Here is a 60,948-nt window from a genome sequence, read left to right as displayed (position 1 = left end):
CATCCAGATCTTGGTTTCTTGTGTGCTTATTAGTCATTTGTGTATCTTCCTTTGTGAAATGTCGGCTAATTCTTCTGATCTTTTTATTGGATTGATGGAGTGAAAGGACTTCTTTCTGTGTTCTGGATACTAGTTCATTATCAGATATATGTTTTCAGAGTATTTTCTCTCATTCTATGGCTATATTATTTATTTTCTTAAAAGTGTTTTGGTTTGATTTGGTGGTTTTGTTTTGTTTTGTTTTTTGAGAGGGGGCGAGGGGAAGGGCAGAGGGCAAGGGAGAAAGAGAATCCCAAGTAGGCTCCACACCCAGCATGGAGCCCAATGCAGAGGTGGATCTCACAGCCTTAATAAGATCATTACCTGCCTGTGCCAAAATCAAGAGCCGGACACTTACCCAATTGAGTCACCCAAAGCATCTCTTAACAGTGTTCTTTGATGAGAAGTTTTTAATTATGATGTTCAATTTACCCATTTTTTTTTCTTTTATGGTTATTGCTTTTCTGTGTTCTGCTGCAAAACTTTTGCCTACTCACAAATCACAAATATTCTTCTAAAATCTTTATAGTTTTAGTTTTAAGAATTTTTTCATTTTAAATAAAAGTTATTTGAGTTTCTAAAAACATCTTTATATTTTTACTTTTTATGTTAATCTATGATCTTTCTAAAATAAATGCTTATGATATAAAGTAAGCACAAAGGTTAATTTTCCTATATGGATATCCAGTTATTCCAAAACCATTTGTTAAAAAAATTTTCCTTTACCTATCAGATAACTGTGGCATCTTTGTGAAAATCAAATAGCTGTATAAGTGTGAATCTAATTCTTTCTATTCTATCTTCTGATTTATATGTCAATTCTTATGCGAGTGTCATACAGTTTTGATTACTGTAGCTTTATAGCAGTCTCAAAGTTAAGCAATTAAGTTTTTCAACTTTGTTCTTTATCAAGATGCTTTAGATATTATATATCTTTTGCATTTCCAAGTAAATTTTAGAAAAAGTTTGTCAGTTTCTACCAAAAGCACGGTGGAACTGTGGCTAGATTGTGTTGAATCTATGGTTTGGGAAGAATTGGCATTTTAATGATATCAAGTCTTCTAATCCATAAACATGGTATATAAAATAATCCTTTTTCTCAGCAATGTTTCATAGTTTTCAATGAAAACATCTTGCATTTCTTTTATTAAATTTATTCCTAAGTGTTTTATTTTTTGATGCTGTTGTGAGTGAAATTAACTTTCTATTTTATTTTCCAGTAGGATAGGGTAATATATAAAAATAAGTCAATCAGAAAAGACAATTATGAGATTTCATTCATATGTGGAATTGAAGAAACAAAACACTTTGAAGAGCATAGGAGGAGGGAGGGCAGAATAAAACAAGACAAAATCAGAGAGGGAGACAAACTGTAAGAGAGTCTTAACCATAGGAAGCAAATCGAGGGTTGCTAGAGGGGAGAGGGGTGGGGGGGAATGGAGTAACTGAATGATGGACATTAAGAATACATAAATATAATAAGCACTGGGCATTATATTAGACTGATAAGGGACAACTGGATGTCTTGGTGGTTGAGCATCTGCCTTTGGCTCAGGTCGTGATCCTGGGGTCCTGGGATCAAGTCACACATCAGGCTCCCCACAGGGAGCCTGCTTCACTCTCTGCCTACCTGTGTGTCTCTCATGAATAAATAAATAAAATTTATAAAAAAGACTGATGAATCATTGAACTCTACCTCTATAACTAATAATATACTATATGTTAATTGAATTTAAGTGAATAGTAAATAAATACATAAAATTAAAAAACAAAAATTACAATTGATTTTTGTATATTAAGTTTGTTTTGTTTTAAGATTTTATTTATTTGCGAGAGAGAGAAAGAGAGCATGAGCAGGGATAGAAGCAGAGGGAGAAGCAGACTCCTGGCTGATCAGGGAGATTGACGTGGGGCTCTATCCCAGGACTCTGGAATCCTAAGCCAAAGGCAGCTGCTTAGCTAACTGAGCCACGCAGGTGCCCTTATTTTTGTATATTAACTTTGTATCCTGAAATTTTGCTAATAGTTCTTTTGTAGATGCCTTAAGATTTTCTATGTAAACAACCATGTCACCTGCCCAAAAAACAAGATGACAACAACAAAAAAAACAGGATTTCTCTTCTGAGTTTTATGTTTTTTATTGCTTTTTCTTGTCTTATTGAAATGGCTAAGACCTTAGAGACAATATAAATAATGAGAATGGGTATTCTTACCTAGTTCTTAACCTTTGGGAAAGTATTCAATATATTACTATTAAGTAGTACCATTAGTTTTTCATATATGCCATTTTCATAAATTTCATTTATCAGAGTGAGGAAATTCTCTCTTCTATTTCTAGCTTCTGAGAGTTTTTAATATCAAATGAATGAAATTTATCAAATGCTTTTTCTGTATCTATTGAAATGATAATAAAACTTTCTCCTTTTTCTGTTATTATGGTGATTTTCACTGATTTTCAGTGATTATAATATATCTCTATTTACTGGAGGAAGAGTTATATTTTCTTTGAGCCTACTTCATCAATATTAATATAGCACTCCAGATTTTAGTTTACTTATTGTATCATGTATCTTTTTCTATTTTTACTTTCAAAAATATTATGTGTGTATCCATATGTGTGTATATGATATTCATCTATAAATATGTATGGCATGCAATATATATATTTATCTCTTTTCTTGGAGATAGCATATAGTTGGGTCTTGCTTTTTTATCCAATTTGAAAATCTCTGCATTAGTTGGAGTGTTTCTAGGTGTATTAGTATAATTATTGAATGTAATTACTGATATGGCTTGTCTACCATTTCATTATTTTGCTTTCTGCTTGTGATCCCTGTTTTTTCTTCTTCTATTCTTCTTTTTGCCTGTTTTTGAAGGAATTACTTTAAATTTTTCATTTTAATTTATCTGCTCCCTTTTACTTATGCCACTTTCCATTAAACTTTTAATGGTCACTATAGAAATTTCAATATATACTCTCAACTTTTCTTAGTTTACTTAGCATTAGGACAGACATTATATAAAATATAGTAACTATAGAATCTGTGGATTGCCTTTTTTCTTAACAAAATTTTAAAATTTTCACAAAGTTCAGAATGCCTGTTTTTTTCTTGGGGTCATATCTAAGAAATCATTGCCAGATCTAATGTCAGGATTTTTGTACTGTTTTCTTCTAAAATTTTTATACTTTTAAAGTTTAGTTCTTATATTTGTGTCCTTGATCCATTTTGAGTTAATTTTTGTACATGGTCTTAGATATTCAATTCACTCTTCTGCATGTGAATACCCAGTTTTCTCATCATTAATTGTTAGTTCTAATAATGCTTTTGTGGACTATCCAGAATTTTCTACATATAAGATCCCATCATCTGTAAACTAAATAATTTTACTTATCCTGTCTGATATGAATGTCTTTTATTTATTTTTCTTTCCTAATTTCTCTGGCTAGAATTCCTAGTACTTGAATAGAAGTGGTTAAAGTGGACATCCAATGCCTTGTTCCTAATATTAGAGGAAGAGTTTTCAGTTTTAACTTCAATAACATACAAACACTGCTCCTTTACAACTCCATCCTCACCTCTTTCAGCTGTCACAAAATGATATTTTTATATACTGTGTGCCCCCAAACATAATCTAATAATTCTTTTGAATGTATTAATCTCTTAAATTACATAGAAAAATATATGGAGTTACAAATGAAAAGTGTAATAATTCTAGCTTTTAAACTATTATTTTTTAAATATATTAATCTTTTGAATCATGTAGAAAACAAAAAGTGGAGTTACAAACCATTGTTACAATAATACTAGTTTTTATAATTTCCCAGGTGTTTACCTTTACTGAGATCTTTATTTCTTCATATGATTTAAGTTAGTATCTAGTGCCCTTTAATTTCAACTTGCATTATTTCCTTTAGCATTTATTGCAGGGCAAGCCTAACAGAAAACAAACAAACAAACAAACAAACAAACAAAAACCACTATTATCTGCTAATGTCCTAATTTCTTCCTCATTTTTAAAATTTTTTCTTTTTTTCTTTTTTTTCTTTTCTTTCTCTCTTCCTCATTTAATCAAGTTTTACTTGATAGAAAATTCTTGGTTGACAGGGTTTTTTTTTTTAGCTTTTTTTTTTTATAAATTTTTATTTATTTATGATAGTCACACAGAGAGAGAGAGAGAGGCAGAGACACAGGCAGAGGGAGAAGCAGGCTCCATGCCGGGAGCCCGACATGGGATTCGATCCCAGGTCTCCAGGATCACGCCCTGGGCCAAAGGCAGGCACCAAAGCGCTGCGCCACCCAGGGATCCCTCTTCTAGCACATTGAATATATCATCTCACTGCCTTTGGCATGGCCTTCAAGTATGCGATGATAAATCTACCGATACTTTCATCAAGGAGCCCTTGAATGTAACATATATCTCTGTTTTCAACACTTCTCTCAAGCTACTTTCAAGATTTTCTGGCTCTGCTGTTTGGAAGTCTGATTATAATGTGTCTCATTGTGGGTTTCTTTGAGTTCAACTTACTTGGAGTTAGTTGTGCTTCTTAGATGTTTATATTTATGTCTTTCCTCAAATTTGGGAAGTAAGTTTTCAACCGTTATTTCTTCAAAGATTCTCTCTGTTCGTTTCTCTCCCTTTCTCTCTTCTCTTTCTGGGACTCGTAGACATGTATGTTGGTCCACTGGATGGTGCCACAGGTCCCTTAGGTTCTGTTCACTTTTCAATCTTTTTAATTTCTGTTCTTCACACCTGATAATTTCCATCATCCTATCTTCAGGTTCACTGGTTCTTTCATCTGCCTGCTCAAATATGCCCTCAATCCCTCTTGTGACTTTTTCATTTGTTATTGTATTTAGTGCTCTAAAAACTTATTGCGCTCTAAAATTTCTTTTTGGTTTCTTTTTAGATTTTCTATCTCTTTATTGATTTTTTTTATATTTTTATTTTCATACATCATTTTCTTGCCTTTCCCCACACCTTCCTTCAGTTTTTTAAGGATCTTTAAGACAATTGCTTTAAAGATTTCACCTAATAGAGCTGCAGTCAGGGACAATTTCTGATGCTATTTTTTTCCTTGAAGGAGCTATATTTTCCTATTTTCTTTTTTTTTAATATTTTATTTATTTATTCATGAGAGACAGAGAGAGAGAGAGAGAGAGGTAGAGATGCAGGCAGAGGGAGAAGCAGGTTCCATGCCATGCAGGGTGCCCAACGCAGGACTCGATCCCGGGTCTCCAGAATCACACCCTGGACTGAAGGCGGTGCTAAACCACTGAGCCACCCGGGCTGCCCTACTTTCCTATTTCTTTATATGTCTTGTTATTTTTCTTGTTGTTGACAGCTAGGCATTAGAGTCTAAAAAACGCAGTAACTCTGGAGATTAAATTTTCCCACTTCCCCTAGAGTTTGCTGTTTTTGTTTTTTATTGTAGGCAATGTCTACGCTAAAGATCATAGATCTTATCTGAGCCTGAGCCTGAGCCTGTCCCTAAGCTTTCATGGTGACTTTCTAATTTCTCCCACATATGCAACTCCTTTTGAATGTTCATTTTTAATGTCTGACTCCCAAAAGAGGAACAAGAGAAAAAAAAGACAAAGGGTGCCAGCCTTTTAAATCCCCTGGATGCCACTTCAACTGAAGAAAGGTTTGCAATAATGAAGAAGGTAAAATAACAATGGCTGCCCAACTCTTTACCCACACTTCTGAAATCAGAAGCCCCAACCTGTATCAGAGAACAGATATGTTAATACTGGAGGTGACAGGATCCTTTTTGTCCACTGTGACTTCCACAAGCTACATGCAAGCTGAACCTGGAACATGGGCACAGCTTCCTGCCATGGGTCTGGGAAAGGGAGGATGGGTTGCTACTACTGTGCTAAGATGAAATTGACAGATATTAAATGAAATTTACCGTCTGAGCCTTCCTCTATCTGTTACATCAGAGTCTGCCAATGCAATAGTTGTCTAGGTATAGAAAGAGATTCCTGGTGCTTTCTACCATTGCAACTTCCCAGAATCCTATGTAGAGTAACAATAAGTAAACAAATAAATGAATATAAATGTAGGCAATAGATCTGAGCAGACATTTCACATGCAAATAAGTATAGGAAGAGATGCTTAACACCTTTAGTTATTAGGGAAATGTAAACTAAATTTACATTTAGATACTACTAAACACATAATAGAATGGCTAAAATCAAAATATCTTACAATTCTTTTTTTTTTCTCATTAAACTTTTGTTTTAATGGGTCTCAAAATTCTGTGACAGATTTTTGGTCAAGTTGTTTCCATTAAAAAGTACTGATTTTAAAAACTAATAACTTAAAACGGCCACACATGCACACACACACACAAAAATGGTCCACAAAACATTCTCCTTTCCTTCTGAAGGTTTTACGATGCATTGTTATCATTAACCAGTCTTTCACTATTAAACTTAAATGGCCAATTGACACAAACAGTTCTGAGATCATTCTTCCACCACTGATTAAGATTGGGGTGGCAGGTATTGGGGATAATATTCATTTAGCCTTCTGAGCTTTCTGGGCAGACTTGGTGACTTTGCCAGCTCCAGCGGCCTTCCTGTCCACTGCTTTGATGACACCCACAGCAACCGTCTGTTTCATGTCATGAACAGCAAAACGGCCCAGAGGAGGATAGTCAGAGAAGCTCTCAACACACTTAGGTTTGCCAGGAACCATATCAACAATGGCAGCATCCCCAGATTTCAAGAACTTGGGACCATCTTCCAGCTTCTTTCCAGAACGACGATCTATCTTTTCCTTCAGCTCAGCAAACTTGCAAGCAATGTGAGCTGTGTGACAATCCAGCACAGGTGCATATCCAGCACTGATTTGGCCTGGATGGTTCAGGATAATCACCTGAGCCAGCTGCTTCCATTGGTGGGTCATTTTTGCTGTCACCAGCCACGTTGCCATGACGAACATCTTTGACAGATACGTTCTTGACATTGAAGCCCACATTGTCCCCAGGAAGAGCCTCACTCAAAGCTTCATGGTGCATTTCAACAGACTTTACTTCAGTTGTAACATTGACTGGAGCAAAGGTGACCACCATGCCAGGCTTAAGAATACTAGTCTCCACTCGACCCACTGGGACAGTACCAATACCACCAATTTTGTAGACGTCTTGGAGAGGCAGACACAAGGGCTTATCAGTTGGACGAGTTGGTGGCAGAATGCAATCCAGAGCTTCAAGCAGTGTGGTTCCACTGGCATTCCCATCTTTACGGGTGACTTTCCATCCCTTGAACCAAGGCATGTTAGCACTTGGCTCCAGCATGTTGTCACCATTCCAACCAGAAATTGGCACAAATGCTACTGTGTCGGGGTTGTAGCCAATTTTCTTAATGTGGGTGCTGACTTCCTTAACGATTTCCTCGTATCTGTTCTGGCTGTAGGGTGGTTCAGTGGAATCCATTTTGTTAACACCAACAATTAGTTGTTTTACACCCAGTGTGTAAGCCAGAAGGGCATGCTCACGGGTCTGCCCATTCTTGGAGATACCTGCTTCAAATTCACCAACACCAGCAGCAACAATCAGGACAGCACAGTCATCCTGAGGTGTGCCTGTAATAATGTTTTTGATAAAGTCTCTGTGTCCTGGGGCATCAATGATGGTCACATAATACTTGCTGGTCTCGAATTTGCACAGGGAGATATCAATGGTGATACCACGTTCACGTTCAGCTTTAAGTTTATCCAAGACCCAGGCATACTTGAAGGAGCCTTTTCCCATCTCAGCAGCCTCCTTCTCAAATTTTTTGATAGTTCTTTTGTCGATCCCGCCACATTTGTAGATCAGATGGCCAGTAGTGGTAGACTTGCCCGAATCTACGTGTCCAATGACGACGATGTTGATGTGAGTTTTTTCCTTTCCCATTTTGGTTTAGGTTTAGTGGTGGTTTTCACGACACCTGTGTTCTTGGCGGCAAACCCACTGCGAAAAAGTACAATTCTTTTTTTTTTAAAAAAGATTTTATTTATATATTCATGAGAGACACACAGAGAGAGAAGCAGAGACTAGGCAGAGGGAGAAGCAGGCTCCATGCAGGGAGCTCGGTCTGGGACTCAATCCAGGATCCCAGGATCACACCCTGAGCCAAAGGCAGATGCTCAACCACTGAGCCACCCAGACGTCCCAATATCCTACTATTCTAAATGCTGTTGAGAATGGAACTGAAAGTCTCATTTGCTGCTCTGGGCATGCAGAATTATACAGCCACTTTGTAAAACAATTTGGCTGTTCTTTCAAACAAATGACCCAACAATCCCATTCCTAGGTATTTACCCAAGAGAAATGAAAACTTATGTTCATACAGAATCTTGTATACAGTGTGTATAGTAGTTTTATATTAATTACTAGAACCTAGAAGGCATCCTTCAATGGATGAATAAACGAACTATGGTATATCCTGAAAATGAAGTTCTACTCAGTAATAAAAAGGAACAAAGTATTGATTCATGCAACTACATTACTAAGTGAAAGAAATCTTAAAAACTTGTACCAGTTTGTTTAGATAATTTGTGCAAACAATGTGATTTATACTGAATATTTTCTTTCCTTCTGGGAATGGGACCTTCAGAAACTACATCACTGCATGTTTATGTTACTGATTCCCAGTAGAAACACTGGATTCCTAGGCTCAAGCAAGCTTCCCTAGGAGACAGCGGTTTGAACATGTGGTTACAATTTGATGCTAGAGGAATCAAGTGCATCCTGTAAAATTCCACTGGGATAAGACTCTTGGAAATTTGAATTTAAATTCCTCCAGACTTCATCCAATGTGCTTTTTCCTTTTGCTAATTTTCCTTTGTATCGTTTGATGTAATAAACCATGAATATAATGATTTCAGAGGCCTGTGAGTCCTTCTAACAAAACACAGAATCTGAAAGTAGTCATGGGGACCACCAATGCTATGTGCATGCATGTTAGTATACATACATTTATATTCTAGTTTTGTCTGCAGAGCCTAAAAGAAACAAGCAGGCCTTGTAGCAACAGGATCTTGAGCTGCAAATAAATACCATTTGATTTTAGGGCCAAACAGGGGAAAATACAAGATGAGACTGCATATCACATAATCCTAGAAATAAAGAAGTGCTTTTTTAAAAAAAGATGAGGATGGGGAGATCAGGGCATATCAAAAGGACACAGGATCCCATTGGCCAACACTGGAACAATTTAAACAACAAAATAATGATAATGTTGATTATATACCAGTGAGTAAAATAAATTATCCTTGAGTTCATACTGATGTAAATAAGCAAACAAACAGTGAGTGAGAAAAGAGACAAATTTTTAGAGAAGAATTCCAAGTAGGGGTGTCTAGGTGGCTCAGTTGGTTAGGTGTCTGCCTTCAACTCAGGTCATGATACTGGGGTCCTGGAATCAAGCCCCAAGTTGGGCTCCCTGCCCAGCAGGGAGTCTGTTTCTCCCTCTCCTCTGCCCCTGCCCCTGATTGTGTGCATGCTCTCTCTCTTTCTTAAATAAACAAAAGCTTTTTTTTTTAAAGGAAGAATTTCAAGTAATAAATTCAGAAAGATAAGGGAACTAGAAATTTATCCTTAGAACACCAATAATTCACCAATTCACCAATACAATTGCTACAGGCGAGATCCACAGACTAATGCTATAAGTGTAGGGCAAAATTTTAAGGAAAAACAGAATATGTGCATAGCCTTGAAATATCTACCCCAACATGTTTACTAAGAATTGTGTGCTTTTGAACATATGTCCAAAAATTCTTTGATATTTATCCTACCAAGAGGTGGAACTTAATTCCAGTTCTTGCATGCTAGATTTAGTGATTTGCTTCTATTGAATAGAATACAGAAAGGGAAAAATATTAACTGTACAGCAGAGAAGCCTGATAGGAGTACCTTAACCAAATATTCAAGGTTAACATAACCAGTAATAAATCATGTTGGTATCATGTGCCCCTAGCATGATATGATAAGAACACTTGGCTTCTATAGTGTTCTTCCTAACTCATAACCCTAGTATAATAATGACAAAATGTATTAAAATGTAGCTATGGGATTTTAATTTACGGAGGTGACTGAATGATGACATGGAGAGGCTAATACCATCGAAAGAATTTATTACAATTCCCATGCAGAAACTAATGGGGAAAGACCAGGTTTGATCAGGAGGCAGAAGTATGAACAAGGGGGAAGAATGGCCTAAAACTTTATTGTGTTTTCCATGGAACAAGAAAGACAGTACAGGATAAACAGCTTAGGAGAGGCTACTTCAAATAACATCAACTGGCTCTGAGCTGTAGGATTAGGCTGGTATCTGGCCCTTGGTGATTTAAAACAGAGGAAGAAATTGGCTTGGTATGTGAGAGTTAGATAAAGGAGGTGGTTGAGAGTATGGACCAGAATTGGTTAGAGGGTTTGTAATGTGATTTTCATGTACCTGTGAATTCTGGATCACAGGGGAGATATAAAGATCTCTAGCTGTTAGTTTGGCCCTGTGATCAAAAGATGCCAAACAGATGAATATAGGATCCAAAAAACAAAACAAAACAAAAAATGAAAAACATCACATGCACTCATATTGAGGAACATTCTACAAAATATTTTAAACAGTACTCTTCAAAACTTTCCAAGTCATGAAAAACAAGAAAAACACTGAGAAACTGTCACATATTGGAGGACACTAATGAAAAAGAATGGTGTGGTATCCAAAATTGGATCTTGAAACAAAACCAGAAAATCAATGGGACAAGTCAAAGAAAATTTCCACTTTAGTAACAATATTGTGCTAATATGAATTTCTTACTTTAGATAAAGGTACAATGATTATATAAGATATAAACATTAGGTATGGAAACTATTCTATCTTCACAACACTTTTATAAACTTAAAATTCATTCAAAATAAATTAAATGGGTAAAATAAAAAACTTTGCCTTGACTCCACATATGACTCTATTATTACATTTCTCTCCTTCCTATCTTGGCAAAAATCGATTGACAATCTAATCTTGATTTTTTTTTAATAATGTCATTGTTGATAGTTTTTTAGCACAAAAATATTCAGGAGTTTTTCAATTTATTAAAATTACCAATTCAAAATTCCTATTATTCCTGAAGAGTTTTTTTAACCCCTTCAGAGTTTTAATTTAGGTAAATTTACATATTAAAAATATACGTCTTCATTTAAAACATGATGACTTTTGATAAATGCATATACCCAGGTAATCCATGTTTGTCTAGATATAGAACATTTTCATCACCCAGAAAAGTACTCTTTGCCTTTTCTCACTCCTCTTCCAGAATAAATAGTTTTTCTGATTTTATTCCACCATAGATTGGTTTTCCCCATTCTGGAACATCATATAAAGTACATTACAATATGAATTATTTTGTGTCTGGTTTCTTCCATTTAGCATAATGTTCTGGCCTCTGTCACTCATCCATATTGCTATGGTTATCAATAGTTTGTTCCATTTTATTACTTTTAGCATTGGAACACTATAATTAATAAACAGCAGTTTGTTTATCCAATAAACAATGATGAACTTTTATATTATTTCCACTTTTTAGTTACTATGAGTGAGGTGCTATCCATTTCCACGTGCAAGTCTTTTTGTAGACATATGATTTCATTTGGAGAGAAAAATATCTAAACTTGGAATTGTTATGTATTATGAAAAATTGTCAAACATTTCCCACAGTGGTTGTACCATTTTACAATTCCACAAGCAATGTATGCAAGTCACACATCCTGACCAACATTTGATCTTTTCAGGTTTTAAATTTTTAGTTATTCTAGTGGGTCAATAGTGGTTTTTCACTGTAGCTTTACTCTTGCATTTCCCTGATGACTAGTGATATTAAGTACTCATGCAACTTATCAGGCATTTATGTATTTTCCTTTGTGAAGTACTCGTTCAAGTTATTTGCCCATTTTTTATTGTTTGTATTTATTATTAAGTAGGATTCCTTTAATTAATAGGAATATGTCATTTGCCATATACTTATAATAGACTTTCTTTTTTTTACAAAAGTTTAGATTTACAGAAAAATTGAGAATATGGTGTAGTTTCCATATACTCCCTCACCAGTTTCCCCTATTATTAACATCTTGCATTAGTATTATAATTTGTTACAATTAATAGACTCGTATTATATTATTATTAATATATTATATGTTAATATATTATTATAATATTATAATATATATTATTTATATTATATATATTAATATATTATAATGCCCATAGTTCACTCAGATTTCCTGAGATTTTATTTTTTTGTTTTTACCTAATGTATATTGCTGTTCCACAATCCTATCCATGATACTACACTGTATTTACTTGTCTCCTTGGGCTTCTCTTGGCTGTGAGTTTCTTAGGTTTCCTTTATTTTGATAATCTTTACGGTTTTGAGGAGCACTGGTCAACTATTTGTAGGATGCTCCTCTAGTGGATTCGTCTGATGTTTTCTCATGATTAGTCTAGGGATATGGGTTTGGAGATGAAGACCACAGTAAAGTGCTGTTTTCTTCATACATATCAAGGTACATTATGATTATGGCTTATCACTGTTGGTATTGACCTTGATCACCTGCTGAGATAGTACTGTCAGACTTCTGCCCTGTAAGGTCACTCTTTTTCCCCCTTTCCATATTCCACTCTTTGGAAGGTAATCACTTATGCACAGTGGGGAGTTATGCTCTTTTGTGGCAAAGCTGCTACATAAATCTTTTAGAATTTTTCCATAAGGGATATTTGTCTCTTTTCCCTTATTCACTTCCCTATTCAATCTTTACTTAATCTCTATAGACTTGTGATATTTCCTTGCTAACTTGTGATATTTCCTTGCTAACAGAGAAAGGAGGTGATTTTATAGATTGTAATAGTTACCTTCTCTTATCACATCTTCATTTCTTCCTGGATCGCCCCCGCCCCAAGCTCCTAAATGATCCCTTTTAATGCAAACATTATGTTTCATTTTAGTGCTGTGAAGCTGTATGGATTTTAACAAATACATAATGTGTTTGTATCATACAGAATAGTTTCACAGCCCTAAAAATATTGCCTGTCTTCAACTATTGAACTCCCTTCTTCCCCAAAAGCCTTGGGAACAACCAATCTTTTGCTGATTGTATGGTTTTCCCTATTTCAGAAAGTCATGTAACTGGAATCATTTTCAGACTGGATTCTTTCACTTGACAATATACATCTAAGATTTATCCATGTCTTTTAAATGGTGGATAGTTTTTTTTTTGTTTTGTTTTGTTTTGTCATTGAGTCAATATTCGATATGAAAATACTACAGGTGTTTTATCCATTCACCTGTTGAAAGGTATCTTAGCTACCTTTTCTTTTTTTATTATTTCCCATCACTCTGTAGCCTGACTATTCATTTTGATAAGAAGTTTTACATTTGATTAAGTTTAACATATGATTTTTGTATGGTTATTGCTTTCTCTGTCTTCTAAAAGTTCTTTGCCTACTCCCAGAGTACATGATATGGTTAAATTTGGGTTCGTTATTTGTTCCTATTTACCCCATCTGACTCTTTTCAAATTGGTGATATATACTTAATCTAACATATCCAAAATATCATTTCAACATGTAACTAATATAAAACATTATTAGATATTTTACCTTCTTTTTTCAACTTTGAGATATAATTGACAAATGTAAAAAAAACTAAAGTGTACATCATGATGATATGATATACATCATTTAAAAAAATTCCTCTCATCTAATTAATTTTGCATATTTATGTTTTTGGGTTTTTTTTTCCCTTTGGGTGAGAACATTTAAGTTCTACTCCATACAATACAGTGTTATTAACTATAGTCACCATGTTATACAATAGATCCCTAGACTTTATTCATCTTATAGGTAAAAGTTTGTGCCCTTTTACCAACTTCCCCACCCCACCCCCTATCCCCTGGCAATAATATTCTACTCTCTGTTTCCATGAGTTTTACTTTTTTTGGTTCCACACATAATAGAATCTAAATACAGTATTTGCCCTTTTCCATTTGGCCTTCTTCACTTGGGATAATGTCCTCAAGGTCCATCTGTGACGTATATACATTTCACATCTTCTTCATCCACTCACCTCCTTGAGGGACACCTACATTATTTCCATATATCAACAATGTGAATAATATTGCAATGAACACAAGAGTACATGTATCTCTTTAATATCCTGTCTTCATTTTCTTTGGATATATACCCAAAAGTGGGATTTCTGTATCATAAGGTAGTACTATTTTTAATATTTTGTAAGAACCGCCATGCTGTTGTCCACAGCAGTTGCACCATTTTACATTCCCAGCAATGGTGCACAAGGGTTCCTCTTTTCCATATCCTTGCCAAGACTTGTTATCAATTGTCTTTTTGAGGATAACTATTCTAATGAGTGGGGGTACTATCTGTGATTTTGGATTTGTATTTCCCTGATGATTAGTAACGTGGACCTTTTTATGTACCTGTTGGCCATTTGTATGTCTACTTTGGGAAATGTCTATTCTGTGCTTTTGCCCATTTTTAAAAATCAGGTAATTTTTCTGCTATTGAAGTGAGTTCTTTATATATTTTGGATGTTAATCCCTTATTAGATGCTTGACTTACAAATATTTTCTCCCATTACATAGGTTGTCTTCTCTTTTTGTTGATGGCTTCCTTTCCTGTAGAAGCTTTTTAGTGTAATGTAGTCCTACCTTTTAATTTTTATTTCCTTTGCTTTTAGTGAAAAATCCAAATATCATTGCCAAGACCAATGTCAAGAGCTAATCCCCTCTGTTTTCTTCTAGATATTTATCAGCTTGGATCTTATGCTCAAACCATTAGTCCATTCTGAGTTATTTTTGTGTGTCATGAAAGATAGAGTCCTAATTTCATTCTTTTGCATGTGGCTACCCAGTTTTTCCAATACCACTTATTGAAAAGATTATCCTTTACCCGTTGTATATTCATGCCTCCTTTGTCATAAAATAATTGGCCATATAGACATGGTTTTATTGCTAGGCTCCTTCTCTAGTCCATTGATCTATGTGTCTGTTTTTATGCCAATACCACAGAGTTTTAAGTACTATAGCTTTGTAATATAGTTTGAAATCAAAAAGTGTGATACCTCCAGCTTTGTTCTTCTTTGTCAGGGTTGCTTTGGCTACTTGGGGTCTTTTGTGGTTCCATGCAAATATAAGGAGTTTCTCTTTATGTGAAAAATACCATTGGAATTTTGATAGGAATTGCACTGAATCTGTAGATTGCTTTGGGTATCATGGACATTTTAATAATATTAATTCTTGCAATCCATGAGCACAGAAAATATTTCCATTTATTTGTGTCTTCTTCAATTTCTTCAATGAACATCATACAGTTTTCAGCATATAGGTCTTTCATCACTTTGGTTAAGTTTATTCCTAAGTATTTTATTCTTTTTTATGCAATTATAAATAAATAATTTTCGTAATTTCTCTGACAGTTCATTGCTAGTGTGTAGAAACAATTATTTTTCTATATTAATTTTGTGTCCTGCAACTTTACTGAATTCATTATTCTAACATTTTTATGGTAGAGACAACTTTAGGGTTTCCCATAGGTAATATGATGTCACCTGCAAATAGAAATAATTTTACTTCTTTTTCAATATGGATGCCTTTTATTACTTTTTCTTACCTACCTTCTCTAGTTAGGACCTCCAACACCATGTTAAATAAAGATGGTGAGAGTGGGTATCCTTGTCTTGTTCCTGTTCTTAGAGGAATAGCTACAGCTTTTCACCAGTAAGATATGAACTGTGGGCTTGTTATATATAGTCTTTATTATATTGAGGTACAATCACTCTATATGCAGTTTGTTGAGTTTCTATCATGAATTCATGTAGAATTTTTCTGCATCTACTGAGATGACTATAATTTTTATACATCATTTTGTTAATGTAGTATATCCTATTGATTGATTCACAGATTTGAACCATCTTTGCATCCCTGGAATAAACCCCACTTGATTATGCTGTATGATCCTTTTAATATACTATTGAGTTTAGTTTGTTGATATTTTGCTAAGGTCTTTTTTGCACCTATGTTCATTAGATACAGCAACTTATAATTTTTTCTTATACTGTGGTTGTCTAATTTTGGTATTAGGTGTTCTCATAAAATGAGTTTAGAAGTAACTCCTCAATTTTTTGAAAAGCTTGAGAAAAATTGATATTAACTCTTCTTTAGATACTTGATAGAATTCACCAGTGAAGCCATTTAGCCCTGGACTTTTCATTGTTGGGAGGTTTTGAGTACTGATTCAGTCTCCTTACTAGTAATTGGTTTTTTAGACTTTCTATTCTCTATGATTCAGTCATGGTACATTGCATGTTTTTTGGATTTATCTGTGTTTTCTAGGTTGTCCAACTGTTTGGAGTATAACTGTTTATAGTAGTCTCTCAGTTGTAATGCCTCCTGTTTCATTTATAATTTTCTTTTAGTCTTCCATTATTTTTTCTTGGTACATCTAGGTAAAGGTTTTTCTGTTTGCTTATATTTTTTAAAAACCCAGCTTTTAGTTTTACTGATTTTTTCTATTGTTTTTCTGCCTTTATTTCATTTATTTCTACTCTGATCTCTGTCATCTCCTTCCTTCTATTAACTTAAGCTTAGTTCTTTTTTTTTTCTGCTTCCTTGAGGTATAAAGTTAGGTTATTTGAGACCTTTATTTTTTCTTAATGTAAGCATTAATCACTATAAACTTCCCCTTTAGAACTATTTTTGCAGCATTCCATTTGTTTTGGTATTTTGTGTTTCCATTTTCACTGTCTCAAGATATTTTTTTATTTCTCCTTGACCCATTGGTTTTTCAGTAACATGTTGCTTAATCTCCACATATTTGTGAATTTTTCAGTTTTCTTCTTGTAATTCTTTGTAGGTCCATACCTTTATTGGTCAGAAAATAAGCTTGATATGATTTCAGTCTTCTTAGATTTACTGACTTGTTTTGTGGTCTCACAGATGATCTATCCTGGAGAATGTTCCATATGCACTTGAGAAGAATGTGTTTTCTGCTACTGTTAGTTGGAATGTTTTACACATGTCTGTTAAGTCCATCTGGTCTTATGTGTGTATAAATCCATTGCTTCCTTATTGATTTTCTATTTTTTTCTTTTTAAAGATTTTATGCATTTATTTAACATAGGGACAGAGAGAGCGCAAGCAAGCACAAGCAGGGGGAGCAGCAGAGGGAGAGAGAGAAGAAGGATCCCCACTGAGCAGGGAGCTGATGCAGGGCTCAATCCTAGGACTCCAGGATCATGACCTGAGGTCAGACACTTAATGGACTGAGCCACCCAGGTGTCTCCTCATTGATTTTCTAAATGGAAGATCTATCCATTGTTGAAATTGGGGTACTGAAGTCCCCAACTATTAACGTATTACTGTCTATTTCTCCTTTTAGGTCTATTAATATTTGCTTTATGTATTTAGTATTCCTATGTTGGATGCAAAAACATCTAGAAATGTTATGTCTTCTTTTTGGATTGACGCCCATATCATTATATAATTTTGTCACTTATTATACTCTTTGTCTTAAAGTCCATTTTGTCCGATATATAAGAATGACTACCCCATCTTTCTTTTGATTTCTATTTGCATGGATTATCTTTTTTCAACCCTTCACTTCAGTCCATGTGTGTCCTTAAGGCTGGATTAAACCTCTGGCTTTATCTTTAATAATCATTTATGTGATGATTCACAAAATGTCCATTTCTATTTAAGACATATATTTTCCCCAGAGGAACCTTAAATTCAATCTGCCCAAAAGTCCATTCAACTTTTCCTGGAAATTTGCTTTTTCTGTTATATTTTCTATCTCAATGAATGGTAGCATCATTCTGCCAGTTTTTTTATTGTATCCTCCCTCATACCCTGTGTCTCCCTTCCCATTTGACCTCTCAACATTTAATTACTTATATTATTTCCATTTTTCTATGTAATTCTCTTGAATCCATCCTATGTTCTCATAGTCACCACCTTTGTTTAACAACATAACTAATCCTTCCTAATTGGTTTCTTATTTCCAGTATTTTCTCCTCCCCCCCAAATCTTCCACATCATAACCAGAATAGTCTTTCTAAATAAAAACTACATTCCTGTTATTTTCTTATATGTACCATTTCAATGTCTATTTTAATCAACTTCAGCCATATCTTTTTACAGTATTTACCAGTCACACTAAACAATTTGAGGTCCAGGATGATACCACAATTTTCTCATCTATACCTCCAATCCCTTTGCCTAAGGTGCCGTTTCCAAAACCCTCCTCGTTGCTAGCTTTTACTCAATTATCTCATGTCAGAATAATGCATTCACCCCTAGGGAAGCAGTCTGGAAATCTTCTAGACTGAGATGTCTAATGTGATAGCCACTAGTCATAAATATCTACTGAGCGCTTAAAATATGGGTAGTTTGAATTGAGATGTACCCTACACCAGATATTGAAGACCCAATTTTAAAAATCATAAAGTTCTTAACAATTTTATATTGGTTACATATGAGATATTTTGGGTGTATCGGGTTAAATAAAATACATCACTGAAATCTGTTTTATATATTTTTAAAAATTTTTTAAATGTGGCTACAACAAAACTCAAAATAACATGTGGCTTACATTATATTTCAATTGGACACTACCTAGACTAGATGAGGATGAGACTCTTCTTTCAGTACCCTGGAGTTATTTCTTTAATAGTATTTATCTGTTAAAATTGCTAAACCATATCCTCCAGTGGACTGCAAGCACCTAATGCATAAAGGGCTGTCTTGATCAACATGGTAATTCCAGTGCTAAGGGTACTAAAATAAAAAGAGTGAATGCCCATTATTCATACATCTCATATTTGTGAATTTTCTTATGCCTTCAGTTTTCTTGTAATCAGTACTAGCAGTGCTTTTACCGTCATTCATGGACAGGCACAGAACAACAAAAGGGAGAAGTCATCCAATGTATATTTTCCTAGCTGAGGTCCAACAAGGTGATGTTCTGCCCTCTTGTTGCAGCTGTCAAATTAAACAAGTGTTTCCTGTCAGTCTTTTCGTGCCACTTCTCACATTTTTGTGACTTTTGCTGGTGACATAGCTATTTAAAATGTCCCTGAAGCATTAGTGCTAAAATGCTGTCTAGTGTTTTGAGCACAAGAAGACTGTGATGTGCCTTGCAAAGAAAATCCACGTGTTGGATAAGCTCCTTTCAGTGACATTAGAGTGCTGTTGGCTGTGAATTAAATGTTAACATGGTCTTAAACTGAAATGCACATTAAATGAGGTGCTATAGGGGATCCCTGGATGGCTTAGTGGTTTAGCACCTGCCTTCGGCCCAGGATGTGGTCCTGGGGTCTCGGGATCCAGTCCCGCATTGGGCTCCCTGCATAGACCCTGCTTCTCCCTCTGCCTGTGTCTCTGCCTCTCTCTCTCTCTGTGTCTCTCATGAATAAATAAATAAAATCTTTTAAAAATAAAAATAAAAATAAATGAGGTGCTATATAGGTCAGCCGACAAAAATGTGACCAGAGGCTCGCAGGAACCTAACTCGGCATTTCCCCTAGGAACGATGGTTCAACATTTGCTGATGCAGTATCCCAGCAACTTCCCTCCAACTGTATTTTTTGAATGAATGAAGCTGAATCATCTGATTCCAAATCTACATTTCACGTGAATGCAGTAATGGTGGTAGCTGAAGCAGTGAATGTGGAGCCAAACCGCCTAGAGTTCAACCTTAGCTGTCCGATTTCCTAGCTCTCTGATTTTAGGCAAATTCCTTTCCTCTGCTTTTTTTTCCCCCCTCACAATGAAAAATGTAGATAAAACAGTAGTTGTCAACGGTTACCACGGGCTGGGCATAGCGGGGAGGAGGGATTGACCACGAAGAGGCAGGAGGAAACTTTTGGAATGAGGCAAATACTCTTAACTTGATTAGAAAGTGGTTAGTTCCGCCACGGCCTACGTTTCTCAAAACTCACAGAACTTTTACTTCGTATAAACCATAACTTAAAGTCGAGGCTGAAAGAAAGCAACAGTTACGATGAAAGGAATAACGCCCGTAAGACATGTCATGCCCTCCCCGCTGACATAAATGCCAGCCATCATTCCAGCAACACTAGACGGGGGGAAGTCGGGCAGCGCGAGGGAAAGCAGAGTGGACTCAGGAACCGGGTTCTGACTCTTTCGAACATTATTAGCTCGGGGCTGAATTCAGTTTACGGGACCCGACTTGCTTGTTATAAAGGTTAAATTCGAGGCGTGTGAAATATCGGTGTGACACGTAGAGCCCCACACATAGGGATGTGAAAAGGGGCACAGGCTCTTCGCCAGAGAGAGCAGCACAGACCTACAGGGCCCCATAAACCAGCCCCCAGAGGCAGTGCGCTGTGAGGCGGGGCACAGAGGAGCACGTGTCTGCTGAGGTCCCTGGTCCCTAACCCTAGTGGGGTCCCTACTGGCTCCCGGGGGCTTATGAAGACAATCCAAGGGCTCTAACCTGGGAGGGGGTGGACGTACCTCAGACTCAAAATGCCAGCGCCAAGAGGAAGGAAGGGGCGAGCTCGGGAGGGCGGCGTGGGCCCGAGCCCGCGATGCACACCGAGCCGCAGGGCTGACACCCAACCAGCTGCACGACGGCCCCAGGCGGAAGGACAGGCTGGGGCACCTCGTGCTGCGGGTTGGTCTCGCAGGGCCCACCCCCGGGGGTGCTGCGGACCCGTCCGGGCGCCCGGGGGTGGGGGGGCGATTCCTGCCAGAACCTCATCACCGGTCACCCAGCCCCGCCCTCGGGCTCGGCCTCGAGGCAGCGCCCACCTGCGCCTGCGGTTGCAGCTCCACGTTCCCGCCACCACCACGCAGGGCAGCCCCGTTGAAGTCGCGTGCCTCGCGCGACCTGAGGCCGTCACGTGACAACTGCCAGGCCCCTGAAGGGCCGGGGCCGCCACGCGCGCGCTCGGGCTCACCGTTGACTCCGACGGGGACCCCGGGCGCCCCGAACCCAGAAGTTCGCAGGCCCTGAGAAAGTGCTCACTTCACGCCGGAAGTGCACTAATCCGCAGCACGTGGGGTTGCCAGGGCGCGCTTCACGTGACGGGGCGGGGCCTCGGGACCCGCGTGGCCAATGGTGGCGCGGGGGGCGGGGCCTGTGACGCGCCGGGACCTATCCCGGAAGTGGGGCTGCGGCGGGGGCGGGGAGGCCGGGGTGTGGAAAGTGTGGCGGCCCCGCCCCGTCTCCTGGAACCGCCGGGGCCGCCGCAGCTGTAGGGGCCCGCGCCGGTGCGCAGGCGACTGGCTCGCTGTCCCCGGCTGAAAGGTGAGGACGTGGGCGAAGCCGGAGGGGCCGGGACCCCCGAGCGAGGCCGGGCCGGAGCAGGCTGAGCGAGGGAAGGAGGAAGGATGGATGGGGCAGCCGGGGCGCAGGCCCACGCGGGCCGGGCCGGGCCGGGCCGGGCCGGGGATGCCGGCAGGACGGAGGGCGGAGCGCGAGCCGGCCGGGGGCCAGGTGCGGCCGCCCAGGTCCCGTTATCCCCATCGTGCGCGGGGACGCGCGGCCTGGGCTGGGCCCCCCGTCGCCGGCTGCCCCTGCGCTGGGACGGCGGGGCCGGGCGGGCTGCCCCCGGGGCGTCTAGCCCCACCGCCGCCCCCACCCCCGCCCCCGCCCCCGCCCCCGCCGAGCCCGCCTGCCACTTCCCTCCTCCGGGTGCAAAAGTTTATAGAGGCCCGAGTTAGAAAGTGCCCACTATTCCCGGGTGGGTGCTCCGCGAATGGGGGCGGGGGCGGGGTGGGGACTGGACCCGCGATGTCTGGCCCGCAGCCTGTCCGAAATGTGATGTCTCCCTGCCTTGCGTGCCCGTTGTTAAAAAAAAAAAGCGAACACAAACTTTTTTTTTTTTTTTTTTTGCATAGTTTCCCTCCCCCCCCCGCCCCCCGCCCCCGAGGAAGCTACGGTCGCCCCAGCCCACCATGGCGGACGAGATCGACTTCACCACTGGAGATGCCGGGGCTTCCAGCACTTACCCTATGCAGTGCTCGGCCCTGCGCAAAAACGGCTTCGTGGTTCTCAAAGGACGACCATGCAAAATAGTGGAAATGTCAACTTCCAAGACCGGAAAGCACGGTCACGCCAAGGTAAGTCAGTGCCCTTCCCCGGTCTCCCTTTGCCTTGCTGTTTTGATCATTTTGTATTCCAGGAGGGAACGTGAGATTTCCATATTTATAACTCGGCAATAATGACTTTTTTTTTTTTTTTTTTTTTTTTTCTTGACCACGATTTCTGAGTGACCAGCCATGGCTTTTTGAATACTGAAAGGTAGCATTTCCTTGTTTGGGCCCTTAATAATGTTTCGTTAACCGGTAATGGAAACTTTTTCCTGAATCCCAGTGATTTAGAATACATGTTCTGTTTATGGATGAGAAAACCTGTTCTAACATAACTTCATTTCTCTTACACAGTCTTATAACTGAATTCCTAGACTAGGAATTGGGTCTTGATAGGTCGTGAAGCTGTTTCGTTGTTCGCTGCTTCTCAATTCTCTGACCCCTGCTTTTTTTTTTTTTTTTTTTTAAGAAAATAAAATTAGATGACCTTGGAAGGAGAAAGAATCTGTCATAATCAGCTTTGGTATTGTGCTCTTGTGTGTGTAATGAGTGATATACTTGGCAAAGATTAAACAGGTTTCCTGTTCTCCCTCCTCTGTTAGGTTCACCTTGTCGGAATTGATATTTTCACGGGCAAAAAATATGAAGATATTTGCCCGTCTACTCACAACATGGATGTTCCAAATATTAAGAGAAACGATTATCAAGTGAGTACTAGCTTCCTTTAAAATGGTGTTTTTTGTCTCTTAAAGTTGTAAATGCATTCTACTATCAACAGGAATTCAACAAAACCTGGTAGTAGTTTTGTAGGTTTTTCTAACCAGGTACTAAGCACCACCACCTATCTTAGAAATGGAAAATAGTGGTATTTAACACTTGTATCTTATCTAGAATTATAGCTGATTTGCTTTTTATTTTGACATTTTTGCATTCTTAAAAAGTTGAACATGTCTTATTATTTCTCAGACCAAGGGACTGCTTATTGTGACTAAGTTCAGTGTTCAGTGAAACTACTAAGCTTTCGTTGTAAAATATTTCCAATTCAGATAACTCCCCCCTGGATATTTTATTTCTTTTCACTTGTCAAGCCTAAGACTTTTAAGAAATCATTGGAATTCATGTTCCCCCAATCAAGTTTGTATATTATTGAATGTGAGTCAGAATTTGATATTCTTAAATAGGGAAGTGAGTTGAAAGTCTTTAATGTAAGGGATAAAGTATACCACCATGGCATATGGTAAAGAAAATACAAAACTATGTAATTGTTTTATTTACATTCAGTGACCATGCTGTGACCTTTTGTTAAATTACAGGTTTAGACTTCCAACTTGTAGTTCCAATTATACATTTGGATAAGTCATGTTTAATGATAGCATTTTGTTGTTTCGGAGTATTGGTGGTAACCAAACCATTGACCTCATAGGATGTGGGACCTCAGATTAATTATAACTAAAGTCTTTATTGTAAGTCTTCAATCTCATCGTCAAGCATACCGTATATAAAACTCTTTTTTGTTCATTTTATGGAGTCAGAAATGCAAGTGTGACACTTAGATTTTCTTCATTCATTTTAAACTGATTTCTTGCTGTACCTTTTATTCTGTTATATACATGTTACCATCAACTGCAGTTAACATATGATTTCCTTTTACTTTGTACACATGTAAAAATATTTTTATGTAGTTTTTTTTTTTTTTTAAGATTTTATTTATTCATGAGAGACACACACAGAGAGGCAGAGACACAGGCTCCCTGCGTGGAGCCTGATATGGGACTCAATCCCCGGACCTGGGATCATGCCCTGAGCTGAAGGCAGATGCTCAACTGCTGAGCCACCCAGCCGTCCCTATTTTTACATAGTTTTATTCTACTAAGCAGTTGTATATTTTCACTTTCCCACTTGTAAATGTTTTCTAGGTTGCTTTGGAGTCTTTCTAGAAATTTGCATTGCCTTATTATAATAATAGCATATTGAGTTTTTTTAATCAAACAATTTGGGTTTAGATCTGCTCCTGCCACTTTCTAGCTGGATGACCTTGGACAAATTATACAATCTCTCTGAGCCTCAATCTTCCATCTACAAAGGAAGGATAATGGGAGGATTAAGGAGAAAATGTATCCCATAATTACCTTATCGGTAGATATGTACCAAAAAGTAATTCTTTTCTGCTCCCCCCCCCTTTGCCTTCATAAAAATTCCATCTAACCATTCCCTTGTACTTGGAACACCTAATTTAGACATGGCTTATAGTGGGTGCTCAATAAACATTTGTTAAATGCATGTGGGATTATTCAGTGAAGTAAGGATAGTGTAGCTAAGGCTAGGTATAGACTTTTCTTTTACCAAAAAATGGATTTCTGTTTTCATCCTTAACATGTGAATGCTTTGAATGTTCAATATTTATTATATATATATTAATATGTACTTAATACAGAATGCTTTTGCCTTTGGGCATTTCAAAAAGATAGTATCAGTAATTCATATGATTACTACTATGATCAAATTAGCCAGTCATTGTTTGGAGTTCGAGATTTAACAAAAAGGAAAAATTTGGTTTGGGTTTTATTTGGGGATACAGCAGGGTCCAGACTAGGGTGAGGGGAACAAGGTAAGTGAGCACAAAATTTTAAATGAAAACAGGACCACTAACAGTGTCAAGCCAGTGGAGCCTTAGGCAAAAGGAAAAAAATCAGTAATTCAAATTTTGTTTTTATTTAAAATTTTGCCGTTTTGTTCATCATGAAATTTTTGCATTAGTTCTAATTTTAAAATATTTGGTCACTGATGAGTTTTTTTTTGGTGCCACCTTAAATTTTGCACTCAAGACAAGAGCCTCGCTTGCCTCATCCTATCTCAGCCTTTGCTATGTAGTCTACACTATTATGGATAAGAGAATGACTCAAGTCAAACAGGCTAGTTCTGAATCCTTACTTTAATACTAATTATCTGACCTTGATTGGCAAGTTATTTACCCTCTCACCTTTTTTTCTTTGTTTATAAAATGAGGGTAAGAATAATAAACTCCTCATGGGATCATTGTGAGGTTAATGCTTAGAACAGTGCCTGGCACAGTAAATGCTCAGTGATCACATCACTTCGTTATCAAGTCACCATATAATACTTATTTCTGTTCATTTAAAAAAATTAACTCTGTGAGCCTTTTCAGTTATATTTGTTGTGCTGTGGTGGTCTTCATGCACCTATCCACACCAAATAATACAAGGTATGAGCCTGGAGTTGGGAGAAAAAAGTTTCTATCAAAGACAATATTGGACAATTGTCAAATTTGAGTATGGACTATACACTAAATATTTTAACAATAATGCATTTTTTAATTTTGAAAAATAAGCTCATTATATAAGAGTTTGTCTGTCTTAGGAAAACACACTGAAGTATTTATTGCTAAAGAGTCATGATGTTTGAAACATACTCTCAAATGGTTTGGTAAAAAGAAGAAAAGAATAAGAATGTATGTTGTATGCATTTTATGCATTCCCATACACAGAAAAAATGCACATGTGGTTAAATATTAACAATGGGTGAGTCTGGGGAAAAGATATGGGATTTTGATGTATTATTTTTGTAACTTTTCTATGTGTCTGAAAATTTTTAAATAATTTGTGTAAGAAGATCAAATAATTTCCATTATCTAATTTTATTTTTGTATAGTGTAGTTTTGTTTTTGAAAGTTTAATTAAAAAAAAATAAAAAAATTTTTATTTTTATTTCACATAGCAATTTATTTTAATAAGATGTTTAATTTTTAAAATATGTTGTTTTATTAAGTTTTTATAATGTCTATACATTTTTTGTTTGAAATGCTCTTTATTTCATCCCACAGTTTAACTTATGAATTCTTAACTCTTTAAAAATAAAATACCACCATTATATAAAGAAATACCAAAGTATCAGTATTATTATTATTATGCTTTTATGTTTCAGTCACTAATGGCAGTGGGAACTTTAAATTCTTTCTTTAAATTGTTAAAAGAGCCAAAATTAGAAAGACCTACCTTATAAGCCTGTCACTAATTGTTTAAAATTATACAATAAATGGTGTTGGGAATACTGGGCAGCCACATGCAAAAGAATGAAACCAGACTATCTTATACAATATACAAAAATTAACTCAAAATGAGTTAAATACTTGAAAGGAAGACCTGAAATCACAAAACTAGAAGGAAATATTGGGGGTAAGCTTCTTGACATTGGTCTTGGCATTAAATTTTTGGATCTGACACCAAAAACAAAGGCAAAGCAAAAATAAACAAGTGGGACTGTATGAAACTAAAAAGCTTCTGTACAAAAAAATAAACCATCAAGATGAAAAGACAATACTGAATGGAAGAAAATATTTGCAAAATATATATTCAATAAGGGGTTAATATCCAAAATATATAAGGAACTCCACAGCAAAAAACCCCAAGCAACTTGATTAAAAAATGGGCAGAGGATCTAAATAGACATTTTTCCAAAGAGATACAGATGGCCAACAGGTACAGAAGATGTTCAACATCACTAATTACCAGGGAACTTAAAATCAAAACCATAATGAGATATCACTTCGTATCTGTTAGAATAGCTATTATCCAAAAGACAAAAAGTAACAAGTGTTGGAGTAGATCTGGAGAAAAAGGAACCTTCATGCAGTGTTACCAGGAATGTAAATTGGTACAGCCACCATGGAAAACAGTTTGGAGGTTCCTCAAAAAAAGTAGAACTACCATATGATCCAAGTATACCACTTCAGGGTATTTATATGAACAAAATGTAAACACTAACTTCAAAAGATATATGCACTCAGATGTTCATTGCAGTATTATTTATAATAGCCAAGATATGAAACAACCTAAATGTCTGTTAATGGATAAATGGGTAAAGAAGATGGGGTATATATACACAGTGGACTACTACTCAGCCATAAAAAAGGAAATGTTGACATTTTCAATAACCTGGATGGAACTTGAAGGTATTATGCTAAGTGAAATAAGTCAAAGAGAGAAAGATAAATGCTGTATGATTTCACTTACATGTGAAATGTAAAAAACAAATGAACAAAAACAAAACTAATAGAGCAGATTAGTGGTCAGTTATTAGGAGGGGGTGGGGATGAGAGAAATGGGTAAAGGGAGTCAGTTGTATGATGACATATGATAACTAGACTTACTGTGGTTGTTGCTTTGTAGTGTCTACAGTGTTTGGTGTGATAAAAAGAAAAAACAAAACACTATACTTCTGCCTCCACCTCCTTGTTCCCCTCTCCTCTACCAACCACCTTACAAATGTTTGAGTGATGTAAAGATGAATTAAAAGTATTTGTGGTTGTTTTGGAGGATTTTTTTGTTTTGTTTTGAGATTTTAGACATGTGCAAAAGCTGAAATCTCTTGGTGGGGTGTCTGAGGAAAGCCATAGCCAGACTTGGTAGTACCACAGAAGATAGCTTTGAAATCTACCTCTACGGTATGCTTGTGTTATATCATGGTAACTAAAGGGAGGTAAGGATCGTATCTTTGGCCCCTTTTGTGTTTGTCAATGTTAGCATCTTGTATTCTGAATAACTGCCTTTTATAAAATCTGTTAGAAGTATGAGCATACTGATAACGTACATGCTTTTAGAATAAGAGTACAGCCTGTTTCCTCATTCCTATAATAAAAAAATTTAGTGATGTCAAAACTGCCTTTTTGAAGGTTAGACTGAGTTTGTCTCATTAATATCATCAACAAGCTAGTGTTTCTAGCTTCTAATGTTGTTGGTAGCAAACTGAAGACCCAAAATTTTCCATTGATGTTTGTTCATAATCACATTGTAAATTATAAGTTTACAATTAAAGAACACGTTGTAATCATGGAAAACTAAAATTAACTTTATGCCCATGGGAAAAGAGTTTAAATAAGTTACAATCTACCTATGCAGTTGTGAAGTGGTTAAAGAGACTAAGGTAGGTCCATAGTTTCCAATTTGGAAAGATTTCTGAGACATATTGTTAAGTGAAAACAATTTGTTGAAAAATACCTGTAATATCCCTTTTTTTTTTCTTGCCTCAAAAAGTGACATTTATTCAAAGAAAAAAAATGACAAGATGTCCATCCCATGACTCTCTTCCTTCCCCACTCCTGCTCCTCTTTAGCCCCCTATGGACTGAATCCTAGGTAGGGCTAGAGAGCACGGCAGCCCCTCAGATGAAGTCAGCAACATTGAGGAGTATCTATCTCCTCAATGGAGGTGTTGAAGGTGTCAATGTCTTGAAGAGCCCTCCTGTCTTCTGTCACCATGTTAATGGCCACACTCTTACAGCTAGATCATCCATCACTACCGATTTCTAAGGATACAGTTTTCCCTGTTGGTGGGAAGGTCATAGCTGGTGACTAAAGAAACCTGCTGCCCATCCATGGTTCTGGCCTAGATCAAAGGAGAGGACAACTTCGGCATGTGACGGAGAAGGGAGCACAGTCCAGAAGGGATTGAAGTATATGTGTAGGTAGCCAAAGGAAGGCAAAGGAAACAAACATCCCCTCTCCTCCAACAACCTAAAGCATTCCAGATTTTATTCCAAGTTGCTACTTTTCTGAAGATGGGCACAAGCAGGCTCCTTGAAAAGGGAATCGTTTTGGATTCCCATTTATTTTTTCGAAAGCAACTATTTGTATTGTTTACATAAATATAAATTCTTTGGGACATACTATATTTATATGTATATATATGGTTATATATATATGATTATATATATATTTGGGGGAAGGTGGTGTGCAGGAAAGAGTGAACTTACACTTTTAGTCTGTACATCTTTTATGCTTTTATATGTTTAGCATTTTTAAGCACTAGAATATATTAGTGTATTACTGTACCTCTACAATTATTGTGGATTGCAACCTAACTATATAAATATTACAAATAGCCAATATAATCTAATCAGTGCAAATGATACAATTTCTTTTAATAGCTCATATGCATTCAAGATGGTTACCTTTCCCTGCTGACAGAAACTGGTGAAGTTCGTGAGGATCTTAAGCTGCCAGAAGGTGAACTAGGTAAAGAAATAGAAGGAAAATACAATGCAGGTGAAGATGTACAGGTAAAGACCTATGGGGAAATTGCTCTTTATAAAAACTTTGGCCTAAACTAGTTAGCAAAAAATGCCAACTATGAAATGTAGTTTTTAAATGCTGCTGAAATTTAGAATGGTCTCTATAAGACAGTTTTCCCGTGATACTCTTAGAGACCCATTACCAAAGAAAGTATCAAAGTTCACTTTTTGATGAGTAGATACTGCCAAACCCAAATCTGTTTTGAGGATCAGCATCTGAATTATTAAGGATGAGAAAGGTTGTTATGGGAATACTAAAGCGTGAAAGTGATTTGCTCTGTCTTTTTGTTATAACTCTCAGAAGTATAACATCTAGCAAGTATTGAGGTATTTATAGCTCTTTTCTCCCTGTTCTTGGAAGTTCTCTTAAAAAAAACCACAATTGAGAAATTTTGCTCTGGAAAACCATAAAGAAAGTAGATTATCTAGTCTTGGAATTCTTCTTTCCAAGGTCAACGTGTATAAAATTTCCACAAATACGAAGCCTATAACAAATTAAATATATCTTATACATGTATTACCTTCTGAATAACTTTTTGCCTACATTTTGCCTTCTAGGTATCTGTTATGTGTGCAATGAGTGAAGAATATGCTGTAGCCATAAAGCCCTGCAAATAAATGGGAACATCAGGCACGAGCAAAATGTTTAGGTCTGGATCAACCACAGATCTAAAGTTTGGCTCTAAATTGTCACCAAAGCTATGGCCTTCATAAGCAACCTCATTTCTTTTTTAATTGTTTTGAAATTGTGCTGAGTTGGTTTTGCTGGCAATTGTTAATTTAAAATAATCAAGATGTGTAATTCTCTTTTTTTTAATTTTGTAGGTGTCTTTCCTATAACTTTCCTGTGGTTTTCAATGAGTCCAAGAAACTGATAAGATGGCTTCAGCAGATATGATTTGTCTGAGCAAATCATTCCTGAATTTTAGTTGATAAATAAACCAGGGTTTTAAATCAGACAATGTAGCATCTAGTGGTATTGAAGTACCACATTTAAGTTGAATTGTTCTACATTAATTTCACACTTATTATAGAATGAATAGATTATGGATTGGGATTGTCACAGTTTCAGCCTGTGTGTGGCAAGCACAAATCCTTAAATAGATACCATGTTATCAAAAAGTGTCAGTCATCCTAGTAGGCATGTGCAGCCACCTGTATTACCTCAGTCATACTTTTCTTTGCCAAAATTGTTGGAGAACTAAATGTTACCTTATATGTAGTGATTTTGGTACCTGCTTGTGGTTGACAGGCCTTGAACTGTTGGGTGACTATAATATTAGCAAGTCAGATTGTAGCACAGGGAGTTGGTTAGAACTATAGGTCTTTACTGGAGGCCTGTGTATTGGGCATAAAAATAGGAAGTTTCTAGTTATGTTTTTGCTTTTTCCATTTGTTCTCTGTATTTAAAGGAGGGACCTGCTTTATAGGATACTGTGTAGTGCTTTTTATCAATTATGTTGAATAAATTGCTGTTATTTATAATAGTCACTCCTTTCCAACCATTTTTAAGGAGTTTTTTTTGTTGTTGTTCATTTGTTTTTTTACATTAAAATATTTAGTTGTCAGACAAAAAACTGGAAATTCTTACTTTAAATTGTTTTGGCACATTTGTTAAATTTATGTACACTTTTTCTAAAGTGAAATGAAAGTGAATCACGGAAGATGAGTTACTTTATGTGATTATTATTTTACTTATTTTAAGAAGTACATCTATTTTTTCCTGATTGTTATGTACTTAATTAAGTTACTGGTACGAAACAGAACTAAGAAAGAATTCTAGAAATGGAAGTCTTTTAAAAAGTGTTAGGTGACTCAGCTACCTTTCTCTTTAGTCTTTTGGATCACGTTTATCTTATTTCCAGGGTTCTAGACATTGTTACAGGGTTTGTGAGGACCTTTGACTCAGTAACAATCATTATATTGAAATGAAACTCATAAAAAAAATCACTATTTCAGTAATACCTTCATTCTCTAAAACAGTATGAGACCTTTCCTATCATTCCTTGAACTCTGAAAGGCCTTTGTTCCTATCATCTAGAGGAAAACATATATGATGCTGTAACTGATCTAATCAGTAACTGAATATAGGCATCAGAAATAGACGATCCTAAAGGTTTTAGTTACTTAATTTGTGCACATTTTTAAATCTTGTATTGATCTCAGCAGATCCATGTGGAGAAGAAATGATATTTTAAGAGAAATGTAAGGAGAGTTCTAAAGCACAAGAAATATTGAGGTTGTAGTTAATCAGTTTAGTGTAACATTTTAGCTTTTGCTCATCTAAAGCACAATTAGAAATTAGGCTAAATTCTTTCCAGTGTTCCGTTTAAGTATCTACTACATACTGCTCTAGTTTTTTTAGTAATCTATACTGTGTGTTTTACTTGTTGCTGGTTGGCATTGTTACCCACAGGAATCCCAGGAAGTTCTCAATCTATGCTGCTTGCTGGTCACTCATATGACCCCAGTTAACCATATTAGTGTTCTGGTTTACTATTAATTCTGGATTAGCATGCCCTCGTTGTTCCTAACTTGTCAAACTTCACATAAATACATTTTCAATTGTGAGGTAAGCATATGTAAATTAAAATAATGCATCTCTATCTTCATACCTTGAATGGCAAAAGCTATTTATGCATAAATATTTTAAGTACTATAATGAAATGTAAATACTCCTCTGATATATAAGTATAGATTTTAAAGATATGGGACTGTTTATTTTCACGTAAGTCAGTACATGTTTCTCTAGAACAAAATATTTCATTTAGTAAAGCTTTATAAATTATATTAAAAGGAAGCAGGTAAACATTTTTTTAACATAGAACAGAAGTGACTTCATTCTTTTTTGACATCAGAAATATTAGACGTTGACTCCTAGTATTTGTTGTACTTTTTTGTAGCAAATGTTAAATATCACAGGTTACCATGTATAGAGTGTAGACTGTCATGTTGATAGATTATGCAATGATACGCTGTTTTTGTCTGCAGGCATTTCACCAATTTATATACAATATTAACAAGTGGAATATTTGTTTGTTTCTAGAGCAACATATTTTCTTTCTACTGTGAAGACTTTGTTATATACCTTATTTGCTACTACAAAGTTGTATACCCTCTGAAATTGATCAAATCATTGCTACTTTGACTTAGCATTTGCATCATAAACATAATTATGATGTTTCTTTCATTCTCCCCTCCAAGGGCTGTCTGTCACTTGAAATTGTTGCTAACCAAGCTCTTGAATCCGTTACCATTTATGGTACAAAATTCTGTACCAATGCTTTGTAACAATTACCAAAACTCTCCTGCAGCCAGAGCATGATACCTTTAATAAGAGATGCTGTAATAAAATGTCTAGGCTATAAAATTTGGGGACACAATTTTTCAGTATAGCACAATGTGAGTGTGTGCATATGCACACATAGCTTTGTATGTTTGTTCTTTTTACAAAGTCCTTCCAACTCTTTAAAGTACTGTAGTCTGGTAGTGCCTCAAATGTTGGTAACTTTTTTTTTAATTTACAACTTTTCCAGAATTTGTTTTTGTAACTTTAAAGTTTCTCAATTAGATTATTTCTAGTTGAGCTGTAATTTGAATGCATTGTTCTCAGGGCTGTTTGTGCTAAGAGCTGAAGTTGCAGTATTTTAAAGCTAACTGCCTGAAAGTATATTGCAAAAATTTCCCAAATTGTAGTACAATGATACATGCAAATAAAAAAATCCTTACCATCCACATACTTAACCCATATGCTAAGCATTAAAGGAAAAAAAAATGGGAACATTGGTAACATCTATACTGGAATCTTGCCATATTTTTTTCATTTTAGAATAGAATTTGTTAGTCTTATCTTAAACCCAAACCTTAATGATGTATCTGAAAGCATTCCTTTGGCATGGACCCCAAAGATAGTTTTTAGAGCCAGACAAAGATGTAGTGGTTCTCAAACATATTTAGGGATAACAGATAAAAAATTCGTAATGCTCTTTTGGGTACACGAAAATGTTTACATACTGAATTCTATAATATGAACTGGAAACAAATTTACTATGAGAAAATGTGGCTCTTAAGCAATATAAGAGCAAACTATAAGCATATTTCCATAAACCGTACATTATATTGAACTGATCAACAGTTTAAAATTTTCTAACTTTACTTAGGCATAATATTTTATAGTTTTTAAGCCCTTTTTCTCCTAGCATTCAGACAAGTAACAGACAACAAAGGCTTATGAAAAATTTATTGTGGAAAAATGTTAAAATTGAGAAAATTCAATCTATTAACTTTAATCCATTAAATTTTTTCCCCTGAATTGGATATATGGCTTCATTATTTGATTTTAGTAGGGAACATTTGGATTTAGCTTATGGAACACAGATGTTCTGTGAGAACATGACTTGAAGTCACTATATAATTTAATGTTTCTCCATTAAGTATACATCTGGACATCAACTTAACTACCAAGTGAGTTCAAGTGCCTGAACTGAAAAGTGCTGTCTACATCTAATTAGCATGTTTTCCTTATGTGAAAGATGCATCTTTTAGCAATGCATATCAGGCTTTCACCTACTAGAAACATACTTGTTGCCAACCTTTTACCAACCACGACTATTCCTCTCGCCTTAGAATTGAGTGAAACCTATTTTACAATTGAGGGAGAGGTTCTTTTATTTATATGAAGCCCCTAAAACCATTCCTTGGTATTGGTAGATTTAGGATTAACTTAGTTTGAGATTATATTTTTTAAAAACTCTGGACACTAAACTATATTCAGTGATGACTGTACAGCTTGTCATAAGTCATAATTGTGATCTTTCTTGAGAGGAATTCTTTACACCTACTATAAATAAGCACTCTTGTGTTTGTTACAAAATATAATGCAAATTACTAGTTCCATGCTAGTATAATGAAAATTACTAGTCCCATATGATTATATCCCTGTAATCTCCTCTCCAAAAAGGAAATAGTTGAAATGGCATTGTCTAATCTAGTGGCACTTTATTAGTAACACATTTTGTTTGTTTTAGGTATTAGGAGAATTCTTGCTTTTATCTACAGAGACTCATGTTTTAGCTAAAACTTTAAAATCATAAGATCTGTAGTATGGATATTATAATTGTGCATTTTACATTTCAAAAATGGGTAAAATTCAAATGTTGTCTTTGGCTACACTAAATTACTGAACTCCTTTACATTATAGATGATGAACATCAATTATAACTTTTTGTTACATTACAATATATTTGTCTGGTAACTTCATCAGTTATATTAAATAAAATAAAGTTAACTTAACAACTTGCCTTATTCTTGTACACATACATTCCTAAAACCATCTTCATACTAGAAAACAGTATGGATTAATGTGTTTAGCACTATTAAAAGAAAATTTAACTTGTTTTTACCATGTTTTTATAGCTCAATCCTTACTAGAGAGCACCCCAGCTTTGTGGCTGTGAATGTTAATTTTTAAATTTTAGTTCTAGATTTGGGCACAGTTTTGTTTTAATTTTTAAGTTAATAGTTTAAAATATGTAAAATTGTCCCATGGTTCAAAATTCTATAGTTACAAGAGTAAAAACATATTCCCATCTTCATCCTTTTCCTCCCATTCTTCCAGAGAATGCAAGAGCAGTTAAGTGTCCCTCCCCTCCCCCTGACCTCCCAGACTCTGAAACATTGCTTCTCTGCCAGCATTGCTGTTCTCTTTCCACAGTGATGTGAATGGTGTGATGAGTCCCTGAAGCAAACTTCTCATCCTTTTTCCAATTCTATGTGTAATCAACAGTGTCTGGATAGTTTCATCCCTAGACGGCTCAACTGTTTCTTCCTTTTACACACTGTACCATTCTAGAATATTTCCCACTCCAACATGTGAACCATGCCAAAAGACTACCAGAACAGTTATAACCTCATATCCATGGCTAGGATTATTGATATCCATACCCTTCCAAATCCAGTGAAATAATTGTGCAATAAACAAAGTACCAGATTAGTCTTCCAGTTCTTAGTCCCACTCTTCTTCTTCTTCTTCTTCTTTTTTTTTTTTTTTTTTTTTTTTTTGGCCATTTGTAAATACCAGTAGCTTGGTCTCCCAGAGGGACGCCTGGGAGGAAAAGAAAAAGAGTGAAAAGGCTGATTATTTGTTAGGTGTCAGCATGTCTTAATCTCCCCAACTCCATCTCTAACCTTATTAAGTATTCTATCCAAATAGGAGGTATCCTGTAGAATTGCCTCATTTAGAACTCATACTATCTATCTAAAGTGTGTGTTCCACTGGAAATTTAAAACATCTATAAGCATACCTCAGAGATATTGCAGGTTTGGTTCTAGAACATTGGAATAAAACGAATATCAAAACAAAGGGAGTCAAATGAAATTTTCGGTTTCCTAGTACATACAAAGTTACTTTTACATTATGCTGTAGTATGTTAAGTGTGCAATTGCATTATATCTAAAAAGGCAATGTACATACGTGAATTTAAAAATATCGCTAAAAAATGCTAACCATCATCTGAGCTTTCAACAAGTCATAGTCCTTTTTGTTGGTGAGTTTTCCTCGATGTTGATTGGCTACTGACTGATCAAGGTGGTGGTTCCTGAAGGTTGCGTGGCCGTGGCAATTTCTTAAAATGAGGCAACAGTGAAATTGTCTGATCAATTGATCAATTACTCCTTTCATAAACTATTTCTCTAAGGCATGCAATACTTGGGATAGCATTTTACCCGCAATAGAACTTCCTTCAAAATTGGAGTCGATCCTCTCAAACATCAAACACTGCCATTACTGTAGCAAGTAAGTTTATGTTATATTCTAAATCCTTTGTTGTCATTTCAGTAATCTTCATAGCATCTTCACAAGAAGTAGATTCCATGTCAAGAAACTCATTTTCCTTCCTCATCCATAAACAACACCCAATCCATTAAAGTTTTATGAGATTTTTGCAATTCAAATACTATAATAATGAAAAAGTGTGAAATATTGTGAAAATTACCAAAATGTGACATAGAGATATGAAGTAAGCAGATGGTGTTGGAAAAAATGATAGACTTGCTGGGCTAAAGAGTTGCTATGACCTTCAATTTGAAAGAAAAAAATCTGTGAAATGCAATAGAGCAAAGTACAAGATAAGGTGTGCCAATATTCTCATGATACATTCAGCAGGATCAGTTGCAACCGGTGGGTGTGTATGGGCTAAAAAGAACTTACCTACAAGGTTACATCATTAATCCGTTGTCCTATTTTGAGATTTATTTCTGGATCCAGTCAAAATAACTTTGGGGCCACACTCATGGGCACATCCCAGCATCACAATGACTTGTGTCCCAGTGTTTTGGAGGCCCCCCAAAAGCTTGGAAACCTTAGTTAGTGAGATTCTAATTAGGAGAATGGAAGCTCACCTACTTAACACTGATAGTATGTCTGCCCTTCTTTGTTCACAATTATGTATATGAGTTTCACTTAAAACTGCTTTCCTCCTAGTTCGTTTTAATTGCTGTGCAATCAATGAAATAAATCTTTTGGAGATTTTACATACATATCACTAATAACAGCCTGATATTAGAGAATATACCTTCCTTTAGAGGCAAATGAACTTTCAGAATAAATATTTAGGACACAAAGAAAGCAGTTTCTATAAGGTGGAAATATTTAAAATAGCACACATATCAATTCCAAGATAAATGAATGCAAAGGATAGGCAGAGAACACCATAAACATGGATAGCATTGTTGGTTGAAAAACAAAATTGTAAAATAAGAAAACTCTTCTACCTAGAAATTTAAAAACCTGTTGTTACATAATTCTATGTTGAAAGGGGAACTACAAACAGAAGAAATTCCTGAAATATAATGATGGTAAAAACACTATATATCAGAATCTATAGAAAGCAGTAAAAAAAATATGTAGCCTTAACATCTGTATCAATAAAAATGAAAGAATAAACATAAGTGAAATTAAAGTCATAAATCAAACAACTAGAAAATAACAGCAAAATAAACCAAAAGAGAGCACAAGAAATGATACAGATGAAATAAGAAATTAGTAGGGTGAATAGAAAAATAGCACATTAAAAAATAAAATTCTGGTCCTTTGAAAAATTAACAAAAGAACAAACCCCTGACCAATTTCTTTAAGGTGGAGGAAAAATACACAAATATAAAAAAATGAGAAATAATAAGAGGAATGGCTACTAATGCTGAGGAAATAAAAAACCAAAAAATTTTATTCAAATAAATTTGAAAACCTAAATGATACAATTTCTTAGGAAAATGTGGCTATTAGAATCAATCTCAGTAGAAATAGAAAGCCTAAACAGAACAATTTTAATAAAAGAAATAAATGAAAAGGTTAGCAAGAAACATCCCATAAAGATTTATAGATGTAGATATAGATGGAGAGAGAGGAAAAACAAATGATAAACTAATAGGGCAAAATGTTAATAATAGGTAAAAAATATGGATAAAAGATATATAGACACATGTATGTATTTATGTATACTTTGTCCAGATTTTTCTGTATTTATGTGTCTGTGTTCTTTGAACTATTTTCATAATTTTTACAATTTTAGGTACAGTAATTATTTCTTAATAGTTTTTTAATTCAGAAAACATATATAGTGCCATCTAATTTTTACAAATGAATATAATTACCTGTGTAATCTAAATGATTTATATTTATACATACACATTCACAGACATGCATGCCCCCCAAAGCATTAAATAGCTATTTCCAAACAGGTGGGATTTTAGATATTTTTATGCATTATCTTTTTTGCTTCTTTTTATTTCTTTTCATGAGCTTTTCTTTTGGCTTAAGATAATAATTTCATTAATTTGAGTTTTCTAAAGCATTGTTTATAATAGTGTAAGAGTAGAAATAATTTAAATGGCCACCAATAGATGGATGACCAAGCTAAAAATAACAAGATAAAAATGACAAAAATTAATGAAAAAAAGATACTTATTCTCATTTTAAAATTTGATCTATTCAGAATTCCTGTGGAAAATCTTATTTCTGAAATTGTAATTGTTAGAAATAATAAAAAAACAATCACTGAAGTTTTTCCTAAATACAGAGAAAAGACGCATTGAAGCAAGCATAAATCTTAATCATAGTTTTTAATGCTTTCTAAACAAATTAGTAAAGGAAGAACAAGCAGCAGTAACTTCAGTTCCTATTTCCCCTATCTGGTACTGTTAACTTTCATTTATGATTATTTAACAAAGAACATTCAAGGTTGGAGGAGTTAAAAGCAATACTCTTTGGTGGTAATAAGGTTCTCTCAGTGCCTCATTGTTTGCACAGAGGGCTGAACACATCCTTTGTCAACGCTGTGCAGTTTGCTTTCATGGGATTGTTTGTGCTACCATGTTATTTGAGTATTAGTTTTCTGGAGATGGGTAGTGCTTTTTTATGTTGCATTCTAAGTAATTTCCCATTCCTTAATTTTCTCTGCAGCTTGGTTACTCTCCTGTTTAACACATCCACTCTCTGAGGTTTTCTATTTTTAATTTCTAGAACTTTTCTTTTAGTCCTGGCCAATTTGATTGTTCCTGTTTCCCTTACCATATTTTACATACTTTTAGCTTTTAAATATATTCAAGACACTTATTTTATATTCTTTATAATTCCAATATATATTGGTCTGGCTTATAGGTTTTGGGGAGGTTGATTTTCATTCATAGTGGCTTGTTTTCCTATGTGTGTAGTGACTTAAAAAAAAATGTCAGCTCATATTTCTGTAAGTTTATCACAGGGGATCCTTTGTGCTTGGATCAAAAGTGCATTTCTCCAGACAGCATCTGCACTTGCTTCTGCCTAGCACTACCGGTCCAAGCACACTTTTAGGTTAGCTTTTTCATGCTATTTGGGCAGAGCTAATCCTAGTCCCAAATTTATATGAACATGCCTTGTCATTTCTGCCTCCAGAAGTTTTTACTTTCCACCAACTTAATCACACATTAGAAATTATGTATAAAACTGTGTTTCAGCCAGTTTTTTTAAGGTGGCTACATATGGAGGAGTTTCTCTGTGAATTTGATCTGCCATATTGTCCTTCTATAATTTGATTTGTTCAAGCTCCAGAATCATGTAGATCAAATGACTGAAGTTTATATTAGAAATATATCTATCATTTATTATAGTATATTTGAATAACTGGAAAGGCAACTTCTCCTTATTGTTCTACATTGTCTTGACTCTTTCCAGAATTTAATTCATGTTTTAAAATCCATTGTCAAAATAAAAATATCTGGGAGAAGGGTGTTGACAGACAGGCATTGTGTTCAGACTGTGTGTGTAAAATTTGGGAAGCACATTTCTAGTTAATATTCTTGTTAGGGTTTTCCCCCCAATTTGGAGACATCTTGTTTTTTTCCATTATAGTTTCTACCTAGTTATTTTGAGATTACTAGCTATTTTGAAACACGTTTTTAATATCTCCTTTGTACTTAACAGCTCTTAACAATTTTTGTTTTGGTCATAACATGGAAGTCTGCCAAAAACAACGGAAATAAAATAGTGCCTCAATTAATGGCTTATTTTCAAAATACCCAATAGTGAAAGGATCATTTCTGCTCTGCAGCCTGAGGAGCCCTCGAGTAGAAAATGCCAATTGCATTCCCCGCCCCCACTCCCCTTAATGTTTGGAAAACAAGTGGAATTATTATGGTTCTTGAAGTAAACCACTAAAGATACCTTCTTGAAATGGATCTTCCCCAGGAATTCAATACCTCTATTCAGACCCCACACATTAAATGCTTCATTAAAGCATAGTTTCTAGTATTACTAACTGCAGTCATAAAAGATAATAGGCGGTTGTCACTTTCTTGGTTCACTCTCCAAATTAACAAAAGTCCACTCCATCCCTATCCCTGACCCCCCAGTATGAGAGTTTCACCTCCATAAAAAGAAAAAAAATGAGAAACATGTCACTTTTCTGATTTGATGTCAACCTCCAATTCTTCAAAGTTCAAAAGCTATTTTCTGCGCAGCCCCGGTGGCCCAGTGGTTTAGCACCTTCGGCGGGGCGTGTAATCCTTGTGACCAGGGATCGAGTCCCACGTTGGATTCCCTGCATGGAGCCTGCTTCTCCCTCTGCCTGTGTCTCTGCCTCTCTCTCTTTGTGTGTCTCTCATGAATAAATAAATAAAATCTTAAAAAAAAAAAAAGCTATTTTCTCCTTTGGCCACCCTCCCCCCACCCCACCCCCGTGGTTAGTCTATCTTAGGTCTCAGCAAACATCCGTTGAATTTTAACTGCGAAGCGTTTGGGATGGAAGTCAAGAGTCCTCGGGTGTCATGAGCACGGTATGGAGGTGCACACAAGGGGTGTCTTTCCATAACGGCAGCTTTATTCAGTCACAAGAGCAAGGGCAACATAAATACAAAGCGAGTTCAGGATTCCAAACTCAATGCCACTTCCTTGGTGTTCCACTTCGGTTTCTTACACAACATCACGCAGAGCACAAGAGAGAATCACATACCAAGATAAAACATAGGGGCTAGGAAGCCAGGGAAGCAAGCTCGCAGTCGTGTCGTGAGCGTGCAGTTGAGACAGGGCCTCCCTCCGGTCTGGGTCAGCTCTGAGCACCTGCTGCCCACGATGTTTAACGAGCGAAGAAGGATCTCTGTGCGATCCCAAGGCCATCCGGGCAGGGCCTCCGGGGCGGCTGCCGTTTCCATGCGGTCAGAGGGGAAAGGGTCTGCATCCCTTTGCAGCAGGTCTTGCCAGTTTGCTGCAAAAAATCTTCCCTTTTCAAAGGCGTCGGATCAGTGTGGGGCCTTTGCAGGCCTCCTGTGGGGGGGCACCAGCTCGGGGCCTGCGGGGCCCCGTCTTGGCTGCTTACACGGCGGCCTGACCTGGGTCCTGTTGCACAGCAGTGACTCCACCTTCGTTGCTGCGCAGGCTTGACTAACGCCCATGAGAAGATCGAATCCTCCTCCACAAGTGAGCGATACGTTTGCTTTGGTTTCAAGACTTTTCTCCCCCCGCAAGCACCTAGTTTATCTTTTGCTTCCCCGAAAAGCGTCGTTTCCAACATCCGGGAACCTCGTAAAGCCGTGGAGACGACTTCTTCGCCCTCGGACCCCAAGGCCCTGCCCGGCCCCGGACGGAGGGAAAGCCTCTGGGCCCTGCGCCGAAGACGAGTCGCCCATCCCTCGGCGGCGTCGATGCGGGGGCGCGGGGAACCTCCGAGGTCAGGGCGCGGCCGTCGTCAAGGGCGGGAAACCCCGAACCACCCCCCACGGCCGCCCGCCCGCGCGCCCGCACCCGGCAGCTCCCGAGGCTCGTCCTCCCGCTCTCACGCCCCCGGGGCCCTGCGTCGCGGGGCCTCCCCACGCTCTCTTCCGGGAGGAGGCGGGGCTACGCTCCCGGCGCGTGACGCAGCACGTTCCGCTATAAATACGAGGCGCGCGGCCGCGGCTTCCTCTTCCGATCGCCGAGCCGGCTTCCAAGATGGCGCCGGTGAGTGCGCGTGGGTTTCCGTGGGCGCTTGAGACCACCCGCGCGGGGTAGAGGGAGGTTTTGCGTCTGGCGAGTTGGGGGAAAACCTATCATTTGAGGCAAAGGGAGGGGAGGCGGGGAGGCCGGGTCGGGGGCACGAGAAGGTTGAGTGGTGGTGGCCGAGACGCCTGGCGGCTGCCACGCTGTCGAGCACAGTTGGCCTAGGATGGTGGGTGGCGGGGGCCGCGCGAGGAAGGAGGAGGCCCGACGGCCGGCGGGGCGGGGGGCAGCGCGGGGCCGCGTCTCCGTGCGGGTGCGGGTGCGGGGGCCGGCCCCGGCCCGGGGGTGCGCGCGCCGCAAAGGACGCTGGGTAGTCGGGCCGGTCCGGGCGGGGGCGCCTCGGAGCTGCGCGTTTCCCTCGTGAACGAATCTCTCTACAACGAAGAAAGTCACGACCCGCAGATCCAGGAGGTTTTATTTGTATTCACTGATTATCAAGGGGGTCAGCCAGAAAGATGCTAACTCCAGCCCACAGGGGATCTGCACAGGTAGGTGTATGTCGCCAATTTACCAGTTCTAGGATTTCGGTTTTTTTTTTTTTTCTTCTTTGGTACAAGTTATTCGGCTCCCTGAAAGCTCACTTGTTACTACCTGGTGTCCATTCGGGTGGGTATGACTTGGAATTGTATCCTCTGATGGTGACCTGGTTGTCTGCAGCATGTTGTCCGAATGTATGTTGGCAGTGGCTGCAGCAGCATTTAACTTGGCCTAGCCCGGTTATGTGCATCGGGCTAAGTTTGGGGTGTGGAAGACTAAAGTATGCATGTTTTTTAAATTAAAAAAAAAAAAGGGCAACCCGGGTGGTTCAGCGGTTTAGCGCCGCCTTCTGCTCAGGGCGTGATCCTGGGGACCCGGGATCGAGTCCCACGTCGGGCTCCCTGCAGAGAGCCTGCTTCTCCCTCTGCCTGTGTCTCTGCCTCTCCCTGTCTGTCATGAATAGATAAAATCTTTTAAAAATAAAAAAATAAATTTTTTAAAAAAGTTTACAAGACTTAAGGTACAACACTACCACCCCCCAGCCTAGAACGATATAAGGATTTCATTCTCTAGACTTGAATGGTTAGAATTTCCTATTCTGGCCTGTAATCCAACTTGGCAAGCCGAGGTACCCTACCTGTGTCCCACAGGGCCTGACCTGTAGTAAAAGGGTACCTGGTAACTTAAGATTGAACGTCGGTGGTCTGGAAAATACTAATAAAGGCCGTGACACTTCTCTTGATGAGTGAGACAGAATGGGCTTGATTAGAGGTTCGAACCAACCCCGGGTGGTGTTCAGTTTGAATATACAGAAAAGTTAATACGAGTCTTTGAGAGTTTCTGGTGAGAGGAACTTAAGAGTAGCTTGCCACATGCTTTAAGCTCTCTTGAGTTTTGCACTTTTGAGACACTTAGATGGGGCACAGTGGAAATTCCCGTTGGGTTCACAAAAACCCAGGTTAAACCATATTGAGTGTACCCCTTCTCAGGACCGCCTGGCTAAGAAAAGGGGTATATATCAAATAGATATTTAGCAATTTTTTAGGATTTTGCACTATTTCATATATATATATATATATATATATATATATATATAGAACATTGTACATCTTTGGACTGATACAGATTTTAAAGTTTTGTATATACATGGAGTAAACTGAGTAGTTACAGTTATGTTACTTCTGTAACAGAAAGACAAGAAGCCTAAGAAGTCAACCTGGAAGTTTAACTTGGACCTTACCCATCCAGTAGAAGATGGAATTTTTGATTCTGGAAATTTTGTAAGTATCCCTCTACTCAGCTTGTTTTTATCATTGTAATAGAGTTCTTAATGAAATAAGTGTGTAATATTTGATTTTAACCTGAGCTCTATTCCTAGGGTACCTTCCCTAGTGAATATCTAGGGTTTTCTTCCCTAGTTTTGCATTTTTTCTCTGTTGTAAAATAGGAGCAGTTTCTCCGGGAGAAGGTTAAAGTCAATGGAAAAACTGGAAATCTGGGGAATGTTGTTCACATTGAACGCTTCAAGAATAAAATCACGGTAGTTTCTGAGAAACAGTTCTCTAAAAGGTTGGTATTTGTTTCCTGTAATACTAACAAACTTTAACAATGTTAGATGTTTTAATATTAGAATATGTTGTAAGAAACATGTCTAATGTGTAACATGAAACTAATGTCCCAAATTAAATAATATGTTTTCTTATATGTATTTTTAAGGCTTTAATGGTGTATGTAGTAGAGGCAGCCAGTGAAAGGTAAAGTCTATTTTGCCAGTTTTAGTCTAATTTATTCAACAGATATTAAGTACTAACATGAAAGCACTCTTGTAGGACCAGATAGCCAAGCAGGCAAGTACCTACCACTAAGGAGCTTGAATTAGTGGAAAGAGACCATGAAATGTGATACTAAGTAGTTGTAAGTGCTGTGTAAATGTATAAAGAGGATTTCAGGGTTCATGTTTTTAGTAAGATGCTCAAGGAAATCATCTGAATGAAGTGCTGGAGTGAGACATGCAACTTAGAGAATTAATAATTGTAACTGGAAAAGATTGATGGTAGAAGCTGACAACTGTGGACCTATTGTGAGGACAGGTGCACTGGTGGTGGCTTGGACTGAAACAGCAGTGCATGTTAGCTGTGTGGTTATGAGTTCATCATTAGGGATCCAGGGATGAAAGGTAATGCTAGGAAGCATCTTATCTCAGACATGCACATAATTATAAAATGCAATGCTGTAATTGCTGTGGCGAAGGTAGAGATAGGGCATAAGAATTTGCAGAGAACCTGAGATGAGCAGTGTCAGGCTGTGGAATGAGGGAACAGCATTAAGAAAGGACAGGGAAGCTTGAGGAATGGGTGGTAGTTCAGAATTGCCGTAAAGTGTAAATGGAAGAGAATGGCTGGAATGATGAAATTAGACCGTGCTGAAAGCTTTTTATAAGAATTGAGCCATATGCTAGTTCTAAGTGTGTCAATAACTTTGAACTTCTAAACGGGTTCAGCCCTCTTAATAGGTTTCCTTTTGTTGATTGATCATAGGATTGAGATAGGGAGGTTGATAGTGGTGATAGGAAGGTAATCTGGTTATGGTAGTAAAACTGAAGAGAAGCTACTATTGGTCTTTGTATCTTCAACAAAAAGGATGTTTATTTTAGGGAGATGAGAGAATAGTTTGTAGGGCATCAGCTGATTGTAACTTGGTTTGAGAGGCTACCTTATTCTCATATTCCCAGCAACCTTGCACAATGCATGATACAAATATTTTGGGGGAACATTCAAGATGAATACAGTTGCATATCTTCTATATTATCTTTTGCATCGTAAATACTGTATTTCTTAATGAAATTCATGTTTTTATTTTAAAAGGTATTTGAAATATCTTACCAAGAAATACCTTAAGAAAAACAATCTTCGTGATTGGCTTCGTGTGGTTGCATCTGACAAAGAGACTTACGAACTTCGTTATTTCCAAATTAGTCAAGATGAAGATGAATCTGAGTCTGAAGACTAGTGAGGCTGCCCCTTACAGGGCTTTGCTTCCTAAGAAAATAAATGTAGCATGCAAAAGAAAGAAACAACTAGAAATGGACTTTTAGTTTATTGGTGAATTGAATAAAAAGCATTATACTGTGTATCTTAAGCGCCTGCTTCTTTTAAGTGTATGCTGTTTATATGACTCCTGGAGTCCCGGGATCAAGTACCACCTCTGGCTCCCCTCGAGGAGCCTGCTTCTCCCTCTGCCTATGGTGTCTTCTGCCTCTCTGCATTTCTCATGAATAAATAAAATCTATTTTTCTGAAAAAAAGTGGTCATGTATCACTTAGTTCTCGGTGGATGGGCCCCCTTCCCCCAAATAAAATGGCCTATGAGTGAGGTGGGGGGGGGGCAGGTACTAAAGCCATGTCAATTTTCTTGGTTTTCTGGTGGTCCCAGGCAATGTCTTTTTCTACTTTTAATCTGAAAGTGGTGTCAGTACCTTAGGTACTTAGGCCATGGGCCCTGATAGTAGAAAGTGGTTTGGGGAATGTTTGGAATAATTTTATCAAGAGTGTCAATTTTGATTATTAACTGTTGAAGTGCTCCCCAACATTAATGTGCTCTAGTACAGCAACTCCTTGGTTTCTCCCAGAGAGTTGTAATAACCTCTAAACTGCCCTGTTTGAATTGTTCGTGTTTTCTACCGATAGTTAACCAAGCTCTTTCTTTGCTTCCTTTGTTGAGCATTGTGGGTACGAGGGAGTAAAAACTGCCTACTCTCTGGTATGGCGAGACCACTGCCCAAATAATCCCATTAAAATTTAAGTACAACAAAGGAGTTTATAAATGGAATTTGATTTAGTCAAGGCAGGCAGCGAAGCATTTGAGCTGACCTAGAACAGACCTGGTAACTGGTAAAAACAAAGGGTGTTTCAGGCAGGACAGCATAAGTCTAGTTCTTGGGACAATGAGAGTTTGGTATAGGGTACCTCTGGAATAGTTATTGGTGGTTATGAGGAGAACTTGGGAAGATCGGTGAAAACCAGCCCGTGCAGGGCAGAAATCCCTGCTTTAACCTTAAAGCAATGGGAAACTACTGAATTTGAAGTAAACAGCAATGTGATCCAATGAGATGCACATTTTGAAAGAGATGGCTGCATTGTAGAGAATGGTTTTCAGAGGTCCTATCTGTTGCAAGGAGACCAGAAGGTGGATGGCAACATCCTGTGGATGTGCTAGGTAGCACTGGGGTGTTGGGGGGATGGGGAGAAGCGGGTAGGTTTTAGAGATTTTTCAGAGGATAACCTCTGTGGGACTTGATTTGGTGGTAAGGGACAAGGGTGACAATTGTCTAGAAGCCGTTTGCTGAGTTTGGTCACAATAAGAGAAGGCAGGAGTAGGGAGAAAGTTCATTTTAGGCCATGCTCAATTTGAGGTCCACAAGATGTCCTGAGGAAGGTCTGAGTGCAGATGTCCACTAGTCGGGGTAGGTGGTAACATACAGCAAGAGGGGTGGAACTGCCTGTAGAGTATAGAGTGAGGATGGAGTGTTCCAGACACCAACCGCCTCCATTCCTCCCCTAGATTAATCCTTTCAGATGATCTGGTGGTGATCTTTAGATGTTTAAAATTATTATTCAGAATTAATCAGGCCTGAGCACACTATGCATTTAAGGAGTTGGCAGGTTAGTTGGGATCAGCAAATTCATTTATTTACATAATTTACTAAAAGCAGCTGCAAATAAAAGAAGCTGCATAATGCAGTATCAAAACAGAAACACTTGTCTTTGTGAAGCTTTTACTCGAGGAAGACCGGAAAGTAGGACGTATGGTACATGGTGAATATGAGAAAAATAAGGGAGATAGGGAATGTAGGGAGGAAGGAGTGTTGCACCATGTTGACTCCCTGCTCCAGGGGGAGCCTGCTTTTCCCTCCTCCCTGCTCATGCTCTCTATCTCAAAAAAATAAAATAATTCTTAAAAAAAAAAAAAAAAGCCTGAGGGAATAAGCTTGGCAATGGGTGGGTAGGGAGGGGCAGGATGGGGTGTATGAGTTCTGTTTAAGTCAAAATGTAGCAGTGTAAAACTCAATTTATGGTTTCTGAGGATCAAAACCCCAAGATGCAGCTTAGCTGGGTGGGTCTGATTGAGGATTTCATGAAGTTGCGGCCAGACTGTGAGCTTTGGCTGCAGTCATGCAAAAGGTAGCAAACTACTGCCTGTTTTTTGTAAATAAGGTTTTGTTGGAACTGCAGTCCTGAACATTATTTTTCATATTGTATAAAATGGCAGAGTGTGTGTGTGTGTGTATTTAGATTCCACATATAGGAGAGATCATACAGTGTTTTTATCTTTCTGGAATGTATTTCATTTAGAATATTGCCCTCAAGGTCTATCCTTGTCACCAATGTCAAGATTTCATTCTTTTGTATGGATGAATAATATTTCATTGTGTGTATGTGTGTCACAGTCTTTTTTTTTTTAAGATTTATTTATTTATTTATTCATGATAGAGGCAGAGACACAGGCAGAGGGAGAAGCAGGCTCCATGCAGGGAGCCCGACGCGGGACTCGATCCCGCGACCCCAGGATCTTGCCTTGGGCCAAAGGCAGGTGCCAAACTGCTAAGCCACCTAGGGATCCCCCTATCACAGAGTCTTTATCCAATATTCTATCAGTGGATTTTTAGGTTACTTCCAACCTAAATGTTGTTTATCTTGGCTATTGAAAGAAGGCTGCAATGATCATGGTGCTGCATGTATCTTTTTCACTTACTGTTTTCATTTTCTTTGGATAAATACCCAGAAGGGGAATTGCTGGATTATATAATAGTTCTCTTTTTAATTTTTTGAGGAACCTCCTTACTGTTGTCCATAGTGGCTGCACCAGTTTACATTCCCACCAACACCGCAGGAGGGTTCCTTTTCTCCCGATTGTCACCAACACGTTATTTTCTAGTTTTTCTGATATCAGCTATTTTAACAGGTTTAAGGTAATATCTCATTGTGGTTTTGATTTGCATTTCCATGATGACTAATCATGTAGAGCATCTGCTCATGTCCTTGTTGGCCATTTTTTTATCTTCTTACGAAAAATGTCTATTTAGATCTGAGGATCTAAATATTTTAGTTGGATCATTTTTTTTGTTTTTTTTTTTTTTGCTGTTGAATTGTGTGACTTCATTATATATTTTAGACATTTACCTCTTATTAGATATATGATTTGCAAATATTTTCTCCATTTCGGCATGTTGCTTTTTCATTTTGTTCTTCATTTGTCGTTCATTTCATTCATAATTTCTCTAAAATTTAGTGTCTAAAAAAATAAGGACTCTTAAAGCATAACTATTCTACCATTATCACACTTATGCCAAATGAACAATATTTTCTTATATTTTTCAATGCCAATCAATGCTAAATTTTCCCATATATCTCATAACTTAGATTGTGCAAATTGTGATAAAGTCGAAGTATTGCAATGAAATGATGTCTCTAAAGCCTCCTTTAACCTAGAGATTCTGACTCTGTCTCTCCCTACTCCCCAATTTATTTGTCGATCAAACTGAATCATTTGTTCTGTTGAATTTTCTGCAATCTGAATTTTCATGACATACACACACCCCTAATCCCAGTGGTGTCATGTAACATATTCCTCTGTCTGCTGTGTTTCCTGTGAATTGCTAGCTAAATCTAGAAGCTTGATCAAATGTTAGATTCAAGTTTGATTTTTTGTTTTGTTTTGTTTTGTTTTGGCTAGAATACTTAGAGCTGTCATTGTGAACATCTGTTAAGATGTACTGATGACCACTGTCTAGATTCATCATTTCCCTAGGAGTTGTCAAAGAGTGATACTCTAATTCTCTCATTCTTTTTTCGTTTATTGACTGGAATGCAACTAAAAGAGGTACTTTATCTTTAATCAGCCCCAAAGTACAGTTAGGATAAGTATTTTTTTTTCAGTTATTGACTAAGTTTTCAAGTTAATTCCCAAGCACATATCCTCTAAAGGTGATGAATGAGGTGTTTAGTTTGTTCATTTTGTTTAGTTTTAGTTTGTTGTATCATACTGAACCCATGGTGTAAGAATATTTGATATGTTTTATCTATTATAATTACTTTTTTTTTTTTTTTTAAGATTTTACTTATTTACTCATGAGAGACACAGAGAGAGGCAAAGACATAGGCAGAGGGAGAATCAGGCTTCATGCAGGGAGTCAGATGTAGGACTTGATCTCAGGATTCCAGGATCATGCCCTGGGCTGAAAGCTGGCTCTAAACCGCTGAGTTACCCAGGCGTCCCTATAATTACTTTTATTGATACTCAAATGATCCCATATTTGGCCAATGGGATCCTCTTAAGCTTGGCTCCTGAGTCCTATGACGTAACCTCATTAGTGTTTTATTACTTCCTTGGTTTCTGGTATGGTAAGATGTTGCAGTTCTTCCAGATTCCTTCCCCAGATTGGAATCATCCATTTCTCCAAGGACCCCTGGATCATGTTCTGGGTGCTAGGCATACTCATTGCTACTGTGTTGGTCATTGTTTCTCAGCCTTTTCAATGTACAGAGCAAGAAAATGCATGTTTATTTTTCAAAATACTTAATAAATTTATATTGATACTTTCGATTCAAATTTGGCATGACAGTTTTTTTTACCTCATCTGTTGTATCATCCTATTTCCTTTCTCCATGCTGAAAATTTCAATGACACCAACACAAATACTTATTAGCTTTACCTCACAATATGCACATAGTAGTTCCCCCAAAGCAATGCCAATATTCCTACCCATAATATAATTATCTTGCAATTTAAGATTGGTTTGCAGTTCTTTTTGTTCTTATGGCATATCCCACTAGGAATGAACAAAGTGCTATGTTTTAAAGACACTGGAAATGATCTCTCTGTGGTTTGGCACAAACTTACTATACAGGTTCATTTTTTTCATTTTACTTTGGGTTTTAAAATCTCTTTACTTAAGGGATTTCTGGGGTGGCTTAGCGGTTAAGCATCTGCCTTTAGCTCAGGTCCTGATCCCGAGGTCCTGGGATCGAGTCCCGCATGAGGCTCCCTGCATGGAGCCTGCTTCTCCCTCTGCCTGTGTCTCTGCCTCTCTCTCTCTCTCTGTGTCTCTCATGAATAAATAAAATCTTTTTTTTTTTTAAGTTTACTTAAAATCTTTTTTTGTGTTTTATAATTCTCTAAAATATTTACAAGGTTCCCAAGTCTAAAACAAAATAGGTTTGCAGAAGTCTAGTTCCTTCTGAGTCCCCTTCATTCCATTTCCTCCCCCCACCCTGTACATAGCTGTTTAAGAAGAAATTTATGGTTTACCCATCCATTCTTTTAGAGACATTTGCCATTATGTAAATGATCACCTACTGTATATTACCTTTTTTCACTTAATAATATCTTGGAGTCGATCACTTCTGTGTGGATATCATAGTTTGTTCCATCAGTTCCCTATTGATGGCATTTGAATTGTTTTCAAACTTTCACTACTATGATTAGTGCTGCAGTGAAAAGCCTTTTGCACATGTCTTTTCTTATTTTTGCCATTGAATTTTCGGAGTAGATTGATAGAAGTGAGCTTCCTAGGTCAAAAGATAAATGAATGTGTAATTTCAATATATATTGCCCAATTCCCCTCCTCTCTCTTTCCTATTATGAAAAATGAACATTATGAAAAATGTCCATTTTCCTGTGGACTTACGCACAGATGATACTGTCCATTTTGAGTTTTTTTGGTTTATCCAATAGATGAGACATGGTTTTCAGGGTAGTTTAAATTTTCATTTCTCTTATGAAGGAGGATGAGCGCCACTTAAGGACCATTTGCATTTCTTTTTCTGTGGGCCACCTGCTGATATCTGTAGGACATACATGGGATTCTCGGACTTTTTATTCTTTATTTTTAGAAGCTCCCTGTATAGTAAGGCTATTAAACCCTTGTCTGTGATACGTGTTGCACATTTTCTTTTCAGTTTGTCACTCATCGTTTCTCCATATTTATGGTGTTTGTTTTGTCCTATTGCTTTAGAAGCCTTTTTTTTTTTTTTTTGTAATTGCATCTATTAATCTTTTCTTCATTAGGCCACATTTCCTCATTAGGCCCCAGGATTTTGAGCCATGGTTGGAAAAGTTTTCCCCATTTCTAGATTATAGAAGACTTCATTCATGTTTTCTTCCAGTGCTTGTACGGTTTCATTTTTAAGATTTAAGTCTACTTTCTATTTTTAATTTATCCTAATTTACAATTGGACAAGTAAATCTAATTTTATCTTTTTCCCATGTGGCTACCCACTGGCACCATTACCCCTGATTAAATAGAAAGGACTCAGCTCTGATTTGCATTGATTTTCCTACTTGTCTGGAAATCCTTGTTTGTGGTTACGCTGAGGTGGTTGCAGCATCGACATTTACAGCTTTAGTGTACCCCCTCTTTTACAAGCTGAATGACTTAAATGCCAGAAGGGACACTTTTAAATAATATGTTGTGGTTTAGAGAGGCCCTTCTCTTCTTCTTTGATCTGTCAGCAGCCCTGGGTGGCGGAATATTATCTAACCCACTTTGCATATGAGGAAACTAAGTCACGGGTGAACTATCTTGCCATCTGCACCATTGCCATCCACCTCTCATTCCTCACCCAGGGCTTCTCCATCGCCTCACCCCACCTCCTCCCAGGACTGGGCCACTTCTTTGCTGCATAAGACCATGGTCGGGCATGGAGCAGCATGGAAGAGCACTAATCTGGGGGTTGAGACTCGGCCTGTGCTGCCCCCTGGCTCTGTAACCTCAGCTTCCTCATCTGTATGTAAAGAAGTGGTTGTAACTAGGCTATTGTTCTTCAGAGTTTAGCAACCCTGCCTCCTTTGATAAACAGATAATTGGCATTGCCCTGCCCAGTTCTGATTGCCCTCCCCATGATATGACTGATGCATAAATATCCACACCAACCAAGGTTTTTTGGGGTTTCTGTTCCAAAATACAGCAAAGTAAGGTTCTTCTGCAAATTTCCCAAATATGAACTTCTTAAATATGTTTTTTAAAGACACGTGTACTCCTTGAGGGTAGCATATGGCCCCTCTCCAACTCAATGTGGTAAAGTGTTTTCCCTGCCCTAGGTTTCTATAATTCAGAAACCCAGACTGGGAATCAGGGATCTACTATCTCAATTATGATTGATTGGATATGTTTTCCCCCATGGGAGGGATCCATTAACATACAAATGCTCTTTCCTTAATCTCCGAGGCTGGATGGTCAATCACCCAGATCCAAGGCATGTCACAAATGTGTGATCATTGGTTTCTGTTCTTCCAGGCCCCATCTTGAGAGTTTATGGGTGACTTAAATGTGTTCTCTGTACTCAAGGAGCCTGCCGTTCTAATAGGGGAAGCAAACATAGGAACAAACCACCTAGGTAAGTGTCGTTAGTGCCATGATGGAGACATAGCAAAGTGCTTTGGAGGCATCTCTACCCTGAGGAGTGGGAAAGAGAATCCAGAAAAGTCTTCTGGAGGATGTGGCTGACTCTGAGCTGTCTTTAAGGAAAGATGGAATTAATGGGATAAAGAAAGAGGACAAAGGGACTCTAGGCCATGGTGGCTCTGGTAGCTACCACACATTGGGGGCTTTCTCTTTTAGAATCTTCACATCTTACATCTCATTTAATCTCTGTTGCCGTCCTGCGAGTTAGCTATTACTTGCCTTTCACAAATCAGAAAACCAAGGGCTGAGAGTGCTAAACAGATCACCTATGGTCATGTAGCTAATAAGGTCCAAATTGGAACTTCAACCTAGGTCTAAATTGGAACTTCAGTGCTCATGCCCCATAAATGGCTCAGTGTAAAAGTGTTTCTAAACCTCTCTGCCAGGTAATCCTTTCTCACAGTGAAGTACATTAGAACATTCAGCTTCTTGAGAAAACCAAGCTTTTTTTTCTTTTTTTTTCTTTTCTTTGAATTGGCTTGATAGAGGTTGTCTGGCTAACATGTTTGTTGCAATAAAATCAATCATGAGAGCTGGCCCACTGCTTGGCAGGAACAGCAGGAAAGATTCTTTATTTCATCACCCCTGTACTTTTCATTTAGGCATGAAACAAGCTTTCACAATGGGACTTTTTCTCTCCCTTTTCAGCCAACACCCCCAAAACAGAACAAAACTAAAGGAGCCAAATATGCCCACTTTCCAAAGTGAGGTATTCACAAGCTCTGCAGAGCTTACAAAAGAGCTCCTCAGGTTCTAGTCTTGTAAGCCTTAGTTCACTACCTACTTGTAGGACATAGGAGAAATTGAAGACTCCTGGATGCTTGACTCACCATTGGGAAATTAAGGCCAAAGGCAGTGGCCAGAGCAGTTTACCTACAACAGCAGAGTCATGAGAGGTGTGTTTCCACAAATGCAGGGATGAACGAGTGTTTCTTCTGGAACAGATGTGACCATGGGGAAAGACCAGGCCTGGGTCAGGTTTTTGTCCACCTAAGAGAACTACTTGGAAGAGAGATGGGTCCTCAAATGAAAAGAATCTGTGTAGAATGGGTCACTAAATACTCAGGGGCTACAGGTAGTAAGTACAAAGTGTAGGAAAATGCATCACCCAGGTCACAACTGTTGCAGCTAAGGATTTGCAGTGATTCGTCTTTGAGGAATTCAGAAATGTATCCTTCAAGAGAAAGAAAAAGACTTAAACCATCTTCTTGCCTAGAGAGCCTCACCACCAAACCATAGCTCATAAGTCAGAACTTTCCTACTCCTTCCTCCTTTTCTGCGGCCCTCTGGTGTTTCCCACCCAACCCGGGAGGAGCCAAAGACAGCTAGTGAAGTTGAGGGAGGGGCACACTTGGAACCCTCTGGCACACAAACTAATCCCACCACCTGTTCTCTTTGCTCAAACTGCAACACAGGTGTGCTGACACTCTGACGGAATTTTTGGTTTACTTGTTTTCCTTCCTCACTAGACTGAATTGATCTCCGTGTGCATTTCTGGGTAAACTCCCATAACTGCAAAAGAATCGTTAAGTCAACTCATGAACATGACTTTTTATTCATAAATGTGGAAGGATCCACCCAGAATCACCCAAAATGAATAAAACAAACAACATTGTAGAAAAACAAGTGGGATGAACAAATTGAAACAACTGACCCAGAAATGGAAATACGAGAAGAAAGTCTTCCTCAGCCTAAGGAAACTTGAATCCCCACACCGCAAGGGCCAACTGTAAGCCAGGCAGGATGTTCATATGGGAAAGCTCATACTTAGACACATCCTGAAGAAATTTCAGAACTCCAAAGGATAACGAGAAAATCCCAAAAGCTTCCAGAAGGAAAACAAAACAAAGCAGCTTACCTACAAAGAAATCATCTTGAATGGGACCTACCCAGGGCTTCCCTAAGTTTAGCAGCAGGAACATCTAGTTTTAGTCTTTTTTTTTTTTTTTTTTTAAGATTTTATTTATGAGAGACACACAGAGAGAGAGAGAAAGAGGCAGAGACACAGGCAGAGGGAGAAGCAGGCTCCATGCAGGGAGCCTGATGTGGGACTCAATCCCGGGTCTCCAGGATCAGGCCCTGGGCCGAAGGGGCAGGCACTAAACCGCTGAGCCACCCCGGGATCCCCTGGTTTTAGTCTTAAACTGTATACCTCATCAGCCACGAAGATTCCTTTGCTATCCCTGGGCTTCATGTAATGAAGGGACTACCCTAGATGGTTTCTGGGGTCTTTTTCAGCTCGGATCTGCTGCTAGTTGGGCCAGTGCTGCTGCCAATAAATGTCTGTTGGATTAATCTATCAACAAACTCTCATGAGCATCTGTAGTATGTCTTGCACCACACAACATCACAGAATTCTGAGACCATTCAGATCTACTCCTAGAGTTTATCGGACTGGATAAAACAGGAGTCTAGTTCCACACTAATATCATATGCAGTACACCGACAACAAAATGCGTGGGGGAATGCTCAGTTAAGCAAAACTAAATATTTCCTCACTTGGGCACTTTTAAGGTCTTTACTTGTGAACCTCCATGTGTTGGTTTACAAAAATGTACAGCATTTCCTAAACATACTGCATGATACAGCATTTTTACTTATTAGCAGCTCAAGAAAGCGTATCTGTAGGTCTGTCTACTGCCTTACAAAAAATACAGTTGATAAAGAACATACTAAATCAGACCAGGATGATTCAATCAATTACCCATATTCAGAATGTGAGAAATTGTACAACATAAATGCCCAGTTTACTCACCAACAAATAAGTAGCATTAACCAAAGGGAATGGGACTTAAGAGAAAAATCAACCAAATATAATGTATAGACCTCTTTGGATTAGGATGCAAATAAATCAAATGTAAATGGACATTTTTGAGACAGCAAAGAAAATTGAATATAAACTGGGTTTTAAAAAAAATGTAAGCATTAAGTATTTAAAAATTTAATTGTTCACTTTATTTGGTTTGGTATTGGTATTCTGGTTATGTTTTTATCTGTTAAGAGCCTCAACCAAAATAAAAAGATAAACTGAGGCAAGCTTAAATTACTAGCAATAGAATTTATTTGGGAACTACAATTTGGAAAATGTGTGTTCTAAAAGCAACAGGTGAATCTGTTTGGGATGGACTATCTTTATGGGCAAGGAGTACAAAGGGGGAGTCCAGCCAGAGTCCACACAGTAAATCCATTGGCTCAAGGAGGGCAAGAGTTTCTTGGTGGATGTTCATTGGTCAGGAAGTGTCAGTCTTCTGTAAATCAGGCATTTACAGGAACTCAATCTCTCAGTTCTTAAGTGTTGTTTTCCTGAGGGTGCAAGTGTGAGATTCGCCATCTCATTTCCTCTGATTCTATTTTTTAGATTGCAGTTCTTTCACCAAAGATACATACTGAAGTAGTTACAGATAAAATAATAAAATGTCTGGATTTTCCTTTAAATATATACTGGTAGTGCTTTTCTCCTCAGCATGAGGTTTTGTTGCCTGGACGTGTTAATTTTGTAAACATTTGTTGTCCTTTACACATAGGACTTGTGCACTTTTTTACATGCTAAGTTCTACCTCTGAAATGTTACATTTAATTTGTTGGACTTTTTAAATTTACAAACAATACAAATAGTTAAAAATTCAGTTCATACATAGAAGGGTATATATACTGTGAAAAATAGGTCTTTTTCCTGACCCCTCCTGACTAGTTTCTAGAGGCAATAACTATTACCAGTACTCATCTGAAGGTAATTTCATATATGTATAAATGTATGAGTAAGCATATGTAGGTGATAAATCTATGTCAGTATTCATAGATTTTCTAACTTTTAATAGTTACATATTATTGCATTGTGAGCATCATTGCACTTTGACTAGTCACCTAGTGTTGGACATCAGGTGGCTCACAGTTTTTGTGACTCCACATAGTACTTTGCAGGACCATCCTTGCCTGCAGATCTTAGTACTTACGGGGTTTGAAACATTAACAGATGTGGCCAAATTGTTCTCCAAGATGTTTGCACTAATTAACCTCTGGTTCCACCCACCAACTAGCTAACAGAGTGCTCAAATTTACAATATACTGATGCATAAATAATAATGTCCTCAAGAGGGAGATATTTCCAAAATAAATTGACATTTGACTATAACAGTTTTTACTTAAATACCTTAAACAAGGAAGACGTGGCTTATTTAGATACAAAATTAATACTGAGAAATGTGAGCTCGAGTATTTCCAGAATAAAAAGTTTATCCTTCTAAATGGGGTGATAAATAAATTTCAGAAAAATAAAATCAGTAAGAAAACAGAATTATGCTTATTTAATAAGAAGGCTAATGAGATAAACTGAAAATTTTGAAGGAATGGCTTTTCTGCTTCGATGCCCTTATATCTGACCCCAGCTTTATTTTTTTTTAAAGATTTTATTTATTTATTCATGATAGACACACACACACACAGAGGCAGAGACATAGGGAGAAGCAGGCTCCATGCAGGGAGCCCGATGTGGGACTTGATCCTGGGACTCCAAGATCATGCCCTGGGCTGAAGGCAGGCGCCAAACCGCTGAGCCACCCAGGGATCCCCTGACCCCAGCTGTAGTCCCTGGTCCCTCCTCTGCTAGATCTTGCTGTTTGTTTTAAAAATACATGCGAGTTTGAGCCCCACATTGGGTGTGAAAATTACTTTAAAAAATAATCTTTCAAAAAATTAAAAATAGGGATCCCTGGGTGGCGCAGCGGTTTGGCGCCTGCCTTTGGCCCAGGGCGCGATCCTGGAGACCCAGGATCGAATCCCACATCGGGCTCCTGGTGCATGGAGCCTGCTTCTCCCTCTGCCTATGTCTCTGCCCCTCTCTTTCTTTCTCTGTGACTATCATAAATAAATAAATTTAAAAAAAATTAAAATAAAATAAAAATGCATATAAGCGTCATGGGGCAGGCTTTTTCTTGTTGAAAGTAAAGACTGTGTTTGGTTCAGGCTCAGTATTTAAGTGCTGAGCAGAGCCAGCAGCTTAGAAGGAACTTCTGGCATAGGGTTAGTTTGTGGTCATCTGGGAAAGACCATGGAGCAAAGGCTACTAGTCCTTGGGGAGAAGTAAGTGGCAGTTTGGGAAAACTTTGTAATCTTTAGTGACTCATGGGCTCATTTAATAGAGATCTAAATCTCTCTCCAGAAAAATACACACATGCAAGTTACACAATATTTTGCATATCATTTTTAGGGGATGAAAAAATTTCTTTCTTACCTTCTAGCTTCTTTTACTAATACTTAAATTGACATAGGGCAAGTTAACAGGAAAAAAAAAATTTAATTTTGCATGTATAAGAGCCCTATAAAATAACTCAAAGAAGTGCCAAAGCAGGAAGCTTTTATGCCTTTTAGAAAAGGGAACAATGAATTTGTGAAGAATTGGCAAAGCAAAGGGGCTTGGGTTTAGGTAGCAAATTAATAAAGAAGTAATAAGATTTATTTATGCTGGCTTCTCAGCCCTAAATTTTGTCTCGGGTGATAAGGATCCTTTCTACCTTCCTGGTACAATGAAGAGGACTTTCACGTGGTGAATTTATTTCCTGCTTTCAGGGGGACAGAGGAGGTTCTGATTATCTGTGCACTGGCTGTTTCCCAAGTAATTTTAATTCAAAATAATCAGTATGCAGAAGTGCCATATTTTGGGGTGGCATATTCTGCTGCCCCTCAAATTCATAAAGCTTTATAGGCCCCTCAAGCCCTTGTCCTAGAAGGCTTACACAAATGTGTGTGTGTGTGTATACACACACATATATAAATGAAATAAGACTATGATAAATATACTTATGTTTTTATATTTCATAGTCCAAATTAAGGAAAAGAGCAGATCTTGCAAAAACTATGACTATGTTACCTTTGGGTCCTATCTGGCTTCAAAGAAAAAGAGAGGCACAGAAGACCATCCTCTGTGTGTATGTGTGAGTGTGTGTAGTCTTTATAGTTTTGTTAACACTCATGGAAATATTCCTTGCTTTGTGAAGGGCTGTAATTGGGTATTTTTTCCATTAGATGGAGCTATATCTTTGTTACAGGATAATTTTTTGAAGTTTATTAATAAAGAATGTTTTATAGATGAATTTTAAGGTGGAGCAGGACAGAGATGCAAATTAAAATTGTTTTTGGAGCAGCCATGTTATTTCTAACTTTTAAAATATCTTGAGTTGTTAATATGAGTGCATTTGCACAAGTCTTATGCTTTTTTACACACCATTGATATAAAGCATATTTTTAAAACTGTGCTGTGATGCTCTTCAGAAAGCCCCAAAATGAACTTTTCTACCAGAAGGATAGTTGTTAACAGTATTTCAATTAGGATATTTCTAGATACAGGTCCACAGTCACTTGTTTGTGATTCTGAAATCCAAAAACCAGATTTCACAAAACAAAACAACAACAACAACAACAAAAACCAAGAAATTCAGCTAAATTTGAATTCTAGATAAGCACTGAATAACATTTCTAGTGTAAGTATGTTCAATGCAATATTAGGGACATATATAAAAATACAGAAATAGGGATCCCTGGGTGGCGCAGCGGTTTGGCGCCTGCCTTTGGCCTAGGGCGCGATCCTGGAGACCCGGGATCGAATCCCACATTGGGCTCCTGGTGCATGGAGCCTGCTTCTCCCTCTGCCTGTGTCTCTGCCTCTCTCTCTCTCTCTCTGTGACTATCATAAATTTAAAAAAAAATACAGAAATATTAACACATTTGATTATGGATACTGCCCTGACTCCACTAGAGTTGTTACATAATATATGGTATTTGTGCTATATTATCTTTTTAAAATTAGAGAAGTACTGAATTCCAAAATATGGTTGTCTCCAAGGCTTTTAGAAAAGAGATTATGAATCTATGATAATTTTTTTAGTAAATAAGAAAAATAATTATGCAAAAGCTTATTTTTGAAGATACTATAAGAAACTAAATTTTTTTTCAAGAGTCAATATATGTTTTATTGAAAACCTTACATGGGTATGGGTGGGACCTATGGGTGAAGCAGAGCATCAATGACCACCTCAGTGAAGTCTTGGCAGGTGGCATAGCCATCCATGTCAGAAGTTCAAACCTGTAGGGGAGAATTGTCATCATCCCTGTGGCCTAGGCCCCATCCCTAACCTCCCTCCCTCCCTCCCCCAATACACAGTTCTCTAAGGAAGCCAGCTCCAAGACAACCCAGGCTCTGCCCAGAAGATTATGGTCTAAAGATTTAAGAACGCTTCTCTGGTCCACTGTACTGAAGGGATGTGTAGGTAGTATGTCCTTGTGAGGTTGAAGGGAATAAAGGGTCTAGCTGATGGGGGTGCAGGTGGCCGATGACAGACTTGAAGTCGGTTCTTGTGCCGTAACTGCTCATGTCTCGAGTCCACATCTTGCCAACTTTGATCACCTTCTTCACTGCCTCTGCAATCATGTTGGAGCGATACTCGAGACTGAGATGCCGCAGCGTGTTGGAAGCTGCTGGCAGCGTGGCTGTGGGGTTGGCTGTGTTCCTGCCCACCACCTGGGCAAATGGGTGCCAGGGGCCCATCTCAAAGACTGCATACTCTGCACTGTAGCTCTCACCAGGGACCACACCAGCTCCCCCAATCAAGCCAGCAGCCAGATTGTCAATAATGTTCCCGTAGAGATTGGGCATCACCAGCACATCAAACTGGTAAGGATTCTGCACCAGCTGCATACAGCAGTTGTCTATGATCGTTGTCTCAAACTTCATTTTGGGGTACAGTTCAGCAACTTCCTCACAGCATTGCAGGAACAATCCATCCCCAAGTTTCATGCTGTTGGCCTTGTGGACAGCTGTGACCTTGCCCCCGCCCCCCCCTTCTTGGTGGCATAGTCAAAGGTAAACTTTGCAATCCGCTGAAGTTTGGTTCGAGTGACAGTCTTCAAGCATTCACTCACAGCCCTCGCACTCTCATGTTCCAATGAGCTGTATTCCCCTTCTGTCTGCTTTCGAATGGTCACTAGATCTAGACTGTTGTGTTGGGTCTTGTACCCAGGAAGTGATTTCACGTGGACTATGTTGGCAAATGAGTCCAACGTAGGCCTCAGCCGCATATCGTAGGGGGCTAACTCCCCCTTATACTCCCTCGGGGTATGGATCTTTCCAGCGATGGCCACCTTGTTCTCCTTCATGGACTCAACACCTGCTCCAGCTTCTCCTAGATGCCATATTCTGCACCTCGCTCAGGTGATGCTCCTGGAACTCCGCTGGGATGGAGGCAGCCTGGAACACCTCCTT

General features: G+C 38.0%; 2 protein-coding genes, 1 long non-coding RNA gene, 1 other non-coding gene and 2 pseudogenes across 10 annotated transcripts; 2 read left to right on the top strand and 4 right to left on the bottom strand.

Annotated features, from left to right (window-relative positions):
• Positions 1–6,257: 6,257 nt before the first annotated feature.
• Positions 6,258–20,784, bottom strand: LOC140622308 (elongation factor 1-alpha 1 pseudogene; annotated as a pseudogene).
• A 455-nt stretch (positions 20,785–21,239) lies between these two features.
• Positions 21,240–34,551, top strand: EIF5A2 (eukaryotic translation initiation factor 5A2). Of its 6 annotated transcripts, none has more exons than XM_072808053.1 (6): positions 21,243–21,380; positions 21,974–22,195; positions 22,768–22,872; positions 29,108–29,239; positions 29,810–29,901; positions 30,077–34,551. In XM_072808053.1, exons 2-5 carry the CDS (start codon positions 22,031–22,033, stop codon positions 29,867–29,869), a joined length of 462 nt encoding a protein of 153 aa, XP_072664154.1. In that variant the 5' UTR covers positions 21,243–21,380; positions 21,974–22,030; the 3' UTR covers positions 29,870–29,901; positions 30,077–34,551. The 6 variants fall into 6 exon arrangements, 5 of the variants coding, with proteins under 5 accessions (XP_072664153.1, XP_072664154.1, XP_072664155.1 ...); XR_012022075.1 differs by having other exon boundaries at positions 21,286–21,380; positions 29,108–29,195; XM_072808052.1 differs by having other exon boundaries at positions 21,240–21,380; positions 29,810–34,551.
• LOC140622511 (small nucleolar RNA SNORA67) lies at positions 28,638–28,780 on the bottom strand. The gene has a single exon (XR_012022267.1). It is a non-coding gene; the product is annotated as a small nucleolar RNA SNORA67 (small nucleolar RNA).
• On the bottom strand, positions 34,008–37,371 carry LOC140622305 (uncharacterized). Its single transcript, XR_012022076.1, has 2 exons — positions 35,757–37,371; positions 34,008–35,354 (listed from the first exon to the last, which is right to left on the bottom strand). It is a non-coding gene; the product is annotated as an uncharacterized lncRNA (long non-coding RNA).
• Positions 37,372–41,593: 4,222 nt separating this feature from the next.
• Positions 41,594–45,365, top strand: RPL22L1 (ribosomal protein L22 like 1). Of its 2 annotated transcripts, none has more exons than XM_072808058.1 (4): positions 41,594–41,717; positions 43,424–43,513; positions 43,681–43,802; positions 45,098–45,365. In XM_072808058.1, exons 1-4 carry the CDS (start codon positions 41,709–41,711, stop codon positions 45,240–45,242), a joined length of 366 nt encoding a protein of 121 aa, XP_072664159.1. In that variant the 5' UTR covers positions 41,594–41,708; the 3' UTR covers positions 45,243–45,365. The 2 variants fall into 2 exon arrangements, with proteins under 2 accessions (XP_072664159.1, XP_072664158.1); XM_072808057.1 differs by lacking the exon at positions 41,594–41,717 and adding an exon at positions 42,105–42,244.
• Positions 45,366–59,913: 14,548 nt separating this feature from the next.
• Positions 59,914–60,948, bottom strand: part of LOC140622359 (isocitrate dehydrogenase [NAD] subunit beta, mitochondrial-like) — a 5,233-nt pseudogene continuing 4,198 nt past the window's right edge.

The sequence above is a fragment of the Canis lupus genome, chromosome 31 (assembly GCF_048164855.1).
Source record: "Canis lupus baileyi chromosome 31, mCanLup2.hap1, whole genome shotgun sequence".
NCBI classification, from domain to species: domain Eukaryota; kingdom Metazoa; phylum Chordata; class Mammalia; order Carnivora; family Canidae; genus Canis; species Canis lupus.
This window is presented reverse-complemented; position numbering and strand designations above follow the sequence as displayed.

Coding starts and splice junctions, on each gene's coding strand:
- EIF5A2 (XM_072808052.1), top strand. CDS start 22,031: ATGGCGGACGAGATCGACTTCACCACTGGAGATGCCGGGGCTTCCAGC. Junction 22,196..22,767: donor GAAAGCACGGTCACGCCAAG/GTAAGTCAGTGC, acceptor CTCCTCTGTTAG/GTTCACCTTGTCGGAATTGA. Junction 29,240..29,809: donor ATGCAGGTGAAGATGTACAG/GTAAAGACCTAT, acceptor TTTGCCTTCTAG/GTATCTGTTATGTGTGCAAT.
- RPL22L1 (XM_072808057.1), top strand. CDS start 42,212: ATGCTAACTCCAGCCCACAGGGGATCTGCACAG. Junction 42,245..43,423: donor CCCACAGGGGATCTGCACAG/GTAGGTGTATGT, acceptor CTTCTGTAACAG/AAAGACAAGAAGCCTAAGAA. Junction 43,514..43,680: donor TTTTTGATTCTGGAAATTTT/GTAAGTATCCCT, acceptor GTTGTAAAATAG/GAGCAGTTTCTCCGGGAGAA.